General features: G+C 44.1%; 2 protein-coding genes and 2 non-coding genes across 4 annotated transcripts; 3 read left to right on the plus strand and 1 right to left on the minus strand.

Moving 5' to 3' along the window:
* Positions 1-28,658: 28,658 nt before the first annotated feature.
* Positions 28,659-28,796, minus strand: LOC119921516. Its single transcript, XR_005448550.1, has one exon. It is a non-coding gene; the product is annotated as a small nucleolar RNA SNORA7 (small nucleolar RNA).
* Positions 28,797-29,797: 1,001 nt separating this feature from the next.
* LOC119921446 (olfactory receptor 6B3-like) lies at positions 29,798-38,583 on the plus strand. The gene is given in 8 exon segments (XM_038741664.1): positions 29,798-29,876; positions 31,845-32,021; positions 32,883-33,021; positions 35,038-35,182; positions 35,287-36,069; positions 36,071-36,294; positions 36,392-36,487; positions 38,442-38,583. Coding segments are annotated over 8 exon segments (1,785 nt in total).
* Positions 38,584-39,829: 1,246 nt separating this feature from the next.
* On the plus strand, positions 39,830-39,967 carry LOC119921495. Its single transcript, XR_005448531.1, has one exon. It is a non-coding gene; the product is annotated as a small nucleolar RNA SNORA7 (small nucleolar RNA).
* Positions 39,968-45,712: 5,745 nt separating this feature from the next.
* On the plus strand, positions 45,713-53,057 carry LOC119921448 (olfactory receptor 5L2-like). Its single transcript, XM_038741665.1, has 6 exons — positions 45,713-45,724; positions 47,290-47,360; positions 49,948-49,968; positions 52,130-52,270; positions 52,392-52,559; positions 52,721-53,057. The coding sequence occupies exons 1-6, from the start codon at positions 45,713-45,715 to the stop codon at positions 53,055-53,057; spliced, it is 750 nt and encodes a 249-aa protein (XP_038597593.1).
* Positions 53,058-72,089: the final 19,032 nt, after the last annotated feature.

Below are 72,089 nucleotides of genomic sequence, written 5' to 3' on the forward strand. Positions count from 1 at the left end.
GATTTGTTTGTATCCATCTCAGCATAGGTGCTGTTCTCATTTGTCTTACCACAATTTTTTTTTTATTTTAATGGTATTTGTTAGGCTTTGAATCTCTCTGCTGGGCCGCCCCGTTTATCTACTAACTGCCTTCAAGAAGTGGAGCCACTAGTGAAAACGAATCCTGGCCGGAATGCCAGATTATTAAGTTAATCGATTGCTTGATCAGTGATATTTATTGAGTTCTTATGCTGTGCAGAGCACTGGACTAACTATTTATAATATGTAAGCACTTACTATGTGCCAAGCACCCTACTGAGCTCCGGGGTAGATAAAAGGTGCAGAGAAGCAGAAAGATCCCAGGCCTGGGAGTCAGGGGACCTGGTTTCTAATCTCAGCTCGCCCACTTGTCTGCTGTATGACCTAGGACTGGTCATACAGTGCCTCAGTTCCCTCTTCTGTGAAATGAGGATTACGACTGTGAGTCTCATGTAGGCTAGGCCTGGTATCTAATCTGATTAGCTCCACACTTGGTATAGTACGAGGCATGTAGTAAGTTCTTAGCAAGAAAAAAAAAGCTGTAGGGTCTTCTCTTCCCATTCTTCTGCTCATTCTTCAGGGACACAGACGTGAATATGAATGAATGAGTCATTTATATTATGTAATTTATAGATATGTGCATAACTTCAGTAGGGTTGACAGTGGGGTGAATATGTTCAAAAGGCCATGGGCTCTAATCCTGTATTAAACACTTGGAAGACTATAAAATGACAGACAATTCCCTGCCCACAACACGTTTACAGTCTAGTTGGGGGGACTGGAGTTCTTGGAGTAAAGGAATTGGGGGCCTGGAGACAAGGGAATACGGGGGCAAGTCTTAGTAGCATATTGTAGCTGTCAACTTACCTTCATCTGTCAGTACACATCCTCTCTTGGCATTAGGACCAGTGTCTTAGGGTATGGGGAGACTAGCATTTGCCCAAAACTAGGCTGTCTCCAACCTCCTACCCATCTCTTTCCAGCTCTGATACTGCCAGTTTCTTCTTCCCGGCCACGTGACTGAAACGTCAGGTAAGAAACGTGGTCCTCAGCTGTTTCCACAGAGCAGGAATGGAGAACCTGGACCTTGGTATCAGTAGTCCAGTCATCTCTTAAAATCAGGTTCCACAGGTCTAGATGAGGATTACTGCCAAACTTGATGGTGAGTCATGAGTACTTCTCTTTCTCCACTTTTCGCCCCCAGTGAGAATGATCAACGGTGGACTGTCCAACTATTGCTGTCTCTCCAGATACAGGTCACTGTATCTCCCCTGCCTATAGGACTTTCCCAGTCAAGTGTGGGCTCACGGAGGTCAACTCGAAGACTTCCCTACCATTAAGAAGGCCTTGCTGCCCCTGCTAGAGAAGGTCATGTTCGTGTGAGGGAATGTTAGTTGGAGCAAGAAGAGTGGGGGGGGACACCCCCCCCCCCCAGAAAAGGATCCCTGCTGTGACTCTCAGTGTGACTTCTGTACATCTTTGTCAGGAGGAGGACTGTGTGCCAAACTGTGTGTCCATCCCATTCCTCTCTGAGAAATAGAGTTTGTGGTGAGCAAGAGTGACTCCATCTTTTAACGCTGAAACCATTTCCAAAGAGATTTTTCTATGACCCCGAGAGCACCAAGGGCAAAGGAGGAATTGGAAGGGAAACTGAATTATCTTGCTCAAAGGTTTAAGAAAAACCTGAATTTCTGAGGAAAAACTGAGTAATTTTGCAGAAACGTTAGAGGAGAGCTTGAATAGCTGAGGAGTAACAGAATTGATTTGCAGCGGGGTTTGAGGAGCAGCTACGTTTCTTTCTGGGCAGGAAAAAGACTGCCGGATCAGTTTAACCCTGAGGGGTTAGCACGGGGAGGGTGGGGTCCCCGTTCTTCCAGGATTTTCCAGGTAGAGAGCAGCATGAGCTGAAGACAGCAGGGGACCAGAGCAGGAAATGAGAACTCCCGCTGCAAACCACTCTTAACCACCCCCCGCCCCCGACACGACCCATAAAAGGGGGAAAGAACTGGTCCTGTGGGGTTCAGGAGCAAAGCAAAAACCATCTGACGTGCATTCAGATACCTTACTGGGGCCAAGGCCAAAGCACCTAAGACTTGAACCAGGGTGTTATTCTGCAGATGGCCAGATTCCTTGAAACTCCTCTGACCTAGAACTAGCTTCACGAATGCTGGGGAAGACAGTCAGACTGGTAGCTATATTTGGTCGTAATTGTGTATGTGTTAGTTTGCGTATGCATCTGCCCCCCCCCCCCCCCCCGTTTAAATTAGTCTAAGCATGGGGTAAAGTGTTCTGCTGCATACAGTGGTGGCTTGGTTTCACTTTTGAACTTGTTACTGAACACCTGAACTGAAGGGGAGACAATTCCCCTTTGAAGGGCTCACACGTTGAGAGCCTGAATTGTATGGGGGAGACAATTCACCCATGACTGGCTCATGACAGAGTTGTGTGGGTTCCTAGTTGTGATCAAGTTGAGATCAAGCAGAGAGGGAAAAGGCCAGTGGGGAGCCGGGGAGTGAAGCAGGGGCTTTCTGAACAGCGCTGGTTGGGGGTTTTGCAGAACAGGTGGCCTAAACCTGTAGCCTCATGTAGAAAGCCTGGTTCTAGGAGTCAGATGACCTTGGTTCTAACACTGGCATGTCACTTGTCTGCTATGTGACCTTGGGTAAGTCGATCCTCTGTGCCGGATTTACCTTATCTGTGAAATGAGAATTAGAGACTGTGAGCCTCATGTGGGACATGGAGTATATTATTCATTCAGTCGTATTTATTGAGTGCTTACTGTGTGTTGAGCACTGTCCTACTTGATGAACCAGATGTATCTAACCCAGGGTGCAGGACAGGGCCTGGCACACAGTAAATGCTTAACAAATACTATTTAAAAAAAGCAAGCCTTACCCAGGTGAAGGTGGAGAGGTCAGGCAGCCCCTGTCTACGTGGTATTGGGCCCAGATGGACAATGGAGTAAATTACAAAATGTCTTCTCTGGCCTCTGACCACCCCCACTTCCTCTGTAGCTGCCACTTTTTCCCTGCGGGTTCTCAGATCTGGTGTGTAGATCTGACTTAGATAGCTGCTCCTGGGCTTCTGGCTCTCCTGCTCCCATTTGTGTCCATTACTCAAGGATTGGCCTCTCCTGCTGGACCGTAAGCTACTTGAGAGCAGGAGGTCACCTGTGCTCAGTATAACGGCCCGCAGGCAATATATCTATATACATCTATATCTATATCTACAGATAAATAGAATATATATATATAGATATATAGATATATAGATATATATAGATATAGATATACCTGTATATATGTATAAATGTATATATGTTTGTACATGTTTATTACTCTATTTTATTTGTACATATTCATTCTATTTATTTTATTTTGTTAATATGTTTTGTTTTGTTGTCTGTCTCCCCTTTCTAGACTGTAAGCCCGCTGTTTGGTAGGGGCCGTCTTTATATGTTGCCAACGTGTACTTCCCAAGTGCTTAGTACAGTGCTCTGCCCACAGTAAGCACTCAATAAGTACGATTGAATGAATGAATATCTACAAATGTTACCGATGGGTTTATTTCCATCCTCCTGTGGGGCTCGTGGATGGATTGCTTCATAATAAGGCCTGGACCCAAGATTCAACCCTTGACCCCCATTACCCCCCCCCCATTTCCTCTTCTCCCACTCCCTTCTGTGTCACGTCTGCCCCCCCTTTATTAAACCCTCAACCCCACAGCATTTATGTGTATATATGTAATTTATCAATCAATCAATCGTATTTATTGAGCGCTTACTATGTGCAAAGCATTGTACTAAACGCTTGGGAAGAACAAGTTGGCAAACTTATACAGTCCCTACCCAACAGTGGGCTCACAGACATTATCGTCATTAATCTCTACTCCACTAGAGACTTCTTTGTTCATATTGACTGCTCCCCAGCTCTTCGGACAGTGCTCTGCACACACTAAGTGCCGAATAGAAAGGACTGATTGATTTTTCCTGCAGACACTCCCTGGCTCACTATCGTTGAAAGCAGATACCAAGAACTTCCTGTTGCTGTCAACGCGAGCAGCTCACCAGGGTTTGTGCTTCTGTTGGCTCAGCAGAGTAGTGAGCACTGGGAATAGGGGTTAGTAGGGGTAGATAAAAGCTGATAAATTTGGACCCAGTCCCTGTCCCACATGGGGCTCCAGGTCTTAATCCCCATTTTACAGATGAGGGGACTGAGGCACAGAGAAGTGAAGTGACTTGCCCAAGGTAGCTCATGAGACCAGTGCATGACGAACACTGTACTAAGCGGTAGGATAGAGAGAAGGTGATCAGGTCGGAAACATTCCCTGCCCCACATGGGGCTCCCGGTCTTAATCCCCATTTTCCAGGGGAGGGTTAGAACTCATTCTCTTATTTCCCATTGAAACACTGGTTCATACCTAGCAAGTTCAACAAAATCACAGCATTGGTGGACTTGCCAATTATGAACCACTGTTTCGATGGGAATGAGGTCATGTCCACCTGTGTAGTTCTTCTTAGCACTCAGAACAGTGCTTGGCACATAGTTAAGTGCTTATTCCTACTATTACCACTAACAATGCCTTCTCAAGAAAGACCATGTCTATCTTCAATGGAGGGACTTTCATACAGCGAACGCTTGTGTGTATGACTGTCTTTACAGAGAACCCTTCACATTGAAAATTATTCCTAAAGTGACCAGAAGGAATCCTCTGGTTGTAGTGAGTTTTTGGTTCAACAACACTTCACTTTGGACTCCACCTGAGAATTATGTAACACTTGTAGAGGCTACAGTTGTGTGATGGTTCACTTGGCGACATGCCACTCGACTGCCTCAGCCTCCCCCCTTATCCTGGCGGTGATCCCCACTGCCAATCAACCCCCTGTCCCACAAACCGAAGTTTTTAAACTCTTGGCCACAATTAAAAACCTGGTCTTTGATAAGGATCCAATGGGCTGCCTAAAAGCTTTTTTGATTCAACTATCAGTTTTCTTAAGGGGCTGGAGAGTTTGATTGTCGGCTTCTCGTCAGCTCCATCAACTCAGTATCCTGCTCTCCCAGCACATCCTGCTGTGCTATGTCCCATACCCCGACCAACAGAGCCAACCCCGTGGGTGAGCTGAGTTTAGTCAGTCAGCCAATTTATCCTGGGTGCTTACTATGTGCAGAGCACTTTACTAAGCATTTGGGAGAATACAATATAACAATATAACAGACACGTACCCTGATCTCAGTGAGCTTACAGTCTAGAAGGGGAGACAGACATCGTTATAGCAAAATAAATTACCGATATGGACAAAAGTACTGGGGGGCTGTAAAGCCGAGGGAGGGGGACACATGAAGGGAGTGAGTAAAGATGATGCAGAAGGGAGTGGGAGAAGAGGAAATGAGGGCTTCATTCATTCAATCCTACTTATTGAGCGCTTACTTTGTGCAGAGCACTGTACTAAGCGCTTGGGAAGCACAAGTTGGTAACATATAGAGACGGTTCCTACCCAACAGTGGGCTCACAGTCTAGAAGGGGGAGACAGAGAACAAAACAAAACATACTAACACAATAAAATAAATAGAATAAATATGTACAAATAAAATAGAGTAATAAATACATACAAACATATATACATATATACAGGTGTTGTGGGGAGGGGAAGGAGGTAAGGCGGGCGGAGATGGAGAGGGGGAGGAGGGGGATTGGAATGAGGGGGCTAAGTCTGGGAAGGCCTCCAGGAGGAGGTGAGCTCTCAGTAGGCCTTGAAGGGAGGAAGAGAGTTAGCTTGGTTGATGTGCGGAGGGAGGGAAGGGAAGGCCTCTTGGAGATGTGCCTTCAGTGCAGCTTTGAAGTGGGGATAGATTCATTGTCTGTCAGATACGAGGAGGGGAGGCATTCCAGCCCAGATGCAGAATGCAGGCGAGAGGTCAGCTGTGCTATGGATCAGATCGAGGTACGGTGAGAAGGTTGACATTAGTGAGGTAAAAAGTGTGGGCTGGTTTGTAGCAGGAGAGTAGCGAGGTGAGGTAAAAGAGGTCAAGGGGATTGAGTGTTTTAACGCCCATGGTGAGCAATTTCTGTTTGATGCTGAAGTGGATGGGAAACCACTGGAGTTTCTTGAGGAGTGGGGAAATGTGTCCTGAATGTTTCTGTAGAAAAATGATGTGGGCAGCAGAGTGAAGTATGGACTGGAGGGGGCTGAGGTAAGAGGACAGAGGATATCCAGACAGGGGTGTGGGCGCAAGAAGTTTTGATCCATCTATAGAATTAAGGGCCCTGGGTCTTCTCTGCCTCACAGTCAAGTCAGACAGAACCAGTGCCCTGCTGAGCGCCCTTAGGCAAGTCACTTCACTTCTCCGAGTCTCAGTTACCTCATCCGTAAAATAAGAACAATAATAATGATGATGATGATGATGATGATGATTGAGGTATTTGTTAAGTGCTTACTATGTGCCAAACACTGTTCTAAGCACTGGGGTAGGTAGACACCAGGTAATCATGTCAGATGCAGTCCCCGTCCCACATGGGACTCACAGTCTTAATATTCATTTACAGATGAGGTAAATGAGACTCAGAGAAATGAAATGAGGTGCCCACAGTCACAGAGCAGACATGTGGTGGAGCCGGGATTAGAACCCACATCATCTGCTCTTTCCACTAGGCCATGCTGCAACTCCCCTTTAATCTTAGAATGGAGATTAAGATCGTTGAGCCCCATGTTGCACCTGGACTGTTTCTAAACTGAATGAGCTTATCTGTATCCCAGCACTCAGTTTAGTGTCTGGCACATAGTAAGTGCTTCACAAACACTGAGGAGGAGAAAAAAAGTTTACACCACCGGAGGGTTATAGCGAGTTCCAGCCTCACAGAGCCATGCCTTAGTATCACCTTGGGGCGGTAGAGGAAGGCAGCCTCCCAGACCCAACCTTTTGCCATCAGGGGATGATAGAGAGGTGAAGCTTCACAGACCAATGCCTAGTGCCACCGTGAGGTGGTAGAGAGGTGCAGCTTCCCAGAACAAGCCTCCTGCTGTAACGTACTACACACACTACTATACTTCTCCTCTGGTGCTAACCTTCTCATTGTGCTTCAATCTCACCTGTCTCGCTCCCGACCCCTGGCCAACGTACTACCTCTGGCCTGGAACGCCATCCCTCCTCAAATAATAATAATAATAATAATAATAATAATAATAATAATAATAATAATAATAATAATAATAATAGTATTTGTTAAGCACTTGCTATGTGTCAAGCACCATTCTAAGCGCTGGGGGAGATACCAGCTTATCAGGTTGTCCCACGTGGGGCTCACAGTCTTAACCCCCATTTTACAGATGAGGTAACTAAGGCAACACAGAAGTTAAGTGACTTGCCCAAAGTCATACAGCTGACAGGTGGCGGAGCCTGGATGAGAACCTATGACCTCTGACTGCCATGCCCGCGTTCTTTCCACTGAGCCACAAAATTCTCCAGACAATCACTCTTCCCCTCTTCAAAGCCCTACTGAAGGCACACCTCCTCCAAGAGGCCTTCCCAGACTAAGCCCCACTTTTCCTCAACTCACCCTCCCTTCCGCGTCACCATGACTCGCTCCCTTTGCTCTTTCTCCCGGCAATTGCCACTTCGCTAAACTGGGCTAGAGAGAGTTGAGCCTGGATTGGGGCCGGGCTTCTCAGGATGGGCCGGGGTGTCCGGGGCCGGGAAGCAGGGAGGATCTGAAGAACCAGAGGCTCGGCGCCTACATCACTCTGCAGTTGGAGAAGTTCCTCGCCAAAGCGAAACAACCACCCCAACCTTGCCAGCCAACCCCTCCTTCACGGTGTAGCTTGACCTGCGGCAGTGGAGGACCCGTTCCCCTCTGCACCCTCAGGGCCTTTCCTTCCCTCCAGCCCCTCAGGGTCCCCATATCCCCCAAGGACCAGGACAAAGGTGAACCTCTTAGGTGGTCTGAAACCAGCTAGACCCAGTGGAAAGAGCATAGGCCTGGGAGTCAGGGAACCTGGGTCCCAAACCCGACCCCACCACTTGCCTGTTGTGTGACGTTGGGCAAGTCATTTCCAGCTTAGTGGAAAGTGTACGGCCTTGGGAATCAGAGGACGTGTTATAAACTCGGCTCTGCCACTAGTCGCTGTGTGACTTTTGGCAAGGTGCTTAACTTCTCTGTGCCTTAGTTCCCTCATCTGTAAAATGGGGATTAAGCCTGTGGGACAATCTGATCACCTTGTACCTACCCTGGCGCTTACAACAGTGTTTGGTACATAGTAAGCACTGAACAAATACCAACATTATTTTTATACAACTGAATTCTATATTGATGCCTGTTTACTTGTATTGATGTCTGTCTCCTCCCTCTAGGGTATGAGTCTGCTGTGATCGCTGCACGGAAAGCGATCAATCAATGCGATTGAATGAATGAAGATAGACGAGATGGAGGCCCGGGGAGAAAGCCGGTGCTGGAGGAGCAAAACGCCACCAGGTGGCGATAGAGAGGCGTGGCCTCCCTGAATCAAGGTGTGGGAGGGAAGCAGCACCGTCTATTGGATAGAGTCGTGACCTGGGGGTCCCGAAGGGCCTGGATTCTAACCTAGGCCCTGCTACTGGTCTTATGAGTGACCTTGGGCAAATCACTTCGCTTCTCTGAGCCTCAGTTACCTCATCTCTAAAATAAGAATAAGAATTGCCCTCCCTCCTCAATCAGACAGATAACTGCTTTGCCCCACATCAAAGCCTTATTGAAGACACATTTCCTCCAGGAAGCATTCCCTGAAGTAGCCCTCCTCGCCTGTTCTTTCACTCCTTTCTCCGCCTCTCATGCTAGCTCCTTCATACCTCCTCTTTCCCTCCCCCATGGCATACATGTGTAAATCTGTATATAGCTGTAATTATTTATCTGTTTATTCATTGCTCCTTTTATTCATTTGTATTATTGTCTGTCTCCCCCTCTAGAATGTGAGCTCGTTGTGGGCAGGGAAGGTATTGGATGCTATATTGTACTGCCCCAAGTGCTTAGTACGGTGCTTTGCACACAGGAAGTGCTCAATAAATACAACCATTGTTATTATTGATATCATTATTATTATTATTATTAATAAGACCCCTCTCAATCTCGGTTGGTGGTGTAATCCGCTAGTCCAATTTGATATTGTCAGATAATGTAAAAATACGGCTTTTTTAAGTGGTATTTGTTAACCAGTCTGTCAATCATATTCATTGAGCGCTTACTGTGTGCAGAGCACTGTATTAAGCTCTTTGGAGAGTATAGTATAACAACAAACGGACACATTTGCAGCCCACAATGAGTTTATAGTCTAGTTAAGGTCTTCTTATGTGTCAGACACCGAACGCAGTGCTGGGGTAGATAGAAGCAAGCCAAATTGGACAAGGTTCGTCCCGCAGGGGGCTCACAGTCTTAAATTCCCATTTTACAGACAAGTGAACTGAGGGCCAGAGAAGTGAAGTGACTTGCCCCAGGTCACACTATGGTTGCTTTGCCCCAATGAAGGGTCATCCAAACCTGAGGCCGCGAACCTTTTTTTTGTTAAGCGCTTACTATGTGCAAAGCACTGTTCTAAGCACTTGGGAGGATACAGGGTGATCAGGTTGTCCCACGTGGGGCTCACAGTCTTAAGCCCCATTTTACAGATGAGGTAACAGAGGCCCAGAGAAGTTAAGTGACTTGCCCAAGATCACACAGCAGACATGTGGCGGAGTCGGGATTCGAACCCATGACCTCTGACTCCAAAGCCCGTGCTCTTTCCACTGAGCCACACTGCTTCTCTTCCCAGGTGATAACGAATCTGGGCAGAGAGATCATTCTGGGTGGGTTGGGTCCTAACCGGAATTCAAGTCCAGACCATGGATGAGTGGGCGGTTAGACCATTTCTCAGCTGGCCACACTGAGGGCGACTCACACGGATTCCCCAGATATTGGCGGACTGAACTTCAAATACTGTGGAATTCCCAGTGATTTCAAAGGAGCTAGGGGAACCAACCTGGGCCTTGGAATCAGAGGGCCTGAGTTCTAATTCAGGCCCTGCCAGTTGATTGCTGTGTGACCTTGGGTATGTGGCTTAACTTCGCTGGGCCTCAGTTTCCTCAGTTACAAAACGGGGATTCGATACCTTTGCTCCCTCCTATGAGATCCATGAGAGACAGGGACTGTATCCAACCTAATTGACGTGTATCGACCCCAGGGCTTAGAACAATGTTTGACACATGGTAAGTGATTGACATATACCATAAAAAGAGAATATTCCAGAATTGGGGCCCCTTCCCCACTCTTTGCTCCAGGTTGAAAGCCAGTGGGAGTCTCAGGTCGAACAAAATTGTGCCTCTCCTCCTCTGCCTGCTGGAATGGATGTGCCCTGAAGTCACTGGCACTCCCTGACTCCCTGGTGAGGGTGAGGGGAGAGGGCATTTTCCTGAGGGTTGGGGTGGGAACGAAGCAAGTGGAGCAGATACGCTCACCCCCACTTAAGGCGGGCTTGAAGAGAGTTGGAGGAGGCAGCACAGCCTAGCGGATAAAACCCCGGCCTGGGAGTCAGAAAGAGCTGTATTCTAATCCTGACTCTGACACTTAGGAGACCTTGGGCAAGTCACATGTCTGTTTTTTCAATCAATCAATCGTATTTATTGAGTGCTTACTGTGTGCAGAGCACTGTACTAAGCGCTTGGGAAGTACAAGTTGGCAACATATAGAGACAGTCCCTATGCAACAGTGGGCTCACATATGTTAAAGCACTTATTATGTGCCAGGCACTATTCTAAGCACAGGGGTAGATGCACAATTGTCAGGTTGGACACCTGTCAGGTGGTCTTCAACTGCTCAATCTCCAAGGGCTTCTTCCCCTCTGGATTCAAACCCGCCCATGTCACCACCAACCTATAAATAGCCTCCCTTGACCCCAGCCCCCTCCAGGTATCACTCCATCTCCCTCTTACCCTTCCTTTCCAAACTCCTGGAGTGAGTCATCTGCACTCGCTGCCTCGGATTCCTCTCCTCTCATTCTCTCCTGGACCCTCTCCAATCTGGTTTCCACCCCCTCCATTCCACTGAAACTGCCCTCTCAAAGGTCACCGTTGACCTCTTTCTTGCCAGATCCAACGTCTCCTACTCCAACCTAATCCTCCTTGACCACTCGGTTGCCTCTGACACTGTCGACCATCCCCTACTCCTCAATACATTATACAACTTTGGCTTCGCTGACTTCGTCCTCTCCTGGTTCTCGACTTATCTCTCTGGTCGTTCATTCTCAGTCTCCTTCATAGGCCCCTCCTCCCCCTCCCATCCCCTAACGGAAGGGGTTCCTTAAGGGTTAGGTTTTGGTCCCCTTCTGTTCTCCATCTATACTCACTCCCTTGGTGAACTCAATCGCCCCTATAGCTTCAACTGTCATCTCTGGGCTGATGATACGCAAATCTCTTCCTGCCTTCAGGACATCTCCACCTGGATCCTACCTGCACCTAGAGCTCAACATGTCCAAGACAGCGTTCCTTATCTTCCCTCTCAAACCCTGTCCTCTCCATGACTTTCCCATCACTGTGTATGGCACCAATCAATCAATCAATCAATTGTACTCATCGAACGCTTACAGTGTGCAGAGCACTGTACTAAGCGCTTGGGAAGTACAAGTTGGCAATATATAGAGACGGTTCCTACCCAACAGTGGGCTCACAGCCTAGAAGGGGGAGACAGAGAAGAAAACAAAACATATTAACAAAATAAAATAAATAGAATAGATATGTACAAGTAAAATAAATAAATAAATAGAGTAATAAATACGTACAAACATATATACATATATACAGGTGCTGTGGGGAAGGGAAGGAGGTTAGGCGGGGGGGATGGAGAGCGGGAGGAGGGGGCACCACCATCCTTCTCATCTCACAAGCTTGCAGCCTTGGTGTCATCCTTGACTCCACTCTCTCATTCACCCCACATAACCAGTCCGTCACCAAAACCGTCTGTTCTGACCTTCACAACATCGCCAATGTACACCCTTTCCTCTCCATACAAACCAGTACCACGCAAATACAATCACTCATCCTATTCTGACTGGATTACTGCATCAGCCTCCTTTCTAATATCCCAACCACCTGCCTTTCCCCGTGTCAGTCTGTAATTCACTCTGCTGCCCGGATAATCTTTCTACAGAAACGTTATGCGCATGTCACCCCCCCACCCCTCCTCAAAAATCTGCAATGGTTGCTTATGAACCTCCATATCAAGCAAATGATGCTCACTGACTGGTTTCAAAGATCTCCCTCCCCTTGCCCCTTCTTACTTCACCTTTGTTCCCTCCTTCTACTCTACACTCTGCTCCTCTGGTGCCAATCTACTCACTGTGCCTCGTTCTCTTCCATCCAGCCGTCGATCCCTGGCCCGTATCCTACGTCTGGCCCGGAATGCCCTCCCTTTTCAAATCTGCCGAACAATCACACTTCCCCCCCTTCAAAGCCCTACTGAAGGCACACCTCCTCCAGGAAGCCTTCCCAGACTAAGCCCCTCTTTTCCTCTGCTCCCCCTCCCCTCCACGTCACCCTGACTCGCTCCATTTGTTCTACCCCCATCCCCACCCCAAAGCACTTGTGTATAGAAGTACATATTTATTGTTCTATTTATATTATTGATGTGTATAGATCTATAATTCAATTTGTTTGTATTGATGCTATTGACACCTGTTTACTTGTTTTGATGTCTATCTCCTGCTTTCTAGGCTGTGAGCCCACTGGGGCAGGGATTGTCTCTATTTGTTGTGGAATTGTACTTTCCAAGCACTTAGTGCTCTGCACACAGTAAGCACTCAATAAATACGATTAAATGAATGAATGATACAGTCCCCTGTCCCACATGGAGCTCACAGTCTTCATCTCCGTTTTCCAAATGAGGGAACTGAAGCCGAGAGCTTAGAACAGTTCTCCAGTGCTTAGAACAGTGCTTGGCACATAGTAAGCCCTTAACAGATACCATAATAATAATAATTATTATTATTATTAAGTCCTTGCCCACACTCACACAGCAGATGAGTGGCAAAGAGGGAATTGGAATCCATGTCCTTCTGACTCCCAGGCTCATGTTCTATCCACTAGGCCAACTTTCCTCAGTTCCCTTATCTAGCAATGTAATGTGCTTGACGGAGAGCAAACCTAGCTCCTCCATTTGAGTATATCAGGAAACCAAGTTATTTGAGTCAGTCAAATGATTGGGCTTGGCTTTGAGTAAATCAAGTAACCAGGTAGTTTAAATTAATCAGACTACTGGGCTTGACCTGATTGAATCAAGTCACCAAGCCTTGAGTCAATCAACTTATCAGCCACATCCAGCTTGGTGAAGCAGTCTAGACAGAGGGAAGGGTCAGAGAGAAAGGTGGACCAAAGCAGGACCCTGAGTGTTCTGCTTCCACAGTTCACAGTTTTAATCCCCATTTTACAGATGAGGTAACAGGCACAGAGAAGTTAAGTGACTTGCCCAAAGTCACAGAGCTAACAAGTGTTGGAGCTGGGATTAGAACCCATCATCATCAATCGTATTTATTGAGCGCTTACTATGTGCAGAGCACTGTACTAAGCGCTCGGGAAGTACAAATTGGCAACATATAGAGACAGTCCCTACCCAACAGTGGGCTCACAGTCTAAAAGGGGGCGACAGAGAACGAAACCAAACATACTAACAAAATAAAATAAATAGAATAGATATGTACAAATAAATTAAATAAATAAATAAATAGAGTAAAACATATGTACAAACATATATACATATATACAGGTGCTGTGGGGAAGCGAGGGAGGTAAGATGGGGGGATGGAGAGGGGGACGAGGGGGAGAGGAAGGAAGGGGCTCAGTCTGGGAAGGCCTCCTGGAGGAGGTGAGCTCTCAGCAGGGCCTTGAAGGGAGGAAGAGAGCTAGCTTGGCGGATGGGCAGAGGGAGGGCATTCCAGGCCTGGGGGATGATGTGGGCCGGGGGTCGATAGCGGGACAGGCGAGAGCGAGGTACGGTGAGGAGATCAGCGGTGGAGGAGTGGAGGGTGCGGACTGGGCTGTAGAAGGAGAGAAGGGAGGTGAGGTAGGAGGGGGCGAGGTGATGGAGAGCCTTGAAGCCGAGGGTGAGGAGTTTCTGCCTGATGCGCAGATTGATTGGTAGCCACTGGAGATTTTTGAGGAGGGGATTGATATGCCCAGAGCGTTTCTGGACAAAGATAATCCGGGCAGCAGCATGAAGTATGGATTGAAGTGGAGAGAGACACGAGGATGGGAGATCAGAGAGAACCCATGACCTCCGACTCCCAAGCTCGTGCTCTTTCCATTGAGCCATGTTGCTTCTCACATCAAAACAAGTAAACAGGCATTAACATAAATACATAGAATTATAGATATATACACGTATACATAATTTCTCTGGGGCGGTAAGGGGGAAAGAGGAAAGGGAATGAGACAAGGTGATGCAAAAGGGAAGGGGAGCTGAGGAAAAGGGGGCTTAGTCTGGGAAGACCTCTTGGAGGAGGTACACCTTCAGTAGAGCTTTGAAGTGGGGAAGAGTGATTGGCGGATTTTGAGGAGGGAGGGTGTTCCAGGCCAGAGGTAGGATTTGGACCAGGGGTCGGTGGCAAAACTTGCAAGACCAAGGCACAGTGAGAAGGTTAGTACCAGAGGAGCAGAGTGTATGGGCTGGAATGTATAAGAAGAGAAAGGAGATGAGGTAAGAAGGGGCAAGATGATGGAGAGCTTTAAAGCCAATAATGAGAAGTTTTTGTTTAATACGGAAGTGGATAGGCAAGCACTGGAGATTTCTGAGGACGGGGGATGACAAGCCCAGAACCTGCCCACAATGAGTTTACAGTCTAGAGGGGGAGAAAGATAATATAACTAATTAAATAAATGAAAAATAAATTACTGCGATGTACAGAAGTGATGTGGGACTGTGAAGGGGAATGAATAAAGGGAACAAGGCAGAGTGATGCAGAAGGAAGTGGGAGAAGAGGAAAGGATGGCTTAGTCAGGGAAGGCGTTTTGAAGGAGATGTGCCTTCAATAAGGCTTTGAAGGGTGGGGGAGAGTAATTTGTTTGCTTCTCTCAAACTAACTTCCTACTGTATCTCTCTCTTTACTCTCCTACCTCCAATACATTATCCAAGCCTTCTATTCTTGGTGAAATGCCCTTTCTTCTCAAAATCACCAAACCACAGCTCTCCTCACTTTGAAGGCCCTCCTACAAAAACACCTCCTCTTTCTGGAAATATTCCTTCACTAAACCCCCCTTTCCTGGCCTTTTCCTGGCCCTTCCTTCCCAGTAGCCAGAGACAGAATTGGAAATCAAACGAAATAAAACCATGACTAAATATATGAATAAGTAGATTGCTAAACAAATAATAGATCTACTCAATAAATACTGAAGTGATAATGATTGATTTGTCATGAATACTTTAAATCCAAAAATCAGAAGATATAAATACTGATGTAATTTTAAGGCGGAAAAATAATTCTATATACATTTCATTTCAGGAAGGAAAACATGAAGGTCAAAATCCCACAATAAGATAATGGAAATGACCGTGTTGTGCTCATGGGACGTACCTAGCAAAGTCCTTATTCAAAATTCAGCTTCGTATTAACGGCTAATCTTCCACCTATTAATAAGTCTTGGGCTCGTTTGATGAAAATTTCTTCAAATGATAGTAAATAGAGGCTGTTGCCTTTAAATTTTACCTTATATTTCCCCCTTGCGGCAACTTGATATACCGTTGCCCAACATGCACCAACTTTTACTGTAATGCCAGAGTTGTGTCTGTACAAAACCTTGCAGTGGGAAATTGCACAATGCAGTACAGTGTCGACCCTGAGTCTGCGTCCAATTATTCTGACAATCATTTACCCAGTCGGTCTTTTGTTGTTGGAATAAAATTGTTGAGTTCCCTAAAGTTCTAGCCCAAATGTCAAGTGTCAATTGTATTCATTGAGCGCTTACTGTGTGCAGAGCACTGTACTAAGCTCCAGGGAGTGTCCAATACAACAATAAACAGACACGTTCTCAGTGTGTTCTGGAAGAATTGGGTGTGGTACTCATTCTCCATTCCATTGTATCATCTTGGCATCAGCTGAAGTGCATGATGTATTCGACAATGTCACTCGAAGCAGATAATAATTATGGTATTTGCTAAGTGCTTACTATGTGCCAAGCACTGTTCTAAGCGCTGGGGTAGATACAAGGTTATCAAGTTGTCCCACATGGGGCTCACAGTCTTAATCCCCACTTTATAGATGAAATAACTGAGGGAACAGAGAAGTTAATTTACTTGCCCAAAGTCACACAGCTGACTAGTGGTGGAGCCAAGATTAGTAACCATGACCTCTGACTCCCATGCTCGTGCTCTTTCCAGTAAGCCACACTGCTTCTCATGAGCTTTTCAGTAACGAGAGGCCACATAAGTGACTTCTGCTGAGGAGGGCAGGCAAAGATATTCTCTTCCATAACCACTGTTGCCACTTCTAATCAGGGCTAACTATCTTCCACTGCCTGCACTGGGAGACAGGAAAAAGACGATAATAATAATGATTATTATTATGGTACTCATTTAGTTTTTGCTGTGTTCCAAGCCCTGTTCTAAGCACTGGGGTAGATATGAGATAATCAGGTTAGACACAGTCCCTGGTCCCACATGGGGCTCACACTCTTAATCCCCATTTTACAGATGCAGGCACTGAGGCCCAGGGAAGTTAAGTGACTTCCCCAAGGTCACACAGCAGACATGTGGCAGAGGTGAGATTAGAACCCAGGTCCTCCTGACTTCCAGACCTGTGCTCTATCTCAACTAAGCCATGCTAGAAAGCAGGGCCACTACCTCTGGAAAGGTTGGGGGGAAAGGGGACACCTATCACTATCTCGGGGCTTTTGGAGGAGGCAGAGCCATTTAGCTTCCCATGCTCCCACCAAGCAAGCAAACAATGATATTTATTGAGTGCTTATTTTGTGCAGAGCACTACACTAAGCATTTGGGAAAGTACAATAGAGTAACAAGACAGACTTGCTGCTGACAGCATCCCTCGGAGGTAGAAAGGTGATATCAGTAGCACCGAAATGCCACTCTAGCTCTTGAATTCACTGGATCATGGCTTGCATTGGGTTTTTGGACTAGACCAGATCCCAGAGGCCATTAATATATATGGTATCGTTATTATTATTATTCATTCATTCATTCAATCATATTCAGCACTCACTGTGTGCAGAGCACTGTACTAAGCTCCTGGGAAAGTAAAATGCAGCAATAAAGATAATTCCTTCCCACAGTGAGCTCACAGTCTGGGGGAGAGACAGATATCATTGCAAGTAAACAGGTATCAAGACATTAATACAAGTAAACAGGCATCAATATAAATAAATAAAATTATGGATATATAATATGGATATCCATATGTGTGTATATATATATATATATATGTGCTGTGAGGCTGGGGTAGGGGGAGAGCAAAGGGAGCAAATCAGGGTGACACGGAAGGGAGTGGGGAATGAGGAACAGTGGGTCTTAGTCTGGGAAGGCTGCTTATTTGTTAAGTCTTTACTATGTGCCAGGCACTGTTCTAAGCGCTGGAGTAGATACAAGATAATCGAGTTAGACACAGTTCCTGTCCCACACAGTGGTCACAGTCTTAATGCCCATTTTACAGATGAGGGAATTGAGTCATAGGGAAGTTAAGTGAATTATCCAAGGTCACACAGCAAACAAGTGGCAGAGCTAGAATTAGAACCCAGGTCCTTCTGACTCCCAAGCCTGTGCTGGATAGTTTTCCCACCCCTTTCCAGCCTGGCACTACAACCTTTTTCTGGGTCATCCTTAAAACACCTCCACATTGGCTACATACAAATTATCCTAACAAACTCTGGATCCCAAGTGAGACTCATGAGGTAGAATGACTGCATCTAATTTCATTACCCACTTTCCCCCCACAGTAGCACTTAGTCAGCACTTGTTTAATGCCATTATCATTATTGTTATTATTATTATTATTATTATTACTATTGAAGGCAAAGAAAATAACCACTGTGGTGTAGAACAACAGATGATATTGTTTACATTAGATGATATTGATTGCAACAGTTGCTAGGACAAGGACTGTGCCTCAATTCCTTCAAATTAGCCAGATATGGAGTTGATATCACAAACACTGAGTGAAATGAAATTAGTTAATTATTAGATGGTCAGCTCCTACTACTGAATTAACAGACAGCTGAAGGAAACAAGGGATAGCTACACCTTCACCTGGGAAGCTCTCTTTGTTAATGAGCTTAGTACAGTGCTCTTCATATACCAAGTGCTCATTACATAGGCCAATTGTTAAGTAGGCATCTTTCATATGTGGCCTTGACAAGCTAAGATCCAAGTTCCAAAATTTCTAGCAACCAATTAATAACCCTATGCTTTCCACTAAAGCCAAGAGTTTGGCATCCATTTTTAGAACCCAGGTCCCAACACTGACACATCCAGATGAAAGGAAAGAAAAATTCCACAAGGACCTGGAAATATTCACAGCAGTAGTACAAAATCTAGGAAGTTGATCACCTTCGGGTGTTTCGATGCCCAAGTGGTTAATGAGGCTAAAAAGAGTGATCATTAGACTATGTGAGAGTAGAAAACTAAAACAAAAAAAGAACGAATCAAATCTTAACTTACCATTACCAAAAATGTCTTCTACCTTCCAAATAAAATAAATACACCATGGTTGACCCCACTACCTAAGCAATGGAATTTCATTGATTATGTCATCCAGCCCTTATTTAGTGCAGGCCTCAGCCCCAATCACTAAGAAAGGTGCACATGATTTCCCCAGGACATTCTTTCAAGGAATAATTTGGATGGGAGGGGAGTAGCTGTCTCGATCAATACCAGATGTTCAAAATTTTTAAGTTATAGTTGTTCTTTGTATTGGAAGAATATCCCCCTGAGTAAAATTCTGCAGTGCTGTGTCTGAAAATCCTAATGCACTGTCCACAGTCCCAACCTCATTGTTTGCAGGCAAAGATTTATTTTATTGTGCTGTTGGAGTTGTTATCTTTAGCACCTGGGGCTGTCTTGTTTTTGCCAATATCTCATGATCCTCTGAGAGCTTTGCCTCAAAAAGAACTGCTTCCTTTTCAATTGCAGTGCACCCTGCTTGTCTGTCTGCCATTGTTGTCTCCCATTAGCTGAGATGCATTGTAGGTTGTCACTTTGTTTTGCGGTATGCTTTGAACACTTTTTCTGATCACTGTGTTGAGATTTGCCCAATTTTGGCTCACATTACAGCAACTTTTGGGAAAACTTACTTTCATCCACTCAGTTTACTTATCTTGTTTGAGTTACTGAAAGGTGATCATAGCTTCAATGGTAGAAGACTTTGTTCCCTGATTGCATTGTCTGTATTCTTGTATTGCCACTGAATATTGAGCAAAACCCGAAAATGCCCCTGACAGAATTACTGCCATTGCATTTTGTTACCTAGGCAAAACACTGCCCAATGGTGCAATTAGAGACAAAAGGTAGAGGCTTGAACCCAGAAGACCAGTATGTTGGGTGAGAGACTGTCAGAGTATGGTTCTAACATGGCATTAAATTCATACCAAATTGAATTTCTATAGAGTAGTTGTAATATCCCTGCTTCTGCAAGACTTCTAAGGCACTTTCATTCCTTTGTGCTGTACTTAATGTGTGACAGCAAGAGACTCAAACAACTACCTTATGGAGAGCCAGAATCAGTAAACCAAAAGCAAGGAGAACAGAGAAATGTTTTAATCACTTGATAAAAACAAAACCTCAGACAATTCTGTATCTCATCTGAAAATTAGGGGGGCAGTTGTTTAGGATACACCAGCTTAGAGTACTGTTATCAAGAAAGGTATGGCAGTGCAAACTTTAAGCTTAACAATATGACCTGACTGTGGGTTCATTAACATTAACATTTTTAGTCACACATGCACTCATAGGTGAATTTCGCTATCAGTGGTGACTTCAATTCTGAAGGACAACTAAATAACCTTATTAGTAATGATGATGATGATGATGATATTGGTATTCGTTAAACACTTATGATGTGCCAAGCACTGGGTTAGATACAAGATAATCATGTTGAACACAATCTCAGTCCCTGTTCTGAGGGAAGCTCATGGTCTAAGGGGAGGGAGAACAGATATTTAATCCATATTTAATAAATGGGGAACCTGAAGCCCGAAGAAGTTAAGTGCCTTGTCCAAGGTCACACAGCAATCAAATGGAATAGCCAGGATTAAAATCCAGGTCTCCTGATGACCAGCCCCATGCTCTTTCCCCAGGCTTTACTATATCATCTTAACATGAAATGACAATATACAATCACAAACCTTGAGGTCTCCTATGTGGTCTCTGGAATGCTGTCAGTATTTCAGCATAGAAGCAATGCTTGTTACGTTACATTTTATGTGAGTAGGATGAATGTGAAGGATAGTGAACAACTATTCAATGATGATCTCATGGGTCATGGCTACAGGGACCCTATGTAATTCGTGTCCCTGATTATAATACACTTATCTGAATTCTATATTGTCTATCTTAAGGTCATATTAACCTGAAAAATATAAATGTTTTCATCACGTTTTACATCATCAGGTGTTTTAATTTGCAAATGCCTAATTAAAGAGTAACAAAAATGAATGTTACAAAATGGCAAATTAATAACCCACAAGATCTTCTTATAGTAGATAATGGATTTTCCTAGATCTAAACACTAAATTGTTCTGTATGGGTTTTTCTCAGAAATAATAAATTACTATTTAACCGTATAAATAAATATATTACAGATGCTTATTCGTATAGTTTATTTATGTGGTTGTCCTTCATAGTTGAAGAAGATATCACTGAGATAACATTCACCTGTTGGTACACGTGTGGCTGAAAAGATCAGTGTGGGACACCTGTCTCGGTCACATTGAGCTTGCAAAAAGGTTGTACCTTGTGGTTCTGTGCTTAATGTTTAGTGCAACTGATGCTATAGGTATGTAATAATTATAATGATAATAATAATGATATTTGCTAAGCACTTACTATTTACCAAGCACTGTTCTAAGCACAAGGGTAGATACAAGGTAATCAGATTGTCCCACATGAGGCTAAAAGTCATAATCCCCATTTTACAGATGAGGTAACTGAGGCACAGAGAAATGAAGTGGCTTGCCCAAGGTCACTCAGCAGACAAGTGGTGGGGCCAGGATTAGAACCCACATCCTCTGACTCCCAAGCCCATGCTCAATATATCTAGAGAACCAAGGACTGGCTTAATTGTACTTCAATGCATTTAATCTATTATCATATTTTGTGCATTAATATTTGGTCTGTACTATTATCTGTCCAGCTTGTTTTAGGGTTATAAATTCTTCTTACTATGTCACGGGATGCTAAAAAGTTATTTTAGGTGTAGTTCTTAAGGGCAACAGTGCTGCTAATGTCAGAATTCTCTACTTGAACGACCTGTAAATCTCAGGATTCTCATTTCCACTAAGTGAAACTGTAGTATTTTCATGTACTCAGGCATTTGTTTGCCAAGTAACACACGCCTGTGACAACTTAGTAATTCATACACACCGAACAGCTATATAACTCTATATATTTATTCACTGGAGGAGAAGCATTGTTGGAAACCGATAGCTATTGTATTAATCATTATATTTATAATTATTAAGCACTTACTGTATGCCAAGCACTGTACTAACTGCTGATGTTGATATAAGATAATCAGTTTGGACACAGTCCCCGTCCCACATAGGGCTCACAGTCCAAGTAGTAGACAGTAGGATTTAACCTCCATTTTACAGATGAGGTACTAGCTACTAGGTAAATTTACATGTGTATATGTTCTATTCATTCAGGTCTGGTACCATTACTTTTGGGAGAAAGTTAGGGAAGAGGGAGCATATTTTTTGAGGGGGGGAGGTGATTGTTTTTTCTTTCTTTAACCCATTTCTCCCAAACCAGAGCCGAGGGCTTTAGTCAAGAGAGACATAGTCTTAGGGTCAAAAGAACTGTGATAAAGGACCACACAAAAGTAGTTTGGGTTTGTTGTTGACTCCTGCCTCTATAAACATCTGTGACTACACTGTGGCAGGACCTATAGAGTTGCATTTCAAGCCAGGAGCTTGTGCTAGCTAGTCAGTCATGAGGGATCCAATTAGTTGTCACCTCAGGGAGGCAGAAGAGTCCTGTCAGAATGGAATCAGGAGGGGAACAAAAATCCTGGAAGGCTTGAGAATATTTGCACCCAATGGGGCCAAATTGCAAATGCTAATAAGCTTTATTTATTCCAGATTGCATTACTTTTTAGGTCCTCAGGTAGGGAGAAAATGTATTGTTGTGGCACTCTATAATGTATAACTCTCCCAACTGCTCCAGATCTAGGTTAGTGAAATAGGAGAGGGGACAGGGCATCCTAAGGGAAATACCTTGAAAATCAAACAGAATGTCTTCCCAGGAACAAAGCCTATGCCTATAAATAGTCTCTGATAACGCCCACAATTTAGGACAAGAATCAGAGTTAATCTCTCCCACAGAGCCTAAAGACACAGAACCTAATTTCAGTGGATGTTTTCATGCTTTTGGCTGCCATTCAGCTCCTAATAAGCCCCAGTGGACCCAGTTTCCTGGCTCTCTTAAACGTACTTTGAAAGTTCAGTAATTGCACCTCATAGTCACGTAACCTTTTAATAATGTCCAATGGACAAGGCTATTATAATCATTCCATTGGCAGTTGCATCTCTACAGTTGCCTAGGAGATGAATAAATTATAAAGTTGAACATTTCTCAGCCTGAGAGGGCAAACCTGTAAATATAACTTCCCTGGATTTCTGTTGGTCCTTTTAACTAAGGATGGTAGTGATTACCTTGAAAACACACACGCACACACACACACACACACAGACACACACACACACACACACACTGTTTTTTGCTTCTTTCTGTGTTCAGAAATCACCTCCAGTGAATTCCCAAAGCATCATTCGGTAAAGAGATAGATAATCACTAAATTGTATAGATCTGTGACTGGAAACTCACACAGAAAGAGTATGAAATAATAATAATAATAATAGTATTTCTTAAGCGCTTAGTAGGTGTCAAGCATTGCTCTAAGCACTGGGATAGATACATGGTAATCAGGTTGTCCCACGTGGAGCTCACAGTCTTAATCCCCCTTTTACAGATGAGAGAACTGAGGCACAGAGAAGTTCAGTGATTTGCCCAAGGTCAAAAAGTTAAGTGGCAAAGCCGGGATTAGAACCCACGACCTCTGACATCCTAGCCTGTGCTTTGGAAATAGGAAACAACTCCACGGAATAGAACAAATTAATGCAGCCAGAACATTTGTGTATCCAGTTTCCTCTTTTGACCCCCAAGTTCTTTGGTTCCTCTACTCCCTCTCCCTTCTGTATAACCTGTGCATTTGGATCTGGTCCCTTTAAGCACTCGATATTCACCCAACTCTTAGCCCCACAGAACTCACATACAGATCCATTATTCATTTTAATGTCTTTCTCCCACTCCAGACTGTAAGTTCTTGACTAAAAGCTCCTGGTTGGCAGGGATCATGTCTACCAACTCTGTGGTTTTATATTCTCTCAAGTGCTTAATATAGCACTGTGTGCACAGTAAGTGCTCAATACATTTCAATGACTGATTGATTTCATCTATGATGATTTCCCTGGTGGAAATATAAAACAGTCATTGCTAACCAATAACTGAAAACAGTCCCTAGTTTCCACTCTGCAGGAAATAGAAGGCCTACCAAGACACCAAAAAGCATCATTTCCACAATTTCCTTTTTTGAATGCCATTTGTTAAGCCCTTACTCTCTGTCAAGCACTGTTCTAAGAGCTGGGATAGATACCCAGTTTATCAGGTTGAACCCGGTCCTTGTCCCACATAGGGCTCACGGTCTAATTTGAAAGGACGAGGACTGGAGGATTTAATCCCCATTTTATGGATGAGATAACTGAGGCATAGAGAAGTTAAGGGATTTGCCTTAGGTCCTTAGACAAACTAAAATATGGTGACAGTAGAGTCTTTGTTATGTTCTTCATGACATTCCAACAACCAATTTTTTAACTGAGCAGATTCTATGTATGGAATCTTCAAAGATTACAGATTTTTAAATGTATGATTTAGTGTTGTGATCTAGACCACTAACAGCCAAGCCATAAGTAACTCTGGCAGTTTCCCAGCAAGGTTCCCTGGGGAACCCTCCTAACTGGTCAACCCTAGTTTGCTGGCAGTCCCTAACACTTTTTCTTCTGTTGCAACAGAGACAATTCTTTCCAGATTGCAGAATGCCATGCTGCAGTATCTGCAGCAACTGGCTCCCAGAATTCAGGAAACCTTTTCAGCAACACAAGCAGTGCTGCCTAGTGGATAGAGCAAGAACCAGAAGGACCTAGGTTCTTATCCTGGCTCTGCTACCTCTCTGCTGCGTGACCTTGGGCAAGTCACTTCACTTCTCTGAGTCTCAGTTACCTCACCTGGAAAATGAGGATTTAGACTGTGAGCCCCATGTGGGATATTGACTGTGTCCAACCTGATTTAGCTTAGCTTGTGCCTACCCCAGAACTTAGTACAGTGTCAGACACATAGTATGCTCTTGTAAAATACCGAAATAAATGAATAACTGCACTAAAAGCAGCTCCAAAGAGAATCTCTGAGAAGCCACTGGGAGAGGGTGACATGCTCAGTTTAACACCACTGGGCCAAGTCTACAAAACACAAATTGTTATACAATCAGCCTGATCATTTGGATAGAATCACCTATATATTTTAATACAAGGCAGGGGTGAAGATATTTTCAGTCAATTTACATTACATCACTCTGAGCTAGCCAAATTACGCTTAATATCAACTCCCCAAGGCCTTGGGTTTGCACAGTCCATTTCCATTTTTTTATGGCTCTTGTTAAGCGCTTACTTTGTGCCAAGCACTGTAAGAAGCACAGGGATAGATACAAGGTAATCAGGTTGGACACAATCCCTGTGGTCCAATGTGGGATTCACAGTCTAAGGAGGAGGGTGTAGGACTGACTCCCCATTTTACAGATGAGGAAACAGAAATACAGAGAAGTTAACTTACTTGCCCAACATCACATGGCAGATAAGCAGCAGAGTCTGGATTAGAACCCATGTCCTCTGACTTTCAGACGTTTTCTCGTTTTACTAGGCCATAATTCTTCTGATTTTATTCTTATAATCCCACAAAAAGGGAATGAGTATTGTCATATCCATTAGCCAGAGGAAGTCAGTAGCAGGGGGATGGAAATAGAACGTATGTCTCCTGACTTTCAGGCCTATTTTCTTTCCACTAGAGCCTACTTCATTTTTATTCTGCATTATCCTGAGGAGAATCAATTGGGCTTTAAACATTTTAATTGGCATCCATAGGATTATTAGCAATTTTTAAAATAGCAGCAGGCAGTGTGAATCTGCAATGCAGCTGGCTTAGCAACAGATAGGAACCTCCATAGGGGAAAATGTCACTGCACTTCCAACCCCCCCCCCCCCTCAGTATCCACTGGCCTAAAAAGCCACAAAAAGGGATTAGAGACCTGCAGATGACATAGCTATTCTCTCCTCAATGTTGTTAGTAAGGTACTTATCACTGAATTTATTTTTTCTTCATAGCGGTTGTGCTTTTAAGAGTTCCTTTCTGGGAATTGCATAACAATTTTCCCCTGGCCTTTCTTCATTCAGAAGATTAGGCATAAAATTGAATAGAGATACATGGTTGGGGAAATTATGACTGATGCTGAAACATTCACTCTTTCGGGATTTGAAAAACAATCTGAACTGCAAGGCATCCTCTTTAGAATGCTTCTATTCATCTTTTTAAAATTATGGAGAGTTACGTAGTGATCATCATAATCAGAACCGATTAACATCTTCACAAACTCATGCACCTTTTTCTCATCAGCAGTAGGACAAGAGGAGGAGGAGGAGAAGGAGAGGAAAAGCAGGATTCATTCATTCATTCATTCATTCAATCGTATTTATTGAGTGCTTACTATGTGCAGAGCACGGTACTAAGTGCTTGGGAAGTACAAGTTGGTAACATATAGAGACGGTCCCTACCCAACAGTGGGCTCACAGTCTAGAAGGGAGGCAGACAACAAAACAAAACATATTAACAAAATAAAATAAATTGATTAGTAAATATGTACAAATATAATAAATAGAGTAATAAATTTGTACAAACATATGAACAGGTGCTGTGGGGAGGGGAAGGAGGTAAGGCGGGGGGATGGGGAAGGGGAGGAGGGGGAAAGGAAGCAGGGGGCTCAGTTTGGGAAGGCCTCCTGGAAGACGTGAGCTCTCAGTAGGGCTTTGAAAGGCAGAAGAGAGCTAGCTTGGTGGATGTGCGGAGAGAGGGCATTCCAGGCCAGGAGGAGGACGTGGGCCAGGATTCGACGGCGGGACAGGTGAGAATGAGGCACAGTGAGGAAGTGAGCAGCAGAGGAGTGGAGGTTGTGGGCTGGGCTGTAGAAGGAAAGAAGGGAGGTAAGGTAGGAGGGGGCGAGGTGATGGAGAGCTTGAAGCCGAGAGTGAGGAGTTTTTACCTGATGCATAGGTTGATTGGTAGCCACTGGAGATTTTTAAGGAGGGGAGTAACATGCCCAGAGCATTTCTGCACAAATATGATCCAGGCAGCAGCATGAAGTACAGATTGAAGTGCGGAGAGACAGTAGGATGGGAGATCAGAGAGGAGGATAATGCAGTAAACCAGTCGGGATAGGATGAGAGATTGAACCAACAGGGTAGCAGTTTGGATGGAGAGGAAAGGGCGGATCTTGGCGATGTTGCATAGGTGAGACCGGCAGGTTTTGGTGACAGATTGGATGTGAGGGGTGAACGAGAGAGCAGAGTCGAGGATGACACCAAGGTTGCAGGCTTGTGAGACGGAAAGGATGGTAGTGCCATCCACAGTGATGGGAAAGTCAGGGAGAGGGCAGGGCATGAGAGGGAAGATAAGGAGTTCAGTCTTAGACATATTGAGTTTTAGATGGCGGGTAGACATCCAGATGGAGATGTCTTGAAAGCAGGAGGTGACACGAGCCTGAAGGGAGGGAGAGAGTGCATGGGCAGAGATGTAGATTTGGGTGTCGTTAGAGTAGAGATGATAGTTAAAGCCGTGGGAGCAAATGAGTTCACCCAGGGAGTGAGTGTAGATAGAGAACACAAGGGACCAAGAACTGACCCTTGAGGAACCCCTACAGTAAGGGGATGGGAGGGGGAGGAGGAGCCCGCAAATTAACTGAGAATGAACAGCCGAAGAGATAAGAGGAGAACCTGGAGAGGACAGAGTCTGTGAAGCCAAGGTAGGATAGCGTGTTGAGGAGAAGAGGGTGGTCCACAGTGTCGAAGGCAGCTGAGAGGTCGAGGAGGTTTAGAGATTTGGAGCCGTTGGATTTGACAAGCAGGGGGACATTGGTGACCTTTGAGAGGGCAGTTTCCGTGGAATGTAGGGGACGGAAGCCAGATTAGAGGGAGTCGAGGAGAGAGTTGGCATTGAGGAATTCGAGATAGTGCGTGTAGACGACTCGTTAAAGGAGTTTGGGAAGGAATGGTAGGAGGGAGATAGGGGGATAACTAGAAGGTGAGGTGGGGTTAAGATAGGGGCTTTTTAGGATGGGAGAGATGTGGGCATGTTTGACGGCAGAGGGGAAGGAACCAGTGGAGAGTGAGCGGTTGAAGATGGAAGTTAAGGAGGGGAGGAGGGACGGAGCGAGAGATTTCATAAGATGAGAGGGAATGGGATCAGGAGGAAAGGAGAACAAGCAAAATGGGGTTGGAGGAGGAGGAGGAGAAGGAGAATGATGAAAAGGAGGAGAAGAAGATGGAGGAGGAGGACTGGTATAAGAATAATAGTTTTTTTAAGTGTTTACTATGTGCCAAGCAGTGTTGTAAGTAGATACAAAGTAATCAGGTTTTACCAACTGAGGCTCACAGTCTTAATGCCCATTTTACAGATGAGGTAACTGAGGCAAAAAGAAGTTAAGTGACTTGCCCAAAGTCACACAGCTGACAAGTGACAGAGCTGGGATTAGAACCCAATACCTCTGACTCCCAAGTCCGAACTCTTTCCACTAAATCACATTGCTTCTGAGGTAGCACTTATTGAGGGCCCACATGGTGAGGTGCACTGTATGAGGTCTTTGGAAAATATAGAATAAAGAAGTGACCCGTTCTCTAGTTACAAGGCACTTATAATCAGCAACTTGGCATTCATCAATATCCTTGCTTCCTCTAACATTGTCCAGACCCTAATCAGTTTCTTATTCAAATAGAAAACCATTGTCTACACTGGGTTTTTTGGCCATAAGTACTTAACTCTTGGCTTAGTCTGTAACGAGTGCTTCCTCCTGGACTCGATGTGCTCTGACTGTTGTGTAGCCATTCATTGTTGTCTTATGCTGTCAAGTCATGTCCGACCCATAACGACGCCATGGACACATCTTTCCCAGAACACCTTACCTCCACCTGCAATCGTTCTGGTAGTATATCCATAGAGTTTGCCTGGTAAAAATACGGATGCGGTTTACCTCTGCCTACTTCCGTGCAGTAAACCTGAGTCTCCACTGTCAACTCTCCTCCCATGCCTCTCCTTCCTAGTACAGGTAAGTTTTGACTTGTAGCAGATTGCCTTCCACTCGCTAGCCACTGCCAAAGCTAGTAATGGAATGGATATGCCTCTGTTTGACTCTCCCTCCCATAGTTGAGACTGGTAGAGTACTGGAAACTCTTCAGGTGTGACCCTGAGAGGTGAGCCATCTGTAGCCCACTGCTTTTTCCAGGCATTGTGTCCCAAATGGCTGAACCCCATCTCACCGAATCGAATTCACCAACTCCTTAATCTCAGTGGCTAATGCTCTCTTACTTTGCTATTCATCACTTTTGTTATGAAATCATCACACTCTTGACACAACCGTACTTAAGAGCCTACAAAGAGCCTAAAATCCTCCCAGACTAAGGTCCCCTTTTCCTCTGTGTCTCCTCCCGTCCCCATCACCCTGACTTTCTCCTTCTCCTCTACCCCCCTGCCCCACAGCACTTGTACATACTTGTATATGTACATATTTATTATTCTATTTATTTCAATAATGATGCATATATATCTATAATTTTATTTATTTGTATTGATGATATTGTTGCCTGTTTACTTGTTTTGATGTCATTTTCCCCCCTTCTAGACTGTGAGCCCATTTTTAGGCAGTGATTTTCTCTGTTGCTGAATTGTACTTTCCAACCACTTAGTACAGTGCTCTGCATGCAGTAAGCACTTGATAAATACGACTGAGTGAATGAATGAATACAATGGAAAAATAGGGCTTAACTAATATCTTCTCCATCTCTTATAGCTCTACTCTCTCTGCCTTCCCAACAATCTCTTCCACTGATGCCCAACATAAAGTCTTTTCACTTTCACCTCCCACTCATGGGGTGACAGTATTGTAAGGGACCCTGTTTCTTCACGTACCCACACCCAGATAATATCACTTACCTGCCAGAATGATTAAGGAGCTTCTGCGGTTTACAGTGAAGTCATTCCCATCCTGAATCCTTTGCTCTACAGCCTGAAGAAGAAAGATAATAAAAATGCTCTTCTGAGAGCAGTGAAGAGAAAACTCTTTTCTACAGGGACACTTGTCCCAGAATGCTAAACAAATATTGAATTGAACCACCCTCCCGTAATCATTAAATTCTTCTGCTTGGAAAATCTCTCCTTATTTGGAGAGCTTGCTACTTCTCTGTACATTGTTTTGAATATGGACTATTTGGCCACTTATGATTCCACAACAGTGTACGAAATTGGAGTGTGGGATGCGTTCTTGTCAGTCTCTGCTGGTAATTTGCCTCAGTGCAAACAGAATTGATGAAGTCGCTGTATATACTGTCCAGGTGGTGTCCCCTCTTCATAGTCTTATTGATTGAATCACTCAGTTGTATTTATTAAGCACTTAGTGTGTGCAGAACCCTGTACTAAGTGCTTGGGAGAGTGCAATGTAACAAAAAACAGACACATTCCCTGCCCACAGTGAGCTTAAAGACTAGAGGAGTTTACAGTCCAACAATATTGTGTTAACAATAGCACCTCAGATATCACATCTTTGCTGATATCCCTTTCTTTCCAGAGCTAATGTTCCAATCAATCTGTCAATCAATCAATAGTATTTATTGAGCACTTACTGCATGCAGAGCACTATACTAAGTGCTTGGGTGACTACAATACAACAGAATTGGTAGATATGTTCCCTGCTCACAACGAGCTTACATTCTACAGGAAGAGACAGACATTAATATGAATAAACAAATTACAGCTATGCATATAAGTGCTGTTGGTCTGAGGATGCATGAATGAAGGTTGCAAATACAAGTGCAACACTCCAAATGTTGAACAGGTCAATCCTATGCATCTAGAAACATTGCCATCAACAATGATAGCTGCATATTTGTTAAGCACTTACGTTGGACCAAGCACTGTGCTAAGCACTGGGGTAGATAGATGGTAATAATAATGATAATAATAATAGCAAACACCATTATTATTCTTATTATTGTTAAGCACTGTGCTAAGTGCTGGGGTAGATACAAGGTATTCAGGTCAAACCCTGCCCCTGTCCCCTGTGGAACTCACATTCTAAGGGTGAGGGAGAATAGTTATTGGATCCCCATTTTACAAATGAGGAAACAGGTATAGAGAAGTTAATCAATGATATTTATTAAGTGCTTACTGTGAGTAGAGCACTCTACTAAGTGCTTGGAAGAGTACAGTTCAATCTAGTTCGTAGACAAGATCCTGTCCCTCAAGGAGTTTACAATGTAAGGTAATAATAATAATAATTGTGGTATGTGATTGTCTTGTTTTATGCTGTCGAGTCATCTCTGACCCTTAGCGATCCCATGGACACCTCTCTCTCAGAATGACCCACCTCCATCTACAATCGTTCTGGTGGATCCATAGAGTTTTCTTGGTAAAAATCCAGAAGTTGTTTAACATTGCCTCCTTCCATGCAGTAAACTCGAGTCTCTGCTCTCAACTCTCTCCTATGCCGCTGCTACCCAGCACAGTGAGATTTGACTTGTAGCAGATCGTCTTCCACTCACTAGCCATTGCCCAAGCTAGGAATGAAATGGATATAGCTCTACATGACACTCCCTCCCATAGTTGAGACTGGTAGAGTAGTAGAAACTCTCCAGATGTGACCCCGAGATGGAGTAGTATGTGCTAAGCTCTTATTATGTTCCAGGTACCATACTAAGCACTGAAGTGTATACAAGCAAGTAGGGTTGGACACCATCTCTGTCCCAGTTGGGGCTCACATCTCACTCCCCATTTTCCAGATGAGGTAGCTGAGGCCCATAGAAGTGAAGTGACTTGCCCAAGGTCACACTGCAGACACGTATACAGCAGGCAAGTGGCAGAACTGTGATTAGAACGTTGTCTGATTCTCAGGCTCTTTTGCTCTTTTCACTTGGCCACTCTGAACAGCATTTGACGAAAGCCTGCACCTCAGGGAGCAGAATTAAGCTGCCCGCCATCAATGGATAGCATTTCGAACAGAAGTTAGGAAACTGGACCTTGATTGAAGTATGATGTCAGTCTTTTTCAGGCTGTCAGCCCAGAGCATTTAGAGTTTCATCAGTGAGAGTCTTTGCAATCACTGTCTTTGCATAAAGGCCCTGCAAATTCAGGAGTCCACCTCCTAGGAAATTTGTATGTAGCTTCCAAATTCCACACTTAGTGTCAGTCAGCAACACTGTGAACATTATGGTGAAAAGCATTGGTGAAATAGTTAACGCTATTTGTGACAGCAAAGGGTGTCCTTAAACAGCTTTTATCCAGAACTCTGACTGCCGTTCCAACAGAGTGTGACCATATGATTGATAACAAATTTGGGAAAGCCAAACTTGAGAAGGATGACTCCCAGGTCTTCGTGATTTACAAAATCAAAAAAGCCTTTGCATGGTTAATTGAAGACCATTTACAGGGTCAATTTTGAAAGAAAGGAATCAAGGTCAGTCATGCAAACCACGAGAAGCAGCACAGCTGTGTGGCTAGAGCACAGGCCAGGGGGTTAGAAGGACGTGGGTCCTAATCCCGGCTCTGCCACGTGTGCTATGTGATCTTGGGCAAGTCATTTTACTTCTCTGCTTCAGTTACCTCATCTGTAAAATTGTGATGAAAACTGTGAGTCCCAAATGGGACAGGGACTGTGTACAACCTAATTAACTTGTAGCTTATATCCACCTCTGCACTCAGTACAGTGCCTGGCAGATAGTAAATTCTTAACAAATATCATGAAAAAATAAAAACCTTCATTTCTGCTCTAATGCAGACATTACAAGCTTATAGAACTTTACAACAAAGAACAATCACATGATAGTTTATGTCTCAAACCTGTTGCCACACTTGGGGTTTATCTATTTTATCCAATAGATCATGTTTCCTCTAAATTGATTAATTTATGTGAAGACCATCACCAAATTTCCCAATAGTGTCCTATTCAAAACACTTAGAGAAATCACACATTATGGAGAAACAGAGTGCACTTGGGTTTATCTCGCTCTGAACTTTTGTCTTTAAAAAACTCTCTCATAACCTCACTTAGAAAATGACCCGTGTGACCAATTTAATCCCTTCCTCCCAAAAGAGAAACAAGGATTGTTTGGTTATTAACTTTCTGGTGGAGAGATGCTCTGAGGTTCAAGTGAGGGAGAGGCTGTCAGCACTGTGTTGAATAGATCAGAACCTGACACTGCCCAGAATCCCTATAAATAGTGCTGTTGTGATCTTTTCTTGGAAATGGCTAGTGCTTTTCTGGATTTGATCTGAATATTTTCTTTGCCCAGGGATAGAGGATAGGAAAACACATGAAAAATTTATGACTGAAATTAAATCAGATGAGAAAAGATTTAAATCAGAGGGCTCTGATATTTCTTGGGAACTAAATCCATTTTGTAGTGAAGGAAAATCTGCAATGGCAAACTGGTAGAGAGAGGTTTCTTGGGGAAAGTTATCAACTTCCTCTGAATAACCTGGTTCTTGGAGGGATGCATTTTCTTTAACCCCACAATGATAATTCAATGCTCACAAGTAGGCAACAATCCGATATTATAACGTAATGAGTAAACTTAAAAACACCTTCTGAAGGCATCCTTCTCTTTTTAAAGAACAACAAAATTTCCTTTAATATATGGCATTTTTTATACTCATTCTCCTTTCGGAACGATCCCACTGAGTAAGGATAGTTGGAATTTCAAGTAGACCCTTTCCTTAACTTTCTCATATCGCCTAATCAGAATTGGCAACCACTATGAAGGGTAAGTGATTATGTCTTTGCCTAGTTACAATTTTGTAGTAAAAGCTGTATGATTGTCTATTGGTGTCCTGGAAAGTTTCCATAATAGCTAGGCTCTTGGAGGTTTGTAAACATTCTTGAAATGGCAATCAAAATCTAAATTAAAGTTGAACCCCTCAAAGTTTCATCATAATATATCCTCTCTAATTCATTTAAATACAAGAACAAATTTGACTTCAGTAAATCGAAAATTTGATGAAGAAGGAAAAAGAAATCAGCTTCACTGAAGAGATTTTTGCAAGTTAAAGCCATATATGTGATTTATAAATTGTCATTTTTTAAAGGCTCAACTGAAATTTCCAGAGTGAACTTCAGAGTTTACAATAATACAAATGACATGATCATCATCATTATCAGTGGTATTTATTGAGAGCTTACTGTGTATAGAGCACTATACTAAGTGCTTGGGAGAGTACAATTCAACTGCGTTGTTTGACACATAGCCTGCCCACAATGAGCCTACAGTCTAGAATGGGAGACAGACATAAGTATAAATAAATGATTCATTATATATAATTTAAAGATATGTATATATCTACAGGAGATAGGTCCCTCCAGCTCTGCTGTTATAATGGAAGTTGTGCTGAGACTTGAGAAGGGAGAATAGGGATGTAACGCCAGCCTACATTCATCGAAGATAGAGTTTGCATTCAGCACTTGTGTGGAATTCCTGTAACCGGGCCTCAAAATAGCAAGGAATCAGTGACAAAATGGTGTCAGGGCTGTACAGATGGTCTTCCCAGGATTCTTTGGGGCATACTCTCCACTCTCCTAAACTCATGCTTGAGGTGTTTCCTATATACCTGAAGCTAGCCATCTAGAGATAACAGCATTTTACTGAATGTCAGTAGACAGTAGCTTCATCACTTGTCGCCTTGTGAACTTGGGAGAGTTAATTAACTTCTTTATACATGAATTTTCCCATCTGTAAAATGGGGATGAAATACCTGTCTTCCCTCCAGCTTGGACTGTGATCCTCATGTGGGACATGGACTGGGTCCCATCCAACTGTATTGCATCTACCCCAGCACTTTGAACATAGCAAATGCTTAATAAATAATTATCATTTTTTTTTAACATAGGTTGAAACCTGTTGAAAAATGAGAAACCAGAAAAAGTCAGAAGAGGAAATAGGGGGAAGAATCACATTCTAATCCTTTTGAAAGAGTAGACGTTCACAGGTTGGGTAATAATAATAATATTTGTTTAATACTATATGTCAAGCACTGTTCTAAGCTGGGGTAGATACAAGCTAATCAGGTTGGACACAGTTCCTGTCCCACATGGGGCTCACAGTCTTAATCCCCATTTTACAGGTAAGGTAAATGAGGTACAGAGAGGTTAAGAGACTTACCCAAGGTCACACAGCAGGCGAGTGATGGAGCCAGGATTAGAACTCAGGTCCTTCTGACTCCCATGTCCATGTTCAGTCCACTAGGCTATGCTTGCTCCCATGGCCATCTTCTGTCCCCCTTACACCCAAGCACACACACATGCGCGCGCGCACACACACACACACACACACACACACACACACACACACACGCAGAATCCCTTTATAGGTGCTGAACTCCCTGTATTATCAGAACCGTGGGAATAGGTGAGAGAAAATTTAGTTATTGCAACATCATTTTAATTCTATGTAGTTGTTCAGTGACTCTGCAGGATCGAAAGCTTTCTCCATTCAAAGTGAACACAAACTTCTCCCATCACTGTTGCCTGAAAGGGAAAACTTGGGCTTCTCTGACTTCCCTCTATTTCCAAGCACAGATATCGACCAAATGTGATCAAGTAGCAGTATCCTTCCCTAAGTATGTTTCTTTATTAATTCTTCTAATATCCCCCAAACTGTAGGAATATTTTCCTCCTGAATTTCAATATTCATTTCTCAGTAGAGGAGAGATGCTGAAGCCATTGACTACAGGAAACGATACTGGAATGGCCGACTCATTCTCATGGGCCTGACAGATTCTCTAATAGCCCAGCTGGTCCTTTTCATGGGGTTTCTTTCTATCTATATGATTTCTGTGGTGGGGAACATAGGGCTGATCCTGATAATCCAGAAAGACTCCCAGCTTCACAGACACATGTATTTTTTCCTGTGTGGTTTGTCTTTTGTTGATCTGAGTTACTCCACAGCCATTACTCCTAAAACCTTGGAGAATGTATTAACATCCAGAAAGAAAATCCCATTCATTGGCTGCTTTGCCCAGAAGTATTTTTTCATTTCTTTAGCAGGAACAGAATGCTTTCTCCACTCTTCAATGGCATACGATTGTTATGTAGCTATCTGTAACCCACTGTTTTATTCCTCTGTTATGTCCACAAGAGTATGCATGTGGCTTATGGTTGGGTCACATGGAGTTGCTTTTACAAACTCCCTGATAGTTCTTCTGTTCATAGCTAGGTTGCTATTTTTCAACTCAAATGTAATTCAACATTTTTTTTGTGATGCCTCACCAATCTTGTTTCTGTCCTGTGCTGACACACACAACACGGAAATGATGATCTTTATCTTAGCTGTCTCCACCCTTGCAAAGTCTCTGATAATGATTACAGTCCCTTACATGGCTATTATCTCTGCCATTTTGAAGATCATCTCCACTGTAAAAAGAGAAAAAGCTTTCTCCACCTGTGCTTCCCACCTCACGGGAGTCATCATCTTCTATGGGACTCTAAATCTTTACATACCTAAAGCCACGTAAATCTTACTCCCTGTATAAGGACCAGGTGGCTTCTGTTTTCTACACCATCGTGGTCCCCATGTTGAACACCCTTATCTACAGCCTGAGAAGTATAGAGGTGAAAAATGCTTTGAGCAGAATGATTCATCTGTGTCCTATAATGATGTGGCTGAAAGCAGGACAACAGGCAGACATCACTAGCTGGAGAACGAAGGGGAGGTCATCAGGAAGGAGATGTGGGAAGAGGGCTCTGGTCCAGGACTTGAAGTCCAGACTCTCTGTTTGGCCTCCTACCTCCCTCTGGTCCTCACTGTAGGCCTTCTCTCCGTCGGTCTCTTCTGGAGCTCCTGCTGGTGTGGTCCAAGTCCCGCCACCACCAGCACCACCAGGTGCTACCCCTGGTCCCTCCAGGGTGGCTCAAGCAGGGTTAAAATGACCTTAGGACCAGCTCCCACCCTGCTGATCTCCCCTGGCTCAAAGCAGCGGGGAGCTGGGGCATCCTCATCACTTCATCCGGTCCTTGAAAGGAGAACACCAGCAAGGACCCTCAGGTCAGAGCCCCCATCTCCTCAGCCTTGTGTCCATGGCTGTTCGTAAGAACCCAGAATATCCCAAACCTCCAATAGGAAGATCCAAGAATGGGGGGAACAGTTGGTCCAGGGAATTCCCCACTGCCCCCTCCTCATGGCATCCTTCACCCCAGAAAGTCCAAGAAGCAAATCCTTGGCTTTGAATGACTTCACTGTGAAATCCATTTAGTGGGACCTCAGGCAGACAACATATTATGTGACATAATGTTGGGGACAGTCTTATTGAATGAAGGCAACAGAGGTGTGTTGCATAAGCCTTTTCTTGTAAAATTCCTTGTCTTCTAGATTAGCCCCCACTCAAGATGATTTCCTCCAACCGCTATGCTCCTTATTAGTTCCCTGACCTTCTTCTGCATGTTCTATATAATGATGATGATGATGATAATGATAATGGAATTTGTTTAACACTTACTAAGTGCTAAGCAATGTTCTAAGTGCTGGGTGGACACAAGGTTAACAGGTTGGATGCAGTCCCTGTCCCTCGTAGAGTTCACAGTTTTATTCCCCATTTTGCAGATGAGGTAACTGAGGCACAGAGAAGTTAAGTGATTTGCCGACGGTCGCACAACAGACAAGTGGCAGAGTTGGGATTAGAACTGTGGTCCATTTGACTCCCAAGCCCAAAAGGGATCTTCTGCTTCTGACTCCAATATTTATGGGTGATTTCTGTTCCTAAACAGCAGCATCTAGGGTCTGTCCTGCCTACCTCTTAGGATGTGAGTCCCGTGTGGGGCAGGTTAGCTTGATTGTCTTGTGTCTGCCCCAGGGTTTAGAGCATTCTTATTATAGGAACATAATCTCACAACAAGAACACTTCAGTATATAAAGATGAATGCTAATAAGGGAGCATGTTTGAAATTGATAAAAATTGTCAAGGGTGAGGGCAGAGTTGAATATGACATTGTTATTGATCATATACTTGTCCTCTGCGTGTTCTTGGACAAGTCACTTACCTTCTCTATGCCTCAGTTACCTCATCTGTAAAATGGGGATTAAGATTGTCACCCCCATGTGGGATATGAACGGAGCCCAAACTGATTAGCTTGCTTCTACCCTAGTGCATAGTTCAGTGCCTGACTTATAGTGCTTAACAAATACCATTAAAATACTGAAACATTAAAAATAAAGGATATTCAATGAAGTTGAAGTTGTTAATTCCTAGACAAGTGAAAATCAGTGACGTCAATGGAAAAATTTACAGGTGATTGAGGGCTCAACAAGGATTTCTACAGATTCATGGGCTTGGTCTGGAGAAATTATTAGGAGAGATATTAGATGTTGGAATGACAATCCATTTGGGTAAATAAAAAAGAAGCAATCATTGTTATTTTCCAAACAGTCAAATATATTTATCAAGTGTTAACTATGTGCAGAGTATTGTACTAGGAACTTGGGAGAAGAATATATAAGAGAGTTGGTAGACACATTCCCTGCCCACACTGAGTTCATAGTCCAGAATCTATTCCTCCAGGTACCTTTTGGAGCCACTGTGTGGGAGAGAACACCAAGTTCGAAAGACCACTGGCATTTGTCAACCTGGCTTTTTTGTGTAATTAATATAATAACTGCAAGGAAACAAAACAAATAACCACTTTTAGATGCAATCGTCATCCATTTCTTTCTCAAATTATATTTTTGTTGCTGTATAATTAAATATTATAGTTTGTAAATGTTCATCATGTCAACATTTAACTGGACAAATATTTTTCTATACTTTTCCAACAGAAATTAATACACAAATGCATTTGGCTAAATAATCCTGTTATCTGCTCCCAGTCAGAGGTACAAAATTAAGCCTATAACAGCACACAACACCTTCATAGGCTACTTGAATTTCTCCAATAAGCTTTGGACACCTTCTGGTCCCCCTTGCTTATATGCAATTAGAAAGAAAATCTTATATCAGTCTACTTTCTAGATCAATATGTTCATATTAAGCCTTAATAATTTCCCAGTCTAGTCTAAACTGGTTGAATCAGATGTCTCCTTATCCGAGTCCACCAGATGGGACTTAATTCCTGAACAGCAATCAATCAATCAATCAATCGTATTTATTGAGCACTTACTGTGTGCAGAGCACTGTACTAAGCGCTTGGGAAGTACAAGCTGGCAACATATAGAGACAGTCCCTACCCAACATTGGGCTCACAGTCTAAAAGAGGGAGACAGAGAACAAAACCAAACATACTAACAAAATAAAGTAAATAGAATACATAGGTACAAGTAAGATAAATAAATAAATAGAGCAATAAATATGTACAAACATATATACATATATACAGGTGCTGTGGGGAGGGGAAGGAGGTAAGATGGGGGGATGGAGAGGGGGACGAGGGGAAGAGGAAGGAAGAGGCTCAGTCTGGGAAGGCCTCCTGGAGGAGATGAGCTCTCAGTAAGGCCTTGAATGGAGGAAGAGAGCTAGCTTGGCAGATGGGCAGAGGGCGGACATTCCAGACCCGGGGGAGGACGTGGGCCGGGGGTCCATGGCGGGACAGGTGAGAACGAGGCACGGTGAGGAGATTAGCGTCAGAGGAACGGAGGGTGTGGGCTGGGCTGTAGAAGGAGAGAAGGGAGGTGAGGTAGGAGGGGGCGAGGTGATGGAGAGCCTTGAACCCGAGGGTGAGGAGTTTCTGCCTGATGCGCAGATTGATTGGTAGCCACTGAAGATTTTTGAGGAGGGGAGTAACATGCCCAGAGCGTTTCTGGACAAAGACAATCCGGGCAGCAGCACAGGCACAGGTGCTAAAGAATCGTCCCAATCATCACAACCAGTTATTAAATTTAGAGGCACTGAATTAAGCATTGGGGAGATTTTTTTATGGAAGAGAATAATAATAATAGCCGTGGCATTTGCTAAGTGCTTACTATGTGCCAGGCACTGTACTAAGCACTGCCATGGATACAAGCAAATCAGGATGGACACAGTCCCCTTCCCATGTGGGGCTCACGGTCTTCATCCTCATTGTGCAGATAAGGTAACTGAGGCACATAAAAGTGAAGTGACTTGCCCAAGGTCACAAAGCAGACAGGTGATGGAGCCAGGATTAGAATCCATATCTTTCTAACTTCCAGACCTGGGCTCTCCACTAGACCACACTATCAAGTGATTGCACAATTGACTGATATGGTCCCTGGCCCTAGTTTGGGGCAGGTGATAAGTATGGATCCTCTCAGAGTCACACCTGGAGAGTTTCCAGTACTCAACCAGTCTTGACTACCAGAGGGAGAGTCAAGCAGAGGCATACCCATTCCATTCCTAGCTTGGGCAGTGGATAGTGAGTGGAAGGCAATCTACTACAAGTCAAAGCTTACCTGTGCTGGGCAGCAATGGCATGGGATGGAGTCAAGGGCAGAGACTAATTTAGTGTGTGGAAGGAGGCAATGGTAAACCACTTCCATATTTTTACCAAGATAACTTTAGGGATATGCTACCAGAACGATTTCAGATGGAAGTGGGGCCTTCTGGGAGAGTATATGGCATATACTATGGGTCAGACATGACTCGACAGCATAAGACAGACAGAGAATAAGTATGGAGAAAATATATCAGTGACTCAGAAACACAGGCTAAAGTTAAACACTATAACATTGGATGGAAAGAGGGAAAACTAACTGTCCAGTGGCCAATAGCCTTTATCGTGAAATGCCCCAATGGGAGGAGGACTGAAGTGCATTTACAGGAGTCTTTTTAGCCACAGCAAGAGCTATGTTGACTCAACCACTTTACAGGTGGTTGTTGAATGATGCACCTATCTTCACTGTCAAATTCTTTGGAGTCTTCACTTCAAAACCAGGGGCTGGGAATATATATGAAGGAAGGTGAATTGGGGAAATGAATTAGTGCATTTTTGTCAGGGAATAGGCAGGGCCAAGAGAGTCCTAGGCTGCCACAATGTGGATCTCAAACGTGTTCTCCCTCCCCACCCCATCAGTCAATCAGTCAATCACATTTATTGAACACTTGCTGTATGCAAGTGCAGAGCACTGTAGTAAGGACTTGAGAGGGTCCAATATAACAAGTACATTCCTTGCCCACAGCAAACTTACAGTCTAGAAGGGGAGACAGACATTAATATGAATAAATAATTTACAGATAGGTACATAAGTGCTGTGGGGCTGGAAGGAGGGAATAAATGAAGAGAGCAAGTCAAGGTGGTACAGAAGGGAGTCGAAGAAAAGGAAAAGAGGGTTAAGTCAGGGAAGAGATGTACCTTCAATCAGGTTTTTAAATGGGGGAGAGTAATTGTCTATCAGATAAGAGGAGAGAGGATTTTCTTTCCAGGCCAGAGGCAGGTTGTGGGAGCAAGATAGATGAGACCGAGGTACAGTGAATAGGTTAGCATTAGAGGAGTGAAATCTATCTGGATGACCTCCACCACCACTACTACCACCTCCGGTGGTGGTGGGGAAAAGGGAAGGAACAGGAGGAGGAAAGTGCTTAACTTTCTCAGAGGCAAATACCACAGTGAATGGAAAATTGTAGGCTTTTGATTCAGAATTAAGTATTCAAAAACCCCATGTATAGCATCAGCATGATGATACCACATATACAGCATGTTACAGCATATTGTAATGAGTAGGGAATTCAAAATAAAATACTCAACCAATCAGTCAATCATATTTATTGAATACTTACTTGTGCAGAGCACTGTACTAAGGGTTTAGAGGAATACAATACAACAGATTTGGTATTTTCATTCCCTATCCACAATGAACTTACAGTCTAAAATGATGAAATAAAATAAAACTAAAACCCAAGAGTCCATTGCACCTAACACTTGAGGCAGTCTCAACTTTCAATGGGAAAGATATTTTTAGGCATATTAAAGTGTAATAGGGAAGCAGAGTGGCTTAGTGACAAGAGCACGGGCTTGGGAATGAGAGGTCGTGGGTTTTAATCCCGGCTGTGGCACTTGTATGCTGTGTGATCTTGGACAAGTCACTTAACTTCTCTCTGCCTCAGTTACCTCACCTGTAAAATGGGGATTAAGACTGTGAGCCCAACGTGGGACAACCTGATTACCTTTTATCTACCCCAGGGTTTAGAACAGTGCTTGGCATATGGTAAGTGCTTAACAAATACCACCATCATTATTATTATTAATAGACAACCCTGAAATTGTTTGGAAAGTTCTTTTTAGCAGTTCATTCAAATCCTATTCACTCTTTAGCTCCGCAGTTAAAAGATCCATCTCTAAGTCCTAAAGACTTGTCCTCTTCTGAGTTTCCCTATCTCCCCTAACTCATGATTTGAGTGAGTGTTTGATGGATTAAAGAGAGGGGGAGTTGGGGTTGGGGGAAATATTTCATTAACATTCCTTGAAAGGTTAGTGAGGGGCTGGGGAGGGGGCTAGAGTGAAAACCACCTCATCTTCTGAGGGGAAGGAAGAGGAGGATGGAGCAAATATGTGTGACCTACAAATTGAAAAGACAGTTTTTCTTCCTGTGCCAGTCGTATTTAGAAGGTTGACTCCACACCGTTCATTTGAAAAGGAGTCATTCCATTTGAAATGTGCTTAGCTCCCTCTGAAATTACTTATTGAGCTTCGACTTAAATGTCCATAGTGGTACTAGAAACTTGGGGATATACTCAGGAAATATGAAATTCAGTTGTTTGAACAGAGTGAAAATGAAAATAAACTTGTGTGAATAATTACATCAAAAGCAAATAGATAATCCCTTAGATTAATGAAAGAGGGGCTCCTAAACCTACATACTGTTACTGCTGGCTTTTCTTGCCACTGTTAAAATTATTCAATGTTCATTCAGCGTACCTAAAACTGATAACTAGGATCTGTATTAATATGTCACTCTTCATCTTTCCATTTGACTGAAGTATAAGTTTTCCTACTCAAAGAATTTAGTGATGTTGTCTAATTAAGTTGTCATCCCCAATGAGATAAGAATTGGCTTATAATGCCTTGTATTTTTATATAGCAATTTTTTCCCAAGGCATTTTCACATTACTTTTATTCCTAACCATTTCTATGAGGTGGAGTCAGATATTATTCCCATTTCATATATGAGGAAACCAAGGCATAGAGAGACTTAAGTGACTTGCCCAAGGTCACTCAGCAGGTCAGAAACAGAGCTGGAGCTAGAAGCTGGTTCTTCATATTTCAGGATCTTTGTTTTTTTCCCATTGCACCACGCTGCCTCACATTTGAAAGTACTTGAACTAAACTAGAATAATAAGAATCCTTCCAGGCCCACTTTTTTGCTTCTTCTGGCTCATATTTGATTAGAAAAGCCCTTTATTATTAAAATAATTCCAGATTAACTAGAAAGAAAAATAGTCTGACTACTCAGTAAAACTGAATATGAAACAGGCACTTTCATAACCTTTTTCAATAGTCAGGGAATGACAACCAAGAAATTATTTTTTGTTTGGTGTAATGTATAAGGGGAATCGAGGCTCTACTGCCATTAGCAAGAAGAATAAAATAAACTGAAGATAGGTGGATAGATGGATAGATCCTATCCAAACAACTTCAAAAACCGTTGTTTCAGGTAAGAAAGAATCAGATACGACTAATGCATTTAGCATGTTATAAATAGTCAAAATGTGACTGTTTTCCCCATCCATCCCAGAAAGACAAAACTTTGTTCTGTAGTGATTAAAACCCTGCTTGTGGCATGTAATGAGATTGGAGGGGGAGGGACAGAGAGCACTGGAAACAGAGGAATTCGATCTTGGGGGGTGCATGAACTACATATATAAGGCAATGTTGAAATCTTTTTAAAAATGACTTTTGCCTTTACGACTTTTCCAGTCACTGAAAGAAAACATATTTGTTTTTCAACTAGGAAAGAAACAACATTTAGAAGCAGAGTTCCTTTTGCCTTTGATGGTCATGGTATCGAGATTACAGTTGAAACATAGTTTAATGCAATCACAGTTGTGTAGCCCTGATCTCTGCTAAGCTTTTCTTATGGATTAATAATTTTAACTATATAAAAATATATGCAGATGTCAAATAAACCAGCAAAGTCTAGAAGTTTGGATTTGTGGCGGGGAGGGGGGGTGAGGTGAAGTACAGAGTGTTCTTCAGTGGGAGACTTTCCAAAGAGAACTTTCCAGGAAGCTATTGGGATCCCCTGATTAACTCTGCTTCTGGTAAGTCTCACATTCAAAAGGCATGAAGTTGATGTAAACAGAAATGAATTAATTTTGAAAAGAAAAGAGACTTTAGGGTTTGAAGTGATATATCCCATTAGCGTCCCTAGATATTATTGATTTTGTCTTAATTTGATATGATTTCCCATTCTTGAATCATGGGAGGGAATTTTAATAATTCAGTGTCCCAACACTAATCAGAAATCTCACCAGAAGGAATACTTTTTTAATTCACTTTTTCCTTTATGCACCATAATCCTCAATGACTTTCATGTCCAATATCAATACAAAAACCGCTTTCTTTATTCCTCCTTCAGCAGATTTCAGAAGTTGAGGAAAATGACTGAAGGGAATGGTACATAAGAGACTCACTTCATTCTCGCAGGACTGATGGATTCTCCAGATTTGCAGCTGATTCACTTTATTGTATTTCTCTTCACGTATGCCATCATCCTGGTGGGATACCTGGGAATGATCGTACTCATCGGGCTGCAGTACCGACTTCACACCGCCATGTATTTCCTCCTCGGCAACCTGTCCTTCACCGACCTGAGTTATTGTTGTCATCATGCCCAGAATGAGGATGAATTTATTAACAGCCCAGAAGACCATTTCTTTCTTTGGATGCTTTGCCTAGATGTACTTTTTCGCTGATTTAGCTGGCACTGAATGCTTTCTTTTAGCTGTGATGGGTTATGACCTAAAGCTCAACATGTCGAAGACTGAACTCCTTGTCTTCCCTCCCAAACCTTGCCCTCTCCCTGACTTTCCCATCTCTGTTGACGGCACTACCATCCTTCCCGTCTCACAAGCCCGCAACCTTGGTGTCATCCTCGACTCCGCTCTCTCATTCACCCCTCACATCCAAGCCGTCACCAAAACCTGCCGGTCTCAGCTCCACAACATTGCCAAGATCCGCCCTTTCCTCGCCATCCATACTGCTACCCTGCTCATTCAAGCTCTCATCCTAACCCGTCTGGACTACTGCATCACCCTTCTCCCCGATCTCCCATCCTCGTGTCTCTCTCCACTTCAATTCATACTTCATGCTGCTGCCCGGATTATCTTTGTCCAGAAACGCTCTGGGCATATTACTCCCCTCCTCAAATATCTCCCGTGGCTACCAATCAATCTGCGCATCAGGCAGAAACTCCTCACCCTGGGCTTCAAGGCTCTCCATCACCTCGCCCCCTCCTACCTCACCTCCCTTCACTCCTTCTACAGCCCAGCCCGCACCCTCCGCTCCTCCGCCGCTAATCTCCTCACCATACCTCGTTCTCTCCTGTCCCGCCATCGACCCCCGGCCCACATCATCCCCCGGGCCTGGAATGCCCTCCCTCTGCCCATCCGCCAAGCTAGCTCTCTTCCTCCTTTCAAGGCCCTGCTGAGAGCTCACCTCCTCCAGGAGGCCTTCCCAGACTGAACCCCTTCCTTCCTCTCCCCCTCGTCCCCCTCTCCATCCCCCATCTTACCTCCTTCCCTTCCCCACAGCAGCTGTATATATGTATATATGTTTGTACATATTTATTACTCTATTTATTTATTTATTTTACTTGTACATATCTATTCTATTTATTTTATTTTGTTAGTATGTTTGGTTTTGTCCTCTGTCTCCCCCTTTTAGACTGTGAGCCCAATGTTGGGTAGGGACTGTCTCTATATGTTGCCAATTGGTACTTCCCAAGCGCTTAGTACAGTGCTCTGAACATAGTAAGCACTCAATAAATATGATTGATTGATTGATTGATTGATATGACCATTATGTAGCCATCTGTAGCCCACAGCTTTACGTGGTTGTGGTATCTTGGAGAGTTTATGTCTGGCTCCTGGCTGGGATATATTTAGTCTCCACCATCAACTCTCTGGTACTGCATCAGCCTCCTCCCCGATCTCCCATCCTCTTGTCTCACCCCACTTCAATCCATGCATCATGCCGCTGCTCGTATCGTCTTTGTGCAGAAACACCCTGGGCATGTTACTCCCCTTCTCAAAAATCTCCATTGGCTACCAATCAACCTATGCATCAGGCAAAAACTCCTCACCCTCGGCTTCAAGGCTCTCCATCGCCTCACCCCCTCCTACCTCACCTCCCTTCTCTCCTTCTACAGCCCAGCCCACACCCTCTGCTCCTCTGCTGCTAATCTCCTCACTGTGCCTCATTCTCACTTGTCCCGCCATTGACCCCCAGCCCACGGCATCCCCCTGGTCTGGAATGCCCTCCCTCCACACATCTGCCAAGCTAACTCTGTTCCTTCAAAGCCCTACTGAGCGCTCACCTCCTCCAGGAGGCCCTCCCAGACTGAGCCCCCTCCTTCCTCTCCTCCTCCTCCCCCTCTCCATCCCCCCACTTTACCTCCTTCCCCTCCCCACAGCACCTGTATATAGGTATATATGTTTGTACGTAGTTATTATTCTATTTATTTTAATTTGTTAATATGTTTTGTTTTGTTGTCTGTCTCCCCCTTCTAGACTGTGAGCCCACTGTTGGGTAGGGACCATCTCTATATGTTGTCAACTTGTACTTCCCAAGAGCTTAGTACAGTGCTCTGCACATAGTAAGCACTCAATAAATATGATTGAATGAATGAATGAATGGTCATTATAGTTTTTATATCTGGATTACTGTTCGGCAAGTCTAATCTCATCCATCATTTCTTCTGTGATACTTGTCCTATCTTATCTCTGTCCTGCAAGAACACACTTGAGACAGAAATCTTCATATATGTTTTAGGGGGTTCGACCCTCATTCCATTTCTGATCACTATTTTCGTCTTGTATGTCACCATCCTCTCTGCCATCTTGAAGATATATTTGAAAGAGGGTAGGAAAAAAACTCTCTCCACCTACAGTTCCCATTTGATGGGGTTATGTTATTCTATGGGACAATGGTCTTTACTTATTTAAAGCCAAGTAATTCCTACTCTTTGGTTAGGGACCAAGTGACCTCTGTGTTCTACACCATTGTGGTCCCCATGTTCAACCCACTTATCTACAGTTTGAGAAACAAAGAAATGAAAAGTGCCTTCAATCAATCAATCAATCATATTTATTGAGCGCTTACTGTGTGCAGAGCACTGTACTAAGCGCTTGGGAAGTACAAGTTGGCAACATATGGAGACAGTCCCTACCCAACAGTGGGCTCACAGTCTAAAACAAGTGATATATAGGAAAATAGTTCAACAGGAAAGGTAATACACAAAACAACATTAAGAAAATACTAGCGATGCCAATCAATCTAGTCACTGTGAGTTGTCAGCAAGCTCTTTTTCTCTATTCTAGATTCTTTTTTAATGTCCAACTTATTCATGGTTGTGTAGGATTCTCTATCTTTTTACTAGGGTGACGTTCTGTTTATTGCCAATGTTCATTCCTTTAATTTGATAGGAAACTGAAAAACCTGAAATTCGATCTTTAATCAATCATGTGACCTCTTCAAGATGGACACCATATTGTTCTAGACAATGGGGAAGTTAAAAGGAAGATGTAAGATATGGTCTGTACGTTCAGGCAACAAAAAGCTTTCACTTCTACTTAATAGCAACCAAATTTTCACCTCAACTCAGAGACCAGTTCAAGAGGTAAAGTCTCAGGGACATGGAAGGGTTCTATGTCTCCTTTCTCTGTTAGGATGTTGGGAAATGTAGCTTAATTCCTGGAAGAAGTGACAGCTCATAACTTCTTCAGTGGACTAAATTCCAGGTGGCTTTATCCTTGTAGGTAAGGATCACATCTACCAACTCTACCATATTATATGTTGCTAAGTATTTAATATCGTGTTCTGCACACAGTAAGCACTCAAGAAGAAACACTGATGGATTGATATTAAAGTGATTCATGTGCTCAGAATATGAATGGTGTTTTAAAATGCTTAATCATTGGATTAATGTTCTGAGGAATCAATCAATGGCATTTATTCAGCACTTACTATGTGCAGAGCATTGTATTAATGCTTCGAGTTGGCAGACACATTCCCTGCCCAAGAGCTTACAGTCTAGAGGGATTAAGGGGGAGAAGGCATCACCAAATTCAAGGGAGATTATAAAGATTCAGAAGTTAAACGATTCAGATGGTTACAAATTGTTTGCAGATCAAAAGAGAAGCAGCATGGTGTAGTGGATAGAGTATGAATCTGGAACTCAGAAGGTCATGGGTTCTAATTCCTGTTCCTCCACTTGTCTGTTGGGTGACCTTGTGCAAGTCACTTCATTTCCCTGTGCCTCGGTTACTTCATCTGCAAAATGGGGATTGAGATTGTGGGTTCCACACGGGACAAGGGACTTTGCTTGTTTCCACCCCAGGGCTTAGTACAGTGCCTGGCACATAGTAAGCACTTAGCAAATACAATAATTATTATTATCTCTTTGATCTTATTTCACAGTAATTTCTTGAAAGAGTAAAGAACTGTGGACTATGTTATTAATGGGAAAAAATAATTGGCTATTTTGAAGCAGAATTGAGACTTTATTACTCTCCCACAACGTTGGTCACAGTGCTGCCGCCCCCAAAGGCATGTACTGCTGGACTCCTTCCTACTGCTGCAGACTCTGGCCGTGATATGGTAGGCAGATACTGCATTCCAGAAGCCAAAAGACCTTTTGAAAGACAGCGTGGCCTAGTAGATAGAACACAGGCCTGCAAATCAGGGGCATCTGGGTTCTAATCCCAGCTCCAGCACTTGTCTGCTGTGTGACCTTGGACAAGTCACTTAACTTCTCTATGCCTCAATTGCCTCATCTGTAAAATGGGCTTAGGATTGTGAGCCCCTTATGGGATAAGGACTATGTTCAATCTCATTAGCTTTTATGTACCCCAGTGTTTAGAACTGTGCTTGGCACAAGTAAGTATTTAACAGGATCATTATTATTGCTATTATTATTATTATTATTATTATTAAAAGACCTGGTGGCCATCCAGCAGTTTCAGAAAGGCTGCTGGGCATTTTCTTGACCTGCTTTGAAGTTCAGGTTTTGACAATTATTCCATCTTATTTATTGAGTGCTAGCTGTGTGCAGAGCACTGTGCTAAGTGCTAGGGAGAGTATATTACAACAATAAATGGACACATTGCCTGCCCACAGTAAGCTTGACTGTGGGTGGTGAATGTGTCTACCAACTCTGTTATATTGTAAAATTCAAAGTGCTTAGAACAATGCTCTTAATACAGTAAGCTCTCAATAAATATGATTGACTGACTGACTGATTGACTGACTGACTGATTGATTGTTCTGGCTCATCTGGCCTAAGGATCACCTCCAGCCCAAGTGAATCACGCCAGACCAGAGGCCCCCTGACAGACTATTGTGATTCGGGGAATTCTGAGGTGGGACTTTCTAAAAATTTTAGAAGAAAGCCTGAGGAGACAGATGACATTAGTTACCCACTGAAGCCAACACCCACAAAGCAGTGTTGTCTACTTGAAAGAGCCCAGACCTGGGAGTCAGAGGACCTGGGTTCTAATCCTGGCTCTGTCAAGTGCTTCCAGTGTGACCTTGGTCCAATCATTAACCTCTCTGTGCCTCAGTTTCCTCAACTGTAAAATAGGGTTTAAATACCTGCCCTTACTACTTAAACTGTGAGCTGCATGCAGAAAGGGACCGTGACCAACCTAATTGACTTGAACCTACCCCGGTGTTTAGAACAGTGTGTGTCATATAGGAAGTGCTTAGCAAATACATTAAAAAACCTCCTTCTAGGCCCACCCTACTAGTAGCAGTAATTATTATGAATAATGTTTTATTAAGCACTGACTGTGTGCAGATCACTGTACTCAGCACCACTAGCCAACAAAATCCTAGAATTTAATAAATGCACCGATCCTTGTCAGTGGATCAAAATAGAGTGTTGATCTAACCTGACTCCACAACCTGCCTGCTGTGTGACATGGGCAAGTCACTTAATTAGTTTGTGCTTCAGTTACCTAATCAGTAAAATGGGGATTAAATTATCCTCCTTCCTACTTAGACTGTGAGTTCCATGCAGAACAAGGACTATGTCCAACCTTATTACAATAATTATGGTATTTGTTAAGCACTTACTATGTGCCAGGCCTACCCTGGTGCTTAGCACAGTGCTTGACCATTTAAAGAAGAATACAAGAACCATTTTTTTAAATCTTCATTTAGCGCTAAGAAAGCCTTTCAGCATTTGCTGGTTCTTGAACATACAGGTTTGATATTTCAATGAAAAAGTATTAAAGCATGGCAACCCTCCCATCTCTCCAAATATAAGCTTACTCTAGACAGTAAGCTCCTTGGGGGCAGGGAATGAGACTGCTTATTTTTGTATTGTACTCTCCCAAGTGCTTAGTACAGTGCTTTGCACACAGGAAGTGCTCAATAAATACAATTGAATGAAGGTGTAGTCACACCTCTGAGTGTGAACTGTCTTGTATGCCAAACTGGTGTTAGTGTGAAGAGAATTAAGAAAGCTTTCTGTCACCAGCAGATTATTGAATGTTGTTTCCAAGGCTGAACTGAATGGTGTGTATTTAAGGTGATTGTAGTAGACAGAGAATTCAGGTTATTCGTAAAACAGTGAGGGTTGTTGAAACAGAACTTCTACACACAGTACAGTCTGGGCTACAGCATTCAGTAGGCAGTTTGCTCATCCTGAGCAGAAGCTTTGGGAATTTCAGACCAAGAATCATTTCAAGTGAACACATCAGTACTGTGAAAGAACAGACTTATATGCACAATATGGAATGGATTTTCAGTCATGCATCAGCCTTGTCAACAATACCCATTTGCTTAGCCAGATGTCAATAGGACATGTCATCTTCAAATGAGAAGACATGACTCTCTCAGCCTCTCCCAGACTTGTGAATGTATGTGTTCCACTAGATATTCAGTTTTATTTATTCTGCTTCTATGGCTCATGAATATATCTATGCCTGTCTATCCCACTAGAGTGTAAGCTCCTTGTGAGAAGGAAACAGGGTTTTGCCCTTTTGCCTAACCCAAACCCTTAGTGCAATAGATTGAATTCAGTATACACCATTACTCTTGGACATTTTACTATTTACCTGGCAACATTCAGTGAGGCCTGAAGCATTTGAACCTATAATAGTTGTGGTATTTTTTAAATGCTTACTATGTGCCAAGCACTGTACTAGGAGCTGGGGTGGATACAAGCAAATTGGGTTGGAGATAGTCCCTATCCCATGTGGGGCTCACAGTCTCAATCCCCATTTTACAGGTGAGGTAACTGGGGCACAGGGAAGTAAAGTGACTTGCCCAAGGTCACACAGCAGACATGTGGTGGAGCTGGGATTAAAAACTATGACCTTCTGACTTCCAAGCCCAAACTTTATCATTAATAAAGGCCCAAATATAATATGCTGAATAATTGCTTGCCTAATTAAGAGAGCCCTCACAGAAAACAATAACAATGAATAAAAATGATTTTAAATGTCCCACTCCACAGGTTAGGACATTAAATGAACCCTCTTACAATGTAATTCAAAGTTACCATATTAAAATAGGAATTACATTTACCTGGAGAACTCAAGGAAAAGAGATATCATTTTGACTTTTAAATCCTTGTACTCTTTCCCTCTCTCTATACTCGTCTCACGAACACTGACTTCCAAAGTGGAGTTCAGGTCCCACTCCTTGCTGGTACGTAGAGGCCCCATCTCCCCTACCCCATGCCCAGAATATGTCCCACCTCTACTGCAGCACAAGCTAGGTAGAATAGGATCTTACTAAAATTTGATAACTGTTATTGTTCTATCTGTTAAGTGCTTACTCTTTGCCAAGCACTGAAGTAAGCGCTGGGGTAGGTACAAGACAATCAGGTTGGACACAGTACATGCTCCTCACTGAGTTCACAATCTAAGTAGGAGAGAAACTAGGCATTTGAATCCCCATTTTACAGATGAGAGAAGAGAGATGTTGACAAAAGTTTACAAATAAGTTAATGATTTACCCAAGGTCATCCAGCAGGCAATTGGCAGAGCCAGGATTATAACCAAGGTCCTTTGACCCCCAGGCCTGTGCTCTTTCCGTTAGGCCATATTGGCATGTAAGGAGAGAGAAGGATTCAGTGCATTAAAAAGACTCTGTGGAAACTTCACAAAGTGGCATGGCTTAGTGGATAGAGCACAGATGTGTGCAGAGCCCTGCACTAAGAACTGAGGAAGCACCAGAAGCAGAAGACTCAGTATCTGATCTCAGGAGGCTTGCATACTAGTTATAGAATAAGGCCTGAAAGACAATTGAGCCCAGTGAGGACACAGGAAGCATGTGAGCAGCCCTCTCTCTGGAACAAAAGGAATCATGCCTGGGTATCATGCCTGTAATTTTGTCATCATTTATCATAATGATACTTTTTTTTTCATTTACCTTCAGCTTAATCATATACATTAGAGAGATGGGACAGGACAATATCACTGCAGTTCCTGAATTCATTCTTATGGGACTCACTGATCTCCCAGAATTCCAGCTCCTTCTCTTTTTGGTGTTTCTGGCAGTCTATCTGATCAGCCTTTTGTGAGGTTTGGGATTGACTGTGCTAATCACAATCGACTCTCGACGTCACACCCTGATGCACTTCTTTCTTGGGCACTTATCTGCCTTGTATCTTTCATATTCTTCAGCCATTGCTCCCAAGATGTTATGCAGACTTAATTCTGGAGGTGAGAACTATTTCCTTGATAGAATGTGCCATCCAGATGTATCTCTTTGTGGCCTGTGTAACCACCGAGGGTTACTTCCTGGCAGTCAAGGCATATGATTGCTTCATGGCAATCGGCAACCCTATGCTCTATATGGCTGTTATGTCCCTCAGAGTTTGCAATCAGCTCATGCTTGGTTCATATCTCACTGGTTTTCTCCAGGGACTCATTTAGGTGCTGCTAATATCTCATCTGCCATTTTGCAAGTCAAATATGAGCAACTATTTCTTCTGTGATCTCTCCCAATCTTAAAATTATTGTGCAGTAACACCTTCCCCAGTGAAGTCTTGCTTATCAGCCTGGGGATTTTCAGTGGAACTGTCACCTCTCTGAAAATTGTGGTGTCTTATGTATATATCCTCATCACTACCCTGAAGATCTGCTCTGCAGCAGGGAGATGCAAGGCCTTCTCCACCTGTGCCTCCCACCTAACGGTGGTTGGCTTATTATATGAGACCACCGTCTTCATATATGTTTGGCCCAGTTCACAGTATGCTCCAGAAAATGACAAAGTGGTTTCCATGTTTTATACTCCTGTGACATCAGTGCTGAATCCTCTGATCTACAGCCTGAGAAAGAAGGATGAAAACGATGCTCTGTGAAAATAACACAAAGAAAAGCATCGTGTTGGAGGATGCAATGCATTTCTTATGTTAAATGATTAATTTTTGTCAAGATGCATGTTCTCATCAAGGTAGTTCAACAGCAGTTGTTATAATGTCATAGGTAAGGCTTGCTACAGCTGTACAAACAAGCCAGGTGTGAAAAACCATAGCGAAGAAGAAAATTAAGGATAATTCTAAGGTAGAATGGTTTTAGACTGAATTGTCTTTCACGTCTCCATGTGTAATCCTTTTATTGGAAAATCCCTCCTTTATTCAAATGTTGCTGAAACACTCAATCACTGGCAATTAGGGCCATGACTGAGGGACAGAAATTTTTTGCATCAGTGTTCCACATACCATTTTGCTGAAAGAGATACCATGTGAAAAGATACACTAATGATTAGGGTTGCTTTGCTAACATTGCTAAAGAGTTTACCTTTGGCCTTTTGCACTTTATCTTAATATAATTAATCTTTGAATTATTTCCATATTGTTGTACCTCAAGTGGGTTTTTGTCCCTTCACTAAGGAATGAGGGATCAGCAGTTTGCAATGGAGAGGCACAGCAAAAGTGCAACGAGCTGTGTTTTGAAAGCTTTTCAAGAAAGAGATTGAGAAAAGTTTCAGTAGTTCTTGTGTGCGCCAAAGAGCTTACCTTCTCCCATTTCTGCCTCAGGACGAAAATCTGAAAAGAGCCAGAAGAAAAGAGATTGCAGCAAATCTTCAATCAATCACTCAATCAATAGCATTTATTGAGCTTCTATTCTGTGCTGAGCATTGTCACAGCATGACCTAGTGGAAAGAGCACAGTCCTGAGAGTCAGAGCACCTGGTGCTAATCCCAACTCTGGCACTTCCCTGTGGAGGGTCCTAGGACAAGTCACTTTACTTCTCTCTGCCTCTGATTCCTCATTTGTAAAAGGGGGATTCAGTGACTGTTGGGGATTCAGTCACTGATCTCCCTCTTAGAATGTGAGGCTCAGGTAGCCAGTCTTTGTCTCTTCTCCAGTGCTTAATACAGTTTTTTTTGCACATAGTAATATCTTCACAAATACTATTATTATTATTATTACAATAGTGTCAATAGATTCGATCCCTAACCTTGAGAAGCAAATACCTGCAGGCAGAGGCAGAGGAATCTCGGGACTGCTCACAGAAAGCAAAGGGAGGAATTCAGTTTCTGCTTTCAGCTCTGCGCTGTTGAATTAATTCCTTATTCATTCATTCATTCATTCAATCGTATTTATTGAGCACTTACTGTGTGCAGAGCACTGTACTAAGCGCTTGGGAAGTACAAGTTGGCAACATATAGAGACAGTCTCTACCCAACAACGGGTTCACAGTCTAGAATGGGGAGACAGATAACAAAACAAAACATGTGGACAGGTGTCAAGTCATCACAATAAGTAGAAATACAGCTAGATTCATTCATTCATTCAATCGTATTTATTGAGTGCTTACTGTGTGCAGAGCACTGTACAAAGTGCTTGGGACGTATAAGTTGGCAACATATAGAGACGGTCGCTACCAAACAGTGGGCTCTAGAAGGGGGAGACAGAAAACAAAACAAAACATGTGGACAGGTGTCAAGTCATCACAATAAGTAGAAATACAGCTAGATGCACATCATTAACAAATAGAATGGTAAATATGTACAAGTAAAACAAATAGAGTAATAAATCTGTATAAACATGTATATACAGTTGCTGTGGGTAGGGGAAGGAGGTAGGGCGGGGGGGATGGGGAGGAGGAGAGGAAAAAGGGGGCTCAGTGTGGGAAGGCCTCCTGGAGGAGGTGAGCTCTCAGTAGGGCTTTGAAGGGAGGAAGAGAGCTAGTTTAGCGGATGATAATAATAACAATGATGACATTTATTAAGCACTTACTATGTGCAAAGCACTGTTTTAAGCGCCAGAGAGGTTACAAGGTGATCAGGTTGTCCCACGGGGGGCTCACAGTCTTCATCCCCATTTTCCAGATGAGGTAACTGAGGAACAGAGAAGTTAAGTGACTTTCCCAAAGTCACAAGCTGACAGTTGGTGGAGCCAGGATTTGAACCCATGACCTCTGATTCCGAAGTCCGGGCTCATTCCACTGAGCCACGCAGCTTCTCTATATGCAGATGTGTGGAGGGAGGGCATTCCAGGCCATGGGGAGGACGTGGGCCAATCATTCATTCATTCATTCAATCACATTTATTGAGCACTTACTGGGTGCAGAGCACTGTGAAAAGTTTTAGTAATAAAAATAATTATGGTATTTGTTAAGTGCTTACTATGTGACAGGCACTATACTAAGCTCTGGGGTGATTGGGTTGAACACAGTCTCTGTCCCACATTGGCTCAAAGTAGTAATCTCCATTTTACAGACAAGGTAACTGAAGCACAGAGAAGTGAAGTGACTTTCCCAAGGTCACACAGCAGACAAGTGAGGGAGTCAGGATTAGACCCCAGATCCCTCTGACTCCCAGGCCTGGGCTCTCTCCACTAGGACATTTTAATTCTCCAAGCAGTTACCTGATACATTTTCCTTCAGGTTGTCATTGGTCTGTGCAAAGTGGGCTAAACTGCTCTGCACATCTCCTTACTTGTGTCCTCCTAGAGCATCCACTAGACTGGAGCAACTCTTGCTCAACTCTTGAACAACACATCTCTGCCTAGAGGCCTTGCTTGACTAAGCCATCATTTCCTTTTCTACCACTCGCTTCTGCAACTTCCTGATTTGCTCCTTTCATTCACCCCTCAACTCAGTCCCACATCATTTATGTACATATCCCTAATTTATTTATTCGTATTAAGGCCTGTCTTCCCCTCTAGTCTGTAAGCTCACTGTGGGAAGGGAATACAATATTGTATTCTTCCAAATGCTTAGTACAGTGCTCTGCACACAGTAAGTGCTCAATATGATTGATTGGTTAATTGGATTTAGATGTCCGTCTCAAGGACCTTTGAAAAGGAATCTTACAAGAAAATCTGATGCTTAACAAGATTCATATTGTAGTGTGACCTAGTGGAAAAGGCAGAGACTGGACTTGTATTCTAATCACAACTCTGCCACTTGCCTCCTGAGTGATTTTGGATGCTTCTCTGTGCCTCACTTTTCTCATCTGTAAAATAAGGAATAAATACCTGTTCTTCTTCCTACATAGACTGCTCGATTCCACTCCATGTGAGCTTGTTGTATGCAGGGAACCTACCAATTCTGTTGTATTGTACTCTCCCAAGTGCTTAGTATAGTACTCGGCACTCATTAAGCACTCAATAAATACAACTGAGGGTGATAAGGAACAAATCATCCAATCACCATAATCCAGCCCAGACCCAGTCTTAGCCAATATTTCCAGATATTGGGCAGAGACCTTCAGACATGCCTGAGAAGCAGTATGGCTTAGGGGAAATAGCGCACACCTAGAAACCAGTAGATCTGAATTCTAATCCCAACTCTTACCACCTTGTCTGTTGTGTGCCCTTGGGAAATTATTTCCCTGTGCCTAAATTTCCTCATCTGTAAAATGGGGTTCATTACCTGATTTCACTCCCTCTTAGACTATGAGCCCGAGGTGGGACAGGGTCTGTGTCTGAACTGATTATTTTGTATTTACCACAGAGCCTAGTACAATGTTTGGCACAGAGTAAGTGCTTAACAAATAACTAAATTATTATTTAGGTTACTGAATACAAAAATCACTTTAAATATGCTTTGCTAGTAGTGTTCAATTTTCATAAGCTTGCAAAATATTTCCCAACATCCCCCCCCCCCGACCATTTCCTTCTAGACTATAAGCTTCTTAAGGTCAAGGAAAGTGTCTACCGACTCTATTACACTGTACTCTCCTAAGTACTTAGTACAGTTCTCTGGAAACAGTAAGCACTCAATAAATTTTATTGATTGATTGATTGATGTACCAATCAATCAATCAATCAATCAATCGTATTTGTTGGTATACTAACCAATACATCTCTATTTCCTTTTTCTCCCTGGGTTGAAAGAACATGAGCACGTACTTGTTCTGAGGCCATAGTTCGCCCTGTTATTGCAGAGAAGCAGTACAGCCTAGTGGATAGAACATGAGCCTGGGATTCAGTAGGACCTGGGTTCTAATTCTGGCTCTGCAATTTATCTGCTGTGTGACCATGGGAAAGAGATTTGACTTTTTTGTGCCTCAGCTACCTCATATGTAAAATGGGGGTTAAGACTGTGAGCCCCAAGTGTAACAGGGACTGTGCCCAACCCAATTTACTTGTAACCACTCCAGCACCTAGAACAATGTCTGACACATAGTAAGCACTTAACGAAGGTCACAATTATTATCACTATTTGAATCCAGCGAGAGTTTTACAACAGGTTGCATTTTATTTTCTGGGGCTGGGTTAAGTGGGACAAAAGATTTTAGTGGGCAGACTGCACTAGTTTATGAAGTAGCTCCACAAACTCCATTCATTCATTCAATCATATTTATTGAATACTTACTGTGTGCAGAGCACTGTACTAAGCGCTTGGGAAGTACAAGTCGGCAACAGATAGAGACGTTCCCTACCCAACACCGATCTCACAGTCAGTTTGTAATTAACAGACCTGGATTCCCTGACTACAGGTTCATATTATCTGGACTGAGCATTGAGCAATTAGGCCCTACCACCCATCTGTCAAATAGTTACTGGGGACTGTCAGATATGCTGTCAAAATCACAAGGGATTGGGTACCTATGTTCCTCAAAACCAATGTAATCACTCCTACCTCTTCAGAACAAGAATCTGGGAACCATGGAGGGGAGAGCTTTCTTTATGTTTTCATCTTCAAGTAATCAATTGTATAGGATGGAAAAATACTCTCTGTCTAAACCCAAGAGTTAGGATAACGATGCTACATGTTACGTATTTACCACGTACCAAGGACTGTACTAAACCTTGGAGAGATACAAGATAATCAGATCAGATTATGTGATTATCTGATTAAATAAGCAGCATGGCTCAGTGGAAAGAGCACGGGCTCTGCAATCAGAGGATGTGAGTTCAAATCCCAGCTCCACCAATTTTCAGCTGTGTGACTTTGGGCAAGTCACTTAACTTCTGTGTGCCTCAGTTCCCTCATCTGTAAAATGGGGATTAAGGCTGTGAGCCCCACGTGGGACAACCTGATCACCCTGTATCCCCCCAGTGCTTTTAACAGTGCTTTTCACATAGTAAGCACTTAACAAATACCATTATTGTTATTATTATTATCAGATACAATTCCTGTTCCTAAACGGGCTCACAGTCTAAATTGAAGGGAGAGCAGTAATTAATCCCCATTTTCCAGAGGAGGCAACTGAGGCCCAGAGAAATGAAGTGATTTGCCTAAGGTCACATAGCAGACCAGTGGCTGAGCTGGGATTAGAACCCAGGTCCTCTGACTCCCAGGCTCACAGTGATAGAAGCCTCAGTTATTTATTTGCAATTTTTCCAGGAAAGGGGAATATTTTCCCCATTTAGAGCTCACTGACTAGTATAGAAAACAATGAATCAATGATCAATAGTGATCTCCTATTAATCCAGTATCTTTGGAACATAGCAGCTGCTAGATATTTGAAAAGTCTAGCTATTTGAGGATCCATAGTCTTACAGGGCATTAACTCATCTAGGGTCATCAGATCATAGCTGAAAGGAAAGTTCAGTTGCCACCTGATTTGAGTCTGCCTCTCTCCAACCTCAATGGGATAGCACTTCCTAAAGGAGAGTGTCAGCAGGAAGTGGGAACTTGTGGAATACGTTGGTGCAGGGGTATAGGAGGGTGGGAGTGGAAATGCTAATGGGGATCCCTCTTTTGGGGACACTTCTCCCTGGTTTTAAGTGCTGAAGAGAAGACGCATGGCTTGGTAGATAGAGTATGAGCCTGGGAGTCAGAGTAATGTGCATTGTCATTCTGGCTCTACCACTTACCTATTTTGTGACCTTAGGCAAGTCAGTTAACTTCTCTGTGTCTCAGTTACCTCGTTTGTAAAATGGGGATTATGATTGTAAAATGTGAGATGTGGACTGTGTCCAACCTGATTAGCTTGTATAAGCACTTAGTACAGTGCTCTGCACACAGTAAGTACTCAATAAATACTACTGAATGAATCTACCCCAGTGCTTAATAATGTGACTGGCACATAGTAAGCTCTTAACAAATACCATTAAAAACCCCAAAAACACCTTGACTCCTTTGAGTCCTGCTTGATTGGACCCTCCCCTTTTCTGTTTATTGACTTTTTTAGTTTTAGAAGATCTTTCTGGTACAACAGATGTTCTGGGTATCAGCCTTGGAGAGTTAGCTCTTACTTTAACTGATTACTCCTTTACCATGCATAATTCCATAGCATGAAGTTCTTTGAATTGATAGCCACTGCCCAATAATTTCCAAGCTGCCACACCAAATACAGTCATTCAGGAATTGTCCAAGATGCAATAAAGCTTTTTTACATTTCAGTAAAGTATCTCGTATACTTCCAAAAAGAATTGAAGTAACACCTATGCTAGGTCGATGCCCACCAGAATATCCAGAGGCCTGTGTGCTGCCGATGCTGTTGGTGAACACACGCAAGCCAGAGGTATGTTTGGGTGAGCCCTGGATCAAGCACTTATGCATGGTTTGTCCGAGATATTGGCCTCATATTTCCTCATAAAACCAGAGTTGCTATCATGGAAATAGTAGTAATAGTGAGAATGGATAACTATAAGAATAAGATATGTCCAACCCGAAGCTTGTCACTGGCAAAGACCTGAAGACGATACTTCAATTCCCAGCAAGAAGTCTGCAGCCGTCAACTATCTTATTTCCTAGGTGATAATTATCCAGTAGTGTTGCTTTTCACTTTGCATCATCTTTCTCTTCCCCCTTCTCCTGACCCTTTTCATCCTATTCTGTCATATCCCGTCCCAATCCTACATTTTTTTTTTACATTATTCTGGCCAACAAAACTTCCCATGGGAAGTTTCCCCAGTTCCCCAAGCCTGGACAGTATGGATTAAGCGACTGAAGCATGGGGAAGGACAGAATGGGTTTAGGGAATTGGAGTGTTCCATCCTCCTAAATGTGCTTCCAACTCAGCTTATCCACTCACCAACACCTACCCTCACCAAACTGAGACCCCTGCACCATCCCTGCTCCCCCTGCTGGCATAGAATGTAGAGAGAGGGTTCGTTCAAAGTCTTAGTGAGACAGTATGGTCTATGAAGAGCTATCCTTCACACCACCATGCCCATCTTCCATCGTATCCCACCTACAATCAATCAATCAATCATATTTATTGAGTGCTTACTGCATGCAGAACACTTTACTCGGTGCTTGAGAAAGTACAGTATAATAGAGCTGGTAGGCATGCATTAGGCAAGGTGGTTGAGTATTTTATGGCCAATAGTAAGGAATTTCTGTTGGACAACAAGGTGGATGGGCAACAACTGGAGGCTCTTGAGGAGTGGGGAAATATGGGTTGAAATCTTTTGTAGAAAAACGATCCTACAACTCCCTAGGATCTGAAAGTGTGCCCAAGGGGAAGGCACTTTTTTTAAAAAAAAGAATTTTGTTTCTTAAGCCCTTATTATGTGCCAGGCACTGTACTGAACTGTGGGGTAGATACAAGCTAATCTGGTTGGACACAGTCCATAACTCACATAGGGCTCACAGCCTTAATCCTCATTTTACAAATGAGGTAACTGAGGCTCAGAGAAGTTGAGTGACTTGCCCAAGATCACACAATAGACAAGTGGAAGAGCTGGGATTAGAACTCAAGTCCTTCTGATTCCCAGGCCCACATTCTATCTACTGGGCCAGGATGCTTCTTTTCAAGTTTTTAAAAGGGTAAAGGAAGCTATATAGTGAGAGGGGACTGTGTGGGGAGAGAAACCTGGATGAGTAGAAAAAGTAGCTTTACCTAACAATTATTGTTTGTGACATGCTGCTGCCTATAACCAACACAGGGAGTTTTGCAGAAGAAAAGAATTTCTGGCTGGGAGAGGAGGAGACACCTGCTGGTCATCTCCGGTTTGATACCAATTTAGACAGAGTTGTGAACCCATTTCCCATGTTTGATTAATTATCATCGTCTTCAACAACAATGGTATTTATTGAGCGCTTACTATGTGCAGTACACCGTACTAAACACTTGGAAGACGTACAATACAACAGAGTTGCTAGGCGCATTTCCTCTGCACAATGAATTTATAGTCTAAAGAGGGAGACAAATATTACTGTAAATAATATATGATATAGAATTCATAGATATGTACATAACTGCTGAGGGGTTGAGTATGGGTGAACATCAGATGCCCAGAGGCCACCGATCCAAGTACATAGACAATGCAGAAGGGAGAGGGGAAAAGAGGGCTTAATCAGGGAAGGCTTCTTGGAGATGTGATCTAACTGAATCTTTGAAGGTGGGGAGAATGGTGATCTGACATATATGGAAGAGAAGGGAGTTTCAGATTAAGGGGAGGGCATGGGAAAGAGATAGGCAGCAAAATAGGTGAGATTGGGGCACAGTGAGTGAGTAGTGATAGAGGAACAGATTATGTAGGCTGGGCTGTAGGAGGAGACCAATGAGGTAAGGTAGGATGGAGCAACGTGATTGACTTCTTCATATGTAGTTTCCATCTGTTAATCTGATTCTACCTTGAAACTACAATGAGCATGAGTCCTGGAGGTGAGATGTTTGGTGGAAAACATACCTCAGTTGAATAGTTCAGTTTCTTGGGCCTGACTGATAATACATGGATGAAGATCACATGTTTCATGACATTTTTTGGAATGTATTTTATAACATCATCAATCGTATTTATTGGGCGCTTACTGTGTGCAGAGCACTGTACATAGTGGGGAATCTTGGAATGATCCTGTTAATCTGGATTAACCCTCGACTTCACTCTCCCACGTACTTTTTTAACAGTCATCTGTCTCTGGTTGATTTTGGTTATTCCTCCACTGTCACTCCACACATGCTATCAGACTTCTTTAGGAAGGGTAAGTCGATTTCTTTCAGCAGCTGTGCTACCCAGATGCTTTTTATGTCATCTTTGCAAGCACAGAATGCTACCTTTTGGCAGCGATGGTTTATGACCATTATGTCACGATCTGAAACTCACTGCTCTATGCGGTTATCATGTAGCCCAAAATCTGTGCCCATTGGTGATCGGATGCTACCTCATGGGTTTTGTGAATGCAACCACCCAGACCATTCTGATGCTCCGTCTATCCTTCTGTGACTCCATTGTCATTAACCACTTTTTCTGTGACCTCCCTTCCCAGCTGGAACTGTCCTGCTCCAACACCCATGGCAACGAGACCGTACTATTCCTGTGTACAATCTTCCTGGGCGTGTTCATATTTCTAGAAATCTTCCACTCTTGTATATTCATCTCTGCCACCATTTTGAGGATTGGCTCTGCTGAAGGGAGATGCAAAGCTTTTTCTACCTGCACCTCCCACCTGGCAGCTGTGACTATTTTCTACGGGACCACGGTCTTCAGTCCCTTCTATGGACTGAATATCAGGGCCCACAAATTTTGAATTCCTGGGGCCCTATGTAACCTGGAAACACTCCCTGGCCTAGAACCTTCCTGCCCATAGGCATGCACCCTTTAGACTCTCCACCCCAAGGCAAAGGTCATTGATGACCTTTGAGAGGTTAGTTTCTGCAGAGTGAAGCACCACTTATCTCTTTCATTTCACCTATATATTCAGTCTGTCACCAAATCCTGTTGGTTCTACTTTCACCACCTTGATAAAATCCGTTCTTTTCTCCCCATCCACACTGGTACTATGCTGATCAAAGCACTTATCAAATCCCACCTTAACTATTGCATAGATTTATCACTGACCTCCCTCCCTCCTGTCTCTCCCCACTCCAGTCCTTTCTTCACTCTGCTGCCCAGAACCTTCTTTTCTAAAAGAAGTTTCTCCACTCCTCAAGAACATCCAGTGGTTTCCCGTCCACGTCCACAACAAACAGAAACTCTACCATTAGCTTGAAGCCATTTAATCAGTTCTCCCCCACCTACCTTACCCAGGGGATAGAGCACAGACCTGGGAGTCAGAAGATCAGGGGTTCTAATCCCTTGGACAAATCACTTCATTTCTCTGGGCCTAAGTTATTTCATCTGTAAAATGGAGAGTGAGACTGAGCCCCATGAACAGAGACTGTGTCCAACCCTGTTTGCTTGTATCCACCCTAGCACTTGCAATAGTGCCTGGGACATAGTAAGTGCTTAACAAATACAATTATTATTATTTTTATTTCCTACAACCAGGGCTGCCTATTTCCCTCCTCTGACACCAACCTACATTCTATATCTCAATCATACCTGCCTCAGGGCCGGACTCTTACCCATATCCTCCCTCTGACCTGGAACTCCCTCCCATTTCACATTCATACAGCACCATTCTCCCTATCTTCACATCCCTACTAAAATACTATCTCCTTCAAGAGACCCTCCCTAACTAACCCCTCATTTCCCCAACCTATTTACCATCCCCTCTGCATCACTCATGCACCTAGGTCTGCATCCCTTAGACACTTAGATATTCACTCTACATCCAGCCCCGTAGCACTTAAATATTTATCTTTATGCACTGCCATTTCCTCAATCCATTGATTTTAATGTCTGTCTTCCCTTCTAAATTGCAAACCCCTTGTGGGCAGGGATTGTGACTACCCAGTCTATTGTATTGCATTTTTTCAAACACTTAGTACAGTGTTCTGCACAGGTAGAGCTCAATAAATACCATTGACCAATTAATTGACTGGCAGTGGCTAAGTAAATCCGGGGATTGGAGGGTAATAATAATAATAATTGAGGTTTTTGTTAAGTGCTTACTATGTGCCAAGCACTGTTCTAAGTGCTAGGGTAGAGATGAAGTGCTCAGGGTGCACACAGTCATTCATTCATTCATTCAATCGTATTTATTGAGCACTTACTGTGTGCAGAGCACTGTACTGAGCACTTGGGAAGTACAAGTTGGCAAAATATACAGATGGTCCCTACCCAACAACGGGCTCACAATCTAGAAAGGGGAGACAGACAAAAAAAAACATGTAGACGGATGTCAAGTCGTCAGAACAAATGAAATTAAAGTTAAATGTACATCATTTGCAAAATAAATAGAATAATAAGTATGTACAAGTAAAATAAATAGAGTGATAAATCTGTACAAACATATATACAGGTGCTGTGGGAAGGGGAAGGAGGTAGGGCGTTGGGGATGGGGAGGAGGAGAGGACAAAGGGGAAAAAGAGGAAAATGAGGAAAAAGTCCATGCCCCTCATGGGGCCCACAATCTTGATCCCTGTTGTCCTCCAGCGGACTTGGCATGACTGACTCCATCTTGTGCATACAAATAGTAACCCTTCATTTTGTGCAGACTCCAGTGTGTGCAAAGCTACATTAACCAAAGTGGCTCCACTCTGTCTGGGATGTCCCCATCCTGTGCTGACCGTTATCTCCTGATAACATCCTGATAACAGGGATTTTGACACTAACCAAACCATGACAAACAGAGGGTTGTAATGTAACTTAGGAGCTAGGAATGCCAAGGTTTCACGTGTGACACGTGCGTGGGAATCCTTTGTGTAGCTCGGATGGGGAACTAAATAGAAGAGGAACAAGAGGCTGGGACTGGGGTTGCTTGCCACTCGTACCTCTCTCTGGAGGAGAATGGGCAGGTAGTCAACCTTTCTATCTTTCCTGCTCTATCTGAACTCATGTCTCTGAGTCATTTTTCCTATCTGCGTCACCACCTTGGCTTCTCGAACCCTGTGGATGACTTATACCGGTTATTCTGTTTTGCACCCTATTTTTCTTTAACAATCCCCATTTTACAGATGAGGTAAATGAGTTACAGAGAAGTTAAGTGACTTGCCCAAGATCGCACAGCAGTAACAGTAACTTCTTTTGGCGACCACGAAAGGACCCGAGTGCTGTGTTCTGGATAGGAACAACCTCCATAGGTGAGAACGGTAGACTCTCCTTGTCGATGAACATGTAAGTAAGGATCCAAGTCTCCCCTTCTCTCCTTCTGGGTTGTTAATTTGGAGAGCTCGGTGAGATACCAGGTTAGTGGTTTCTTCCTCCTCAGATTACACGGTGGAGGATGGTTTCTCCCCCCCGTTGGTTAGAGGGGGCAGATGGTTTCCCCTCCTGGGTTAGAAGGTAGGTTGTCGACCTCAGAAGACGTTCTGAGGGGCCTGGGAGATGTCCTAGGGGTTCTTTCCGGATTAAGCGGAAAGGGGGTTCCGGTTGTTGGAACCATGGGCTCGAGTTACTCTAAGACTGGCTCGTGTCTGTCAAAAGTTCTCCAATCATGGGACAAGGGGCACCTACCTGTAACTAAAGGAATGTCTACAAGACAACTTGTGGGGTGTCATAAGGCCTGGACTAAGTTCCTGGACCAACAGGGTTATTATTTCTGGGCCGAGGGAGAGTTTTTTGGTCCTCAAACTCTTCGCAAACTCTGGGACGTTTTATCCTGTTCAATCAATCAATCAATCAATCAATCGTATTTATTGAGCGCTTACTATGTGCAGAGCACTGTACTAAGCGCTTGGGAAGTACAAATTGGCAACACATAGAGACAGTCCCTACCCAACAGTGGGCTCACAGTCTAAAAGGGGGAGACAGAGAACAGAACCAAACATACCAACAAAATAAAATAAATAGGATAGAAATGTACAAGTAAAATAAATAAATAAATAAATAAATAGAGTAATAAATATGTACAACCATATATACATATATACAGGTGCTGTGGGGAAGGGAAGGAGGTAAGATGGGGGGATGCAGAGGGGGACGAGGGGGAGAGGAGGGAAGGGGCTCAGTCTGGGAAGGCCTCCTGGAGGAGGTGAGTTCTCAGCAGGGCCTTGAAGGGAGAAAGAGAGCTAGCTTGGCAGAGGGGGAGAGGGAGTTCACCCGGGGGATGACGTGGGCCGGGGGTCGACGGCGGGACAGGCGAGAACGAGGTACAGTGAGGAGATTAGCGGTGGAGGAGCGGAGGTTGCAGGCTGGGCAGTAGAAGGAGAGGAGGGAGGTGAGGTAGGAGGGGGCGAGGTGATGGAGAGCCTTGAAGCCGAGGGTGAGGAGTTTCTGCCTGATGCGCAGATTGATTGGTAGCCACTGGAGATTTTTGAGGAGGGGAGTAATATGCCCAGAGCGTTTCTGGACAAAGATAATCCGGGCAGCAGCATGAAGTATGGATTGAAGTGGAGAGAGACACGACGATGGGAGATCAGAGAGAAGGCTGGTGCAGTAGTCCAGACGGGATAGGATGAGAGCTTGAATGAGCAGGGTAGCAGTTTGGATGGAGAGGAAAGGGCGGATCTTGGCAATGTTGCGGAGCTGAGACCGGCAGGTTTTGGTGACGGCTTGGATGTGAGGGGTGAATGAGAGAGCGGAGTCGAGGATGACACCAAGGTTGCGGGCTTGTGAGATGGGAAGGATGGTAGTGCCGTCAACAGAGATGGGAAAGTCAGGGAGAGGACAAGGTTTGGGAGGGAAGACAAGGAGCTCAGTCTTCGACATGTTGAGCTTTAGGTGGCAGGCGGACATCCAGATGGAGATGTCCTGAAGACAGGAGGAGATGCGAGCCTGAAGGGAGGGGGAGAGAGCAGGGGCAGAGATGTAGATCTGGGTGTCATCAGAGTAGAGATGATAGTTGAAGCCGTGGGAGCGAATGAGGTCACCAAGGGAGTGAGTGCAGATTGAGAACAGAAGGGGACCAAGCACTGAACCTTGGGGAACCCCCACAGTAAGAGGATGGGAGGGGGAGGAGGAGCCTGCAAAAGAGACTGAGAAAGAACGACCGAAGAGATAAGAGGAGAACCAGGAGAGGACAGAGTCTGTGAAGCCAAGGTCAGATAGCGTGTTGAGGAGAAGGGGGTGGTCCACAGTGTCAAAGGCAGCTGAGAGGTCGAGGAGGATTAGGACAGAGTATGAGCCGTTGGATTTGGCAAGCAGGAGGTCATTGGTGACTTTTGAGAGGGCAGTTTCCGTGGAATGAAGGGGACGGAAGCCAGACTGGAGGGGGTCGAGGAGAGAGTTGTTGTTGAGGAATTCTAGGCAGCGCGTGTAGACAACTCGTTCAAGGAGTTTGGAAAGGAATGGTAGGAGGGATATGGGACGATAACTAGAAGGTGAGGTGGGGTCAAGAGAGGGTTTTTTTAGGATGGGAGAGACATGGGCATGTTTGAAGGCAGAGGGGAAGGAACCAGTGGAGAGTGAGCGGTTGAAGATGGAAGTTAAGGAGGGGAGAAGGGATGGAGCGAGAGATTTCACAAGATGAGAGGGAATGGGATCAGAAGCACAGGTGGCCGGAGTAGCACTTGAGAGGAGGGAGGAGAGTTCCTCTGAGGATACCGCTGGGAAGGATGGGAGAGTAGCAGAGAGTGTTGAGAGCCGGGGGGATGGGGAAAGGGGAGAACAGACTTTGGGGAGGTCGGACCTGATGGATTTAATTTTGTTAATGAAGTAGGAGGCCAGATCGTTGGGGGTGAGGGAAGGAGGAGGGGGAGGAACCGGGGGCCTGAGAAGGGAGTTGAATGTACGGAAGAGCTGGCGGGGGTGATGGGCATGGGTGTCAATAAGGGAGGAGAAATAGTTTTGTCTGGCAGACGAGAGGGCTGAGTTAAGGCAGGAAAGGATAAACTTGAAGTGAACGAGGTTGGCATGGTGTTTAGACTTTCGCCAGCAGCGTTCGGCAGCTCGAGCATAAGAGCGAAGGAGGCAGACAGTGGCAGTGAGCCAGGGCTGTGGGTTAGTGGTGCGAGAGCGGCGAAGGGAAAGGGGAGCGAGTGAGTCTAGCTGAGTAGAAAGGGTAGAGGTGAGAGCAGTAATCTGATCATCAAGACTGGGTAGAGAGGAGAGGGCGGCGAGGTGGGGTGTGAGGCGCTCCGAAAGATGGGTGGGGTCCAGAGAGCGGAGATCTCTGTGAGGGAGTAATACGGATTTACAGGGGAAAGGAGTGTGAGTGAGGAGGCAGGTGAGAAGACTATGATCAGAGAGAGGGATTACAGAGTTGGTGAGGGTGGACACAGTGCAGCTGTAGCAGATGATGAGGTCGAGGGTATGACCAAGTTGTTGAGTGGGCGAGGTGGGGTGGAGGAAGAGGTTGGCAGCGTCAAGGAGAGATAGAAGGCGGGCGGCAGAGGAGTCGTTAGGGATATCCATGTGGATATTGAAGTCTCCGAGGATCAGAGTGGGCATGGAGAAGGAGAGAAGGAAGGTGAGGAAGGGGTCAAAGTCGTTAAAGAAGTTGGAAGTGGGGCCAGGAGGGCGGTAGATGATGGCTACAAGAATCTGGAGGGGGTGGTAGAGGCGAATAATGTGGGCTTCAAAGGAAGGGAAGGAAAGGGAAGGGGGAGGAGGGATAGTGCGAAAGCGACACTGGGGGGCGAGAAGGAAACCGACACCTCCTCCTTTTCCGGTGAGTCTGGGGGAGTGGGAGAAGAAGAGGCCTGCACTGCAGAGAGCAGCAGAAGAGACTGTTCCCGATCTGATGAAATGTGCTATTGGTATTGTTGGGCTAAAATTAGTAAGGATCAGTTCTCTCAGACCTAAGTAGCAACATTGCTACGTGTAGGAGTAAAGGCTGTGACCTTCAGTCCCGAATCAGCAGCCTCACTCAGCGGACCTGATGGGTACCTCAGTTCCTATCCGCCGCCGCCCCCCCGCCCCCGACACATTTACCTCCAGTACTGCTTCTAGCCCCCGTTTGTGAGAACTACCAGCAGATCCCAGGGGCAGACGGGACTATCATAGTAGCCCTTTTAACCTGGCAGCAGAATACTCCACCCTTTCAAAAAAATCCACAGGAAGTGTATCGAAAGGTCCTGGGAATTTTTAGAACCCATGTTACTACTTGGGCGGATGTAGAGGAGCTTCTTGAATAGCTTTTCCACTTCAGATGAGTGCTTCCACCTCAGAGCTCTGACTGTCAAGTTAGAGAACGTTGGTCAGGCCCATGTGGCATGGACAACAATTGAGCCTAATTGGAACTTAAATGTGGAAATAGATTGGAATCGACTTAATCAGTCACGGCAGACTCTCCTGGCCATCGTCCATGAATTGGGCCATTAACCTCCTAACTGGGACTCCTTTCATGGTATGATCCAGCGGTAAGGGGAAACCTCTGATGACTTTTTCACTTGACTTAGTGAGGGAGCGGAGACACTTGTACAATTAATTCTGGATAATGAAAGAGATGCTAGAGCCCTGGCTACTGCCTTAGTGAAACAGGGGAGGTTTGCCAGTCATTTTGATAAGTATATGCCCGGATGGGCAGCGAAGCCCCTGCCAGAGCTGCTGGAGATTGAACGCCGTGTACAAAATATGAAACCCACCAATGCTGCAAAGGTCCTGCTTATGGGCACATGCTGCTCCCTGGGGAATTGCTTTTATTGTCATCAGGAGGGTCACTTAAGGAGAGATTGCCCCAAATTGCGGTGAAATAAGTGGGGAAAACACCTACGGTTTCTACCCCCAAGTCGCCCGAACAGTACTAGACCCAATCAGCATCCAGTCTTGAGGAATGGACCCCGTATGCTCCCAACACAAAATACAGGACACGACTTCAGCCCCTTTGGACCTTGGGACCCAGAGGGACCCCAGTGACTCTCGTCCCCCCCGAATATGCGATCCCCTGGGCATGAGTATCCCAATGTGTGTGCCTTACTGGCCGGTTACTCCCTAGGGATTGAATTCCCTGATCTGAGCCCATATGATGAACCATGGGTAAAGCCATACGGCATGGCTCCTGTGGTGACTGATGACCAGCTCGTCACCCATGCCCGAGTCGTTCTGTGAATTGACCATTAATACAAAGTCCTATAAATTGCTAGTTGATACGGGTGCAACGTATTCAGCACTCCCTTCGTTTTCCCTTGGCGCCCGAGGAAAGAATAGGATAAGTATAGTAGGAGTAGGTGGGAAAGTTCAAACTGTTTCTAGAATGCAGCCCCTACAGTGCTGGCTACAGGGGATTTGCATCCACCACCCGTTTCTCATCACTTCTTCCACTCCATCTCCTTTAATAGTACGAGGTCTATTATGCCGTTCGAATGTGACTCTGGTTTGTGATGATCAGGAAGGAATTGTCTTGACTCTAGGAAGCCTCCTGGGCAAACCTGATCCAGTGCACACTTCACCTGCACAGCTGAGTTCCCTCGTAGGACTCCTGGATGCATCTCCCTGCACAGATGATCCCACTCTAAGGACATTGACCCTGACACTGTGGAGTCATGGTCCATCGGATGAAGGCTTTCTTCATGGGGCAGAGCCAGTTACAATTGCAGTCTGAGAGGACCGGGCACCTTCCCAAGTCAAAGAGTATCCAATGTCTCCAGAAGGTAAAGCGGATTTAAAGCCCCTGATAACTGCCTTTTTGCATGAGGGAGTTTTAATCGAATGTTGGTCTCCTTGTAATACGCCAGTGTTGCCTGTGTGAAATCCAGCCTCCCCTCCATCTTATCGGTTAATCCAGGACTTGTGTGCAATTAACTCTTACATTTTGCCCGTGCATGCTGTGGTTCTTAGTCCCTCGGTGGTAGTTAGCTCCGCGAGTCCTAAAGCAACCTGTTTTACTTGTATTGATCTAACTGGTGATTTCTTTACCATCCCGGTGTCCTGTGAGAGCCAGTAACTTTTTGCATTTACCTAGGATGGCCGTCAATTGACCTGGACAAGACTTCCCAGGGTTTTGTCCACTCCCCAACCATCTTTTCGAGAAAATTGTGCAGAGCCCTAACACCCCTCAAATTACCCTAAGGGATCAGTATGTTCCAGTATGTGGATGATATCCTTATTGCCGGGACATAGACGATCTGTGTCGATCTGGTTCCCTCCAGGTCCTAGCTTGTTTGCATCAGCTTGGTCTTAAAGTCAGCCATGAGAAACTGCAGTCGTGTCAGCCCCAGGTAAAATAACTTGGGTTCATGTTGCGGGTGGGAGAAAGAGCAATCGTCCCCAAGCGAGCGAGCCTGATTCAGTGCATGCCTCTCCTCTTGGGATATGCCATTGTTGTTCAGACTCCACATGACGTTGTGCACCTCCTTCGTGGAGCAGCCACCCAAGCCCAATCTGTGGCACATCTGACTAAGTATGAGGATGTGTTATTGGAAAATCTGCAGGTACATGTGGAGTGCTGTGGCTCCGTGAATCTGGCTACTCTGCTGGAGTCCTCCCCCATGACTGACCAAATTCATGATTGTGACGATGTAGTTCAGGAAACTGTAGCTCCTCGACCTGACCTCCACGATGAGCCTCTGTTCACTCCTGAAGCCTCCTGGGAAAACCTGATCCACTACACACTTCACCTGCACAGCTGAGTTCCCTACTACTATGTGCAAGGCACTGTTCTAAGTGCTGGGGGTATAAAAGGTGATCGGTTTGTCCCAAAGGGGGCTCATAGTCTTCATCACCATTTTACAGATGAGATAACTGAGGCCCAGAGAAGTTAAGTGACTTGCCCAAAGTCACACAGCTGACAAGTGACAGAGCCAGCTTTAGAACCCATGACCTCTGACTCCAAAGTCCGTGCTCTTTCCACTGAGCAACGCTGATCTAACTTTGTTTACAGATGGCTCCTCCTATATGGACCAAGGGGTGTGCGTCACCGGCGCTGCCATTGTCATTCACCCCTCACATCCAAGCCGTCACCAAAACCTGCCGGTCTCAGCTCCGCAACATTGCCAAGATCCGCCCTTTCCTCTCCATCCATACCGCTACACTGCTCATTCAAGCTCTCATCCTATCCCGTCTGGACTACTGCATCAGCCTTCTCTCTGATCTCCCATCCTCATGTCTCTCCCCACTTCAATCCATACTTCATGCTGCTGCCCGGATTATCTTTGTACAGAAACGCTCTGAGCACATTACTCCCTCCTCAAATATCTCCAGTGGCTACCAATCAATCTGCACATCAGGCAGAAACTCCTCACCCTGGGCTTCAAGGCTGTCCATCACCTCGCCCCCTCCTACCTCACCTCCCTTCTCTCCTTCTACAGCCCAGCCCGCACCCTCCACTCCTCCGCCGCT

This window comes from Tachyglossus aculeatus (assembly GCF_015852505.1).
Source record: "Tachyglossus aculeatus isolate mTacAcu1 chromosome 12 unlocalized genomic scaffold, mTacAcu1.pri SUPER_6_unloc_2, whole genome shotgun sequence".
Taxonomy (NCBI): domain Eukaryota; kingdom Metazoa; phylum Chordata; class Mammalia; order Monotremata; family Tachyglossidae; genus Tachyglossus; species Tachyglossus aculeatus.

What these genes read in the sequence shown, in the direction of transcription:
- LOC119921448 (XM_038741665.1), top strand. An exon ending in TTTGATATTTCAATGAAAAA is followed by an intron (nt 49,969 to 52,129) that starts GTATTAAAGCAT and finishes ATTTACCTTCAG; the next exon opens with CTTAATCATATACATTAGAG. An exon ending in GTCTATCTGATCAGCCTTTT is followed by an intron (nt 52,271 to 52,391) that starts GTGAGGTTTGGG and finishes ATTGCTCCCAAG; the next exon opens with ATGTTATGCAGACTTAATTC.